At 34.6% G+C, this 61401-nt stretch overlaps 10 protein-coding genes and 1 long non-coding RNA gene across 11 annotated transcripts; 7 read left to right on the top strand and 4 right to left on the bottom strand.

Moving 5' to 3' along the window:
- Positions 1-2455: 2455 nt before the first annotated feature.
- Positions 2456-6282, bottom strand: LOC105958609 (oligoribonuclease). Its single transcript, XM_012982609.2, has 8 exons — positions 5917-6282; positions 5710-5784; positions 5123-5199; positions 4871-4952; positions 4647-4702; positions 3857-3943; positions 3509-3599; positions 2456-2784 (listed from the first exon to the last, which is right to left on the bottom strand). Exons 1-8 carry the CDS (start codon positions 5966-5968, stop codon positions 2663-2665), a joined length of 642 nt encoding a protein of 213 aa, XP_012838063.2. The 5' UTR covers positions 5969-6282; the 3' UTR covers positions 2456-2662.
- A 2739-nt stretch (positions 6283-9021) lies between these two features.
- On the bottom strand, positions 9022-17537 carry LOC105958618 (auxilin-related protein 2). Its single transcript, XM_012982617.2, has 8 exons — positions 16399-17537; positions 12211-13852; positions 11955-12099; positions 11764-11861; positions 11566-11631; positions 10671-10760; positions 10307-10483; positions 9022-9633 (listed from the first exon to the last, which is right to left on the bottom strand). The coding sequence occupies exons 1-8, from the start codon at positions 16980-16982 to the stop codon at positions 9595-9597; spliced, it is 2841 nt and encodes a 946-aa protein (XP_012838071.2). The 5' UTR covers positions 16983-17537; the 3' UTR covers positions 9022-9594.
- Positions 17538-19394: 1857 nt separating this feature from the next.
- LOC105958616 (uncharacterized protein At4g08330, chloroplastic) lies at positions 19395-21880 on the top strand. The gene is made up of 2 exons (XM_012982615.2): positions 19395-19590; positions 20206-21880. Exons 1-2 carry the CDS (start codon positions 19562-19564, stop codon positions 20546-20548), a joined length of 372 nt encoding a protein of 123 aa, XP_012838069.2. The 5' UTR covers positions 19395-19561; the 3' UTR covers positions 20549-21880.
- On the top strand, positions 20553-21880 carry LOC148764943 (RNI-like superfamily protein). The gene has a single exon (XM_088813282.1). It carries the CDS (start codon positions 20553-20555, stop codon positions 21711-21713), a length of 1161 nt encoding a protein of 386 aa, XP_088669408.1. The 3' UTR covers positions 21714-21880.
- Positions 21881-21976: 96 nt separating this feature from the next.
- Positions 21977-25233, bottom strand: PEX13 (peroxin 13). Its single transcript, XM_012982616.2, has 5 exons — positions 25033-25233; positions 24259-24501; positions 22802-23163; positions 22504-22596; positions 21977-22429 (listed from the first exon to the last, which is right to left on the bottom strand). The coding sequence occupies exons 1-5, from the start codon at positions 25055-25057 to the stop codon at positions 22214-22216; spliced, it is 939 nt and encodes a 312-aa protein (XP_012838070.2). The 5' UTR covers positions 25058-25233; the 3' UTR covers positions 21977-22213.
- Positions 25234-30062: 4829 nt separating this feature from the next.
- Positions 30063-31007, top strand: LOC148764942 (uncharacterized). The gene is made up of 2 exons (XM_088814529.1): positions 30063-30141; positions 30679-31007. Exons 1-2 carry the CDS (start codon positions 30063-30065, stop codon positions 31005-31007), a joined length of 408 nt encoding a protein of 135 aa, XP_088670655.1.
- A 1437-nt stretch (positions 31008-32444) lies between these two features.
- Positions 32445-37439, top strand: LOC105958615 (histone H2A deubiquitinase (DUF3755)). Its single transcript, XM_012982614.2, has 7 exons — positions 32445-32918; positions 33397-33496; positions 34286-34351; positions 34896-35010; positions 35994-36076; positions 36469-36530; positions 37100-37439. The coding sequence occupies exons 1-7, from the start codon at positions 32692-32694 to the stop codon at positions 37200-37202; spliced, it is 756 nt and encodes a 251-aa protein (XP_012838068.2). The 5' UTR covers positions 32445-32691; the 3' UTR covers positions 37203-37439.
- Positions 37440-38356: 917 nt separating this feature from the next.
- Positions 38357-46227, top strand: UBP5 (ubiquitin-specific protease 5). Its single transcript, XM_012982613.2, has 13 exons — positions 38357-38832; positions 40260-40511; positions 41337-41481; positions 41581-41640; positions 41740-41835; positions 42420-42800; positions 43161-43301; positions 43389-43559; positions 44240-44497; positions 44592-44740; positions 44840-45340; positions 45444-45717; positions 45796-46227. The coding sequence occupies exons 1-13, from the start codon at positions 38714-38716 to the stop codon at positions 45976-45978; spliced, it is 2730 nt and encodes a 909-aa protein (XP_012838067.2). The 5' UTR covers positions 38357-38713; the 3' UTR covers positions 45979-46227.
- Positions 46228-46899: 672 nt separating this feature from the next.
- Positions 46900-47826, top strand: LOC105958597 (cytochrome b561 and DOMON domain-containing protein At3g07570). Its single transcript, XM_012982596.2, has 2 exons — positions 46900-47123; positions 47299-47826. Exons 1-2 carry the CDS (start codon positions 46932-46934, stop codon positions 47824-47826), a joined length of 720 nt encoding a protein of 239 aa, XP_012838050.2. The 5' UTR covers positions 46900-46931.
- A 3503-nt stretch (positions 47827-51329) lies between these two features.
- On the bottom strand, positions 51330-52516 carry LOC148764941 (uncharacterized). Its single transcript, XR_016029829.1, has 2 exons — positions 52413-52516; positions 51330-51589 (listed from the first exon to the last, which is right to left on the bottom strand). It is a non-coding gene; the product is annotated as an uncharacterized LOC148764941 (long non-coding RNA).
- A 3372-nt stretch (positions 52517-55888) lies between these two features.
- Positions 55889-60684, top strand: LOC105954470 (cytochrome b561 and DOMON domain-containing protein At3g07570). Its single transcript, XM_012978140.2, has 4 exons — positions 55889-56185; positions 56319-56730; positions 59274-59566; positions 60267-60684. Exons 1-4 carry the CDS (start codon positions 55994-55996, stop codon positions 60495-60497), a joined length of 1128 nt encoding a protein of 375 aa, XP_012833594.2. The 5' UTR covers positions 55889-55993; the 3' UTR covers positions 60498-60684.
- The last annotated feature ends 717 nt before the right edge of the window (positions 60685-61401 follow it).

Below are 61401 nucleotides of genomic sequence, written 5' to 3'. Positions count from 1 at the left end.
ATTTATACACTAGTTTAAGTTTCTTTATTTTATTATTTTTTTTTTAGTATTTTGGGGAATTGAAGTTATTTATTACTCCATTTGTGGGGATTTAATTTGTTGAAGTGCAATTAAAATAACACCTAATTAGCTTTAAATTGCTCATGATTTCAAAATGTTGTAACAAATTATATCACATCTCAAATGGGAATAAACTGGGCGGGTCGATCAAATTTGTTTGAATATTTATCAGGTTTTTAAAGTTGTGTTTGAGTTTGAATTTGAATTTGATAAGCATATTGTACTTTAACTACATCGAACACAAATCGAGTTGTTGTGGACTTATTTTTATTTTTATTTTTACATAGTTTATCATTTTCTTCTAATCGAACTTGAGTTTGAGCCAAGTATATAAGCGTTTACAGAACACAAATACGAGTTGAAATTTGGTTCGGAGTGTTAACAAACTGAGTTTTTAATAATCGTTCGAAATTCAGTAGTTTAATTCGTTTTTTCAACCGTAGTCTCAACTATCAATCCGTCCAATAATAATAATAATAATAATAATAATTAGTATTATTGTAATATAATAACATCATTTATCTTTGTTGAAACTTGAAATCTTAGCTCTTTTGATTCTATGCATGTTATAAAGTTCACTATGCATGTTTTGTCAATTAGCAATACTAAATCTACACAAATATTAAAATAATAAAAAATTAAGGGAATTGCTTTTTGCGGTTTGAAAATTGCTATTTGCGGTTTTTGACAAAACCCCCGAAAAAAACATTTTATTTCACTAAAACCCCAAAACTTTCCAAAAAAATCCAAAAACCCCCCCAAAACGCCTAAAAGCCCAACTTGGGCGCCCATTAATGCAGTGCACGCCCAAGTTGGGCGTGCAAGCTGCATTTGGGCGCCCGAGTTGGGCGTCCAGTGCAAAATTTCTTTTTTTTTTTTTTTTTTTTTTTTTTTTTAAATTGTCGAACGCCCAAGATGGGCGCCCAAGGCGTGTACGAACGCCCAGAACGGGCGTTCGTACACGCCTTGGGCGCCTATCTTGGGCGTTCGACCATTTTTTTGCGAAAAAAAAAGCCCTACAAATCGATTTGTAGGGCTTTTTAACATGAAATTGGTTCCGTAATCGACCTACCCAATGCATATTACACATAAAAGAGTCGAAATTACGTCAAAAAATCGAAGCCCAACCCTTCTTCAAGCTTGATTTCGAATTTTCGAATTTTTTGTTCTTTTTTTTTTTGCTATTTGCAGTTTTGGGGGGTTTTTTGATATTTTTAAAAATTTTGGGGGTTTTTGTTAGAAACCGCGAATAGCAATTTTGTGACCGCAAATAGCATTTTCTAAAATTAATTATTGGAAGGAGTTGAAAAATATTTAATATTAAATTACCATGTTGAGCCCTAAATATTAAATCAGACCAAACAAAACCTAAAAGTAGGGAGTATTATTATTATTATTATTATTATTATTATATGATGACGCGGTTTGAACACGAAAATGGACCACGCTGTTGTAATTGACGCATGCCCCGCTGTTTATGCTAACTAATCTCTCATTAAATTAATATTACCGTTTAATTCAAATTGACTTCACTTCTTTTAAGATAAATATCTGGACAAATCTGCACTGTCAATTTTGTCATTAATTTGGCCCCAACCACTCAATTTTGAAATTTTTTTTTTTCCCCATTTTTTTGTTATATATAACGCATGTCACTATTTTTAATTAAATAATAATCGATGAATTGATTCGTTAAACTTGATCCATGCAAAAAAATTCTTCTCCAGGAGCAACGACTCCAATGTGTTTAGTCTTTGGCATTATTAGTAGTCACTCTCTCCGTTTCAAATTAACTTGTTTTGACGAATTTTTCATTTTTCAAATTATATATTATTTTAAAATTTCAATGATGCATTAATTATTATTTTCTTATTTTTTGCCCTAATTACTATTCATTAATTGAAACAACATAATTAATAGAAACAACATTAATAACATGAATATTTAGTCATTCTATATATTTTTACGTTTATTAGTTTTCATTAAGGGAGGAAGTACAATATAGTATAATATTCATTAAGGTAAATTTAATACGACCACGTCTACTTATGAAAAAAACTCTTATTATTTAGAAATTATATTAAGCGTCCTACAATTTATAAATTTCTCACATATACCCTCCAAAAAGGGTGTTAATATTAAAAAAAAATGTACAATTCTAATTATAACAATAATTTCTTAATTTCCCTTTTATCCAAATTTACCCAACCGACGCCCATCTCCGACAGCACACACCCCCACAACAAATGTTTTATTGAAAATAAAAATATAAATTCACTATCAAAATCAATTATCACAAGTTAGACAAGTGGAATTCAATTACAATATGCTTGCCCAAATCCAGACTAAGTCACACCATTCACCTTGTCCTGAAATTTGTCTTCTCTATCTAATATTCAGCAATAAGAATATACTAAAAAGAAAATTAAAAAAAATCGGTGCACGCATGGTCGTCATTTCTTGGTTTTGTAGATGCTAGACCCGGTTGAATACATCGAGTAATCTTAAACTGTTGATCTACACATAATATAACACACACCCATGTGTATGTGTGCTTAGCGGGTGGTTCTTTATATAGATCTACAATTCTTTAATCGAAGTATCATTTCTTAGACTTGAAGGATTTAAAAATGTGGTCTCTGTAGTATTTAAGTTCGGCTATACTTTCATGGATGTCGTCGACTGCTCTGTGTTTGTTTCCCTTCCGAGGAGCCCTTCTGTTATCTACCAAAATACAATTATGCATTTATATATATATTTTAAATATATATTAATCCAAAGGTAACATAAAATACTCATCAGCATCCAAAATTATATAAAATGCAGCCTCTATTATTAAAAGCAAAATAAACAACTCTTCAACACAAAACCATGTTTTATATATCAAAGCAAGGAGCATGTTGGTCAATTAATGTGAGTGAGCTAGCTAATATAGGACCTAGGGGTGGGAATCGGACAAACCGGATCGTTACTGGAACTTTCGAAAATTTCCAAATTTTTTTCTCATAAGTGAAAACTAATTCGAATTCCGTTCCAGAAAAAAATCGGAAAAATTGAATTTAGGAATGAAAAGACTTGGTCCAAAATCGGAAATTTTCGTATCCGAATTGGTGGAATTCGAAATTTCCAAATTCTTAGTCACCTATAACATAAAAGATATAATAATGTCGATATTATAAGTGTAAATTTCGGAATGTAATCGGATATTTTTTGGAAATAAAATCGGATAAAACATCTTAATCTAATACATATTCCAATTCCGTTGAAAAAAAAAATCGGAAATGGGAACTTTCAGAATTCGAAATGAAAAATCGGAATCCGGAAACTCCGTTACTATTTCCACCCTTAATAGTTTCTCGAAAATTTGTTTTTTTTTTCTCTCTTTTCTTCTATTATATATATAGGGAGTTGTTTTTTGCTTGCATGAACAAAAGAGGAGCAAATTTACCTCTTGGATACCACCGAATACATAAGGCCTTTAGACTGCTTACATCGACAATTTCGTGTGAGAAAAGAGCAGCCAAATCTGGCATGTATTTCTGCCATGAAAAAAGTCCAGTAACAACATGTTAGAATAGAAGCATTCTACGAGAACTCAGTCGTTTTCGATCCTCTGTAATCTTTATTTAATTCCTAGTTTGGTCATTCAAATGCATTCACTGTTTCTTCTCGTCAAATAAAATAGCCAGGTTGATATAAATTCAAATGTGCCCCAGTGTCCAAGCTTTACGGTAATGTGAATACGTATGCTGAAAGAATTCGTAAACCTTCACACGTTATTTGAAGCTTTTCTTACCCTCAAGAATATAAGATCTGTGTAGATCGAATTCCCAGCTATAAGAGGTGTGTATGTGCCCACATTTTTCTTCACAAATTCAACAACCTACATAAAATTCGGAGGATAAAACATAGAAATACGTTTAATAAAGCATTAATGCATATTCGAAGTTTGTTTTCAACAAAAGATTTAGGGTAACTTACGGCCAGCCCCACAAGGCAGGGTCAAATTACAAAAAATGAGTACAAACTAGAGAAGATTCTGCTGAATTTGACACGATAAGGGTGGACGTGTAAGAAGATTCATAGTTGAGGGTGGTTGTAATAACCCAAACATTATGGGTTTTTTCGTAATTTGACCTTACCTCAGGGATGGCCGTAATTTACCCAAAGATTTGACTAATCAATCTCAGAACACTTGATAATGGTTCCTCGTATATGAATTATCTAAAAGACTAAAACCTACATAAAAAAAACAAAGTAAACAAACACTAGATGGACGAACAACTCTATGAGATGGTTAGAAATGTTTTTTCGCCTACGAGGCACGAAAATGCTTCTTGGATTTTGTGTTTGTAGCAAGTAAAGAATTTGGGAGCTTGTTACAGTTCTAAAGTTTCGCCACATGATTTTTTCTTCAAACGATGATTGATGCTTAAATCCTTTTAGGACTCACATTATCCAATGCCCAAAAAAAAAAAAATTGTCGAGAAACAAAATGAGGGTACTCGTTCTTTTAAAGTAACCTAAACAAGCACAGTTTTTTTTCTCAATGCCATAGCTATAAAGTAACAAGGAAAAACCGTTACCTTATTTTCAGCTTCTTGTTCACTTGTCGTGCTTTGAAGAACCTTCTCTGTCAGACCTAAATACAAGTAGAATTTTGTCACTGGCAGGAACAGAAGTAAATTCAATAAAAATTACTTTCTGTCGTTAAATATTAGAGGCAGGGGCAAAACATTTGGTCAATCCTCGTTTCTGTAAAAAAACGTGGCAATTTTTATTTTCCGTTAAATATCGAAAAGCTACATACCGCTAGCTGCATGATGTTCTTGACACCATTCTCCCATTTTATCGAGGCACTCCTTTGTTTGATGGACAACCAAATGAGGACCCTAAAGAAAAGAATTATGACATTTAAACAAGAGAGTGAAAGAATGATATATCACAAAAGAAATCGGGATATTTTGCAATACAATTTCGAAATACCAACAATGAAAATCGAGAAAGATCAGCTGCAAATGCTATTGCATGAGAATTTCAAGAGAAAAAGAAAGGACCTTACATCAATAGATTTGGTCAACTTTCCGTCCGTAATCACACAAGCAATCTCCAAAATTCTATCAACTTCAACATTTAGACCTACATACCCATAAAATAATATTCATAGTTATAATAAATAAACCGACTTATCAAATAGGATAGATACCACGAATCCAACGTCGGATTATAACGATACAGCATATTTTAAATTGGGAAAGCCACCAAGAAAATAAAATGCAATCCATCACTAATACTTAATAATATAACTTGCAGAAAAATATTGCAACATTCAACAAAAATCTTCTATTCTTTATTTTACAAGGAACACGAGGAAAACGAATTTATAAACCCTAGCACCAAGTTTCATGACATTGTACCAGAAAGTGACATTGTAAACCCTAGTTCAATTTATCAATTTTCGAATTCCCAATTCGAAACACTAGAAGAAGAATGCCGTGCATGAAGAAAAAAAAAATCCGATTCTTTCACATAAAAAACCGAGTTTTATATATTCACTGCGACCGACAAACTACGTTAAGAAAACAATTACAGGTTACAAATCCACATAACATGGGGAACAACAATACAAGTTCAAAGCTCGAATCAAACCGGTCATTTCGAGGTCAATCCACACGAGTGGCATCTTGTATTTTGCTTCAATCGGTTCCGAAGTTTGTTCATCAGCTGCAAATGTTATTCAATACATAAAGAAGAAATCAAATGCTAAAAAGTTCACAATCGTAAAGCAGTATACTTGAGTTCTTGATAAATTTTAATTCAACCCTTTCTCACTCTACTAAGAATTCATGACCTTACCATTTTCAACGTCCAGTTCGAGCAATGAAAAGGCATTTGAGAGATGATCCATTTCTGCTTAATTCTTCAGAAAAAATCAAGAAAGAAATCCCGCCGCCGGCGATGATATAACAAATGGGTTCTTCGTTTTGGCAAATCAACAAACAGTTGGTGCGCAGTTCTGTACTGGGCAAAACATTCAAAGCCTAAACTACCAGTACTCTTTTACTCTCTCGCCGCTAAAATTTAATCACACTACAAGGACGAGGGTCTTCTTGTACATAACTCTGCACTCAAACTTTGATACTGAAACCATTGTTAATTGATTATATATGCGTGGGACTAACTTGCAATTGCATCAATTCATATACTATTTTAGTTTTATTTGTGGCTATACACGTATTAAGATTTAAGATGGGTAAATAGCACTTACACCCATGTTGTTTGGGTTTTATACATATAACCTCTTGTACTTTCAATATATATGACGCTTTGTAGTTTGAAAGCATGTTAGTTAATCTCGTGATATATCGTGATACGGTATGGTTCCTGATCCGGATTAATTTGGGTCTAGAGGAAAGGCCCAAGCCTAATTAAATGAAATCTAGATGATCAGGATCGACTTAGGCTCAGAGGGAGGGCCCAAGTCAAGTTGAAGGAAGCCCAATAGCGCAAAACCATAATAGACCGCAAAGGGTAATTAATGAAGTATAAAACCTACGAGATATACTGACGAGGTAATTCCACGTCTGACGAAGTAAGCGTTACGTCGGCATCTCGAAAGTCGTGCAGGGCACAATTCTGGGAAGTAAATGATGGGTGGCAGGCTTGAACTGACTGAGGAACAGGAAAAATGACCAATAAGAATTCGCCACATGGCAGAATAGACAGGATGACGGCTTTTGTACCTAGGAAATGTAAACGAGCCCAAAAGGGCCCATGTTGTAGTAGTATATATACTAGTTCATGTGTAGAGAAAATGGACTGGTTTTTGAGAAGGAATTCAATAAACTGGACCCTCCATATACATTATCTTACGCACATTATTTAATAGTCTTTCTTACTCACATTATTTAGTTGTCTTTCAAACATACAAGGTATGAATATTCAAACCTATGACAAGATCTAATAATCTATCGAATAAAACAAAAAGGGAAAACCTATATTATTGCATGTGGCTAATTTAAGCTCATCAGTTCCAATCAAAACGATACATATCGAGTTATGTATCGCCTATTGATAAATACCGTTAAATATCGCGAGATATCGTATCTTATCACTGTATCACGATACGATACGATACGATATTTACGATATTATTCGACAATTAAAAAAAATGAAAAAAAAAACGAAGAAAAAAAAAGAAGAAATGCAGTCAATTGCTCTGAAGAACGGTTTATAACAAATTTCTTCAATATTCCAACACTAATTCACACTTTTCTCTTCAATTTCTTCACCAATCCTCGCAATATTACAACTCTAATTTAATTTCTATAGATTCTTGCGACTCAAGACCAATTCGAGGCGTTTTTTTACTGAATTTTGCGACTGATGATGATGAATGCAATCGTTTAAAATTGGTAGCTGAGGACGATTAAAGTGACATATATCTTCAAAATATGAGATATCGAATATTTTAGAAATTAGGTATTCAGATTTTAACCTAGGGACAATTTGGCTAAGCTTATTTTAAACAGTTGATAAGCTCTTACATCTGTTAAGTTGTTTTAAGAGCTGATAAGTTGTTACGTCTTACTTTTAAAATTATTTTTTTCAAGTGTTTGGATAGTGATCTTACAAGCTATTTTACTCATTATAAGATCTTAAATAAATAGGGAGGGTAAAGGTACTTAAAAAAAATCTTATTTGCTCTCCAGGAGCCTATAATATTTTGATTTTTTAAGATCGTTTAAAAAAAATTACTTAACACACTGGCATAGCTCTTAAACATCTTATAACCTCGTTTTAACATCTTATAAGCCTAGCCAAACACCCTCTTAGATGATGTTATTTGATGAACATATATGATTTTTGTCATATTTTATAATATGATGTTGAAACTTGAATTTATACCTATTTTGAAAAAAAGTAGTTATATTAAATTTTACATATTTATAATATTTTTATAATGTAGATATATATTTTTTACTATTTTAATAGTTGGTTAAATATCTTACGATAACGATACGATACGAGATGTGGAGCAAAACGATACGAGATATTTTTATGATCCATTAACCATAGTTTGAAATTGAAAGTAAATGGAGTTACGTGCTTATATTAAAATACAAGGGATTTATGCACACAAAGCTTAAACCAAAGGGAATTAAGTGATAATTATCCTATTAAGAAACTCAAAAAATAATAAATATCATAGATTACGGTAAAACAGTATAATAACTACTAAAATAGTCTTTTCATTAATTATTTTACTAACTAATTAAGAGTGATAAGACCTGAAAAAAAAAAGTAATTAAGAGTAATAAGGGGTAAAATTGGAAAAAAAATGCAACTTATGTTCTCTTGAAATTCTTAAGTGATAAATAATTTGGAACAAAAAAATTCTTCAAATAGACAAATAATATGGGACATATGGAGTAGTAATTAGTATCTCTCTAAAAAAAATAGTAATAATAATGAAATAATTCAGATTGATTAACCGAAAATACATATATTAATGAATTAGATTTTATTTGATTTTTAGACATTACTTGAAGCAAGTCGTGCAAAGATTGATTTGAATTTATACTAAGGTATTTGGGGTACATTTATTTTTGGTAAAAAAAAGTTACGGTTCTTGAGATGCTACACCGGATCATATGCAACAGGAGATTTTTAACCATTAATGTAGTTAAATAACCACTCTCTAAGTACGCATACACATGAGTTTGTGTGATTATGTGCAGATCAGCCGTTAATAATCACCATGTATATTTCACCGGGTATACCACAAATTACTCAACGCGGACATTTCTTTTCTAAATGCATTTGAACCAATTTTAGTCCTTTCTAAAGAGAAAAAACTAGCTTTAATATTTCTACTAGGCGGGCAGTCGCTTTCTATTCCCACCATTACCTCAACGGAAACAAATAGAAATTACAAAAATGAAACAGAAAGGAAGCACGTCGAGAATAACACTTATATATAGAAACATAGATAGTATACATCCGAATTCGAATCGAACAAAGAGATATAGATGTATATATATGTGCTTTCAAATAAATCTCAACTCACCTCTATTAATACAAGTTTCCATATGTGTGGACTCACATAATCAAATGAACAGAGAACCGAACCCCAAAAAACAAAAAATATAATACGAAGAAGACAACACAACAAGGAAATCACCTCATTTGGGTCACATATCAAGGGAGATTAAACTGTTATACAGCAGCACAATATATATATTAAAACAATGCTATTCTATACCAAGCAATCAATCATATAATTATTGCTCCAACCTTGTATCTGTGGCGTCGACATCAATATACATTTGGGCGCGACGAACATGTACAAAAACCATTCAACCATCTCCTTTTCACAATCGGCACTTTGCAACTCGTAAAAAGATAAAATATATGCACCAAAAGCATTTGTGCCTCCATGCACGTATTTCTTGTGAGACCAATCAAGAGTATTAAGCTGATCGAGTGGTGTAGTTCAAAGGTCACAGATATATAAAGAATTTGTGCCAGCGTTTAGAAGAGCTCCTCGGAGTTAAATTTATTCCACGCTTCCTATTAGAAATATCAGGCTTACAATTAACGGAGCTCCCTTGCGTACAGAGGAAAACAATTTAATTCTGAAAATTATATCTACAACAATAGGATCATATGCTTATTTCATTCAAGGATAACAATATTCTAACATAAATGAAAACCCACATTTTTGTCATCGTGTTTCGTGCTCAAGACTAAACCGAAAGGGCAAATATGCATTTTGAATGATAAAACAAAATATTTTGAAAGGGATGTTATAAATTTCGTTTCAGTTTTAAATATGCCGTTTCGTCTTCGAGTGTGAATTTGACCATTTCGGGTCTGAATTTGGAAAACTCAAATCACGGAAATTTGTATTTTTCTTGAATTAGCTTTCCAATCCACAACTTGAATCACCATTATTCGATGTCGAATGAGAAAGATATGCATGAATCAATGAGCACTACTCACAATTTTGATGTTTTAAGTTGTCTAAAATTCAAAGTATAACTCATTCATGCATAACTTTGTCACCCGACATCCAATCTAGCTGATTCAAGTTGGGTTAGAAAGAAATCTCAAAGGACTAAGGTTTTCGTGTTTTGAATTTTGCCAAAATCAGACTATAAAAGGTTCAAATCAAGTTCGAAGTCAACATGGTATTAGTCAAATTTGAAACGACTGTTTAATATTTCAGTACTTCAAAGTATACCTTAAGCAGGTCAAAAACCTTTTCAGCAATGTACTTCTGTTGGAGAGTGGCACCCTTTTGCTGAACCTTGTCAGGATGAATGCAAAGAGTAGCTTTTCTGTAAACTTTTTTGACAGAGGCACCGGTGATTAAATCCGTCAAAGAAACAGGCGTCCACCCACATTCAGGCCAAAGAACCTGTCGATAGAAGACCAGTTGGCATCTTTACAACAAACATAAACATAGAAAGCATAATGCAGTTTCTAAGACATAAAAACTGATGTTGAAAATGATCGAAACACACAATAGAGTGCCAAAGTTTTGAAGATGTTCCCCTATCTAAAATTTTACAGTTCATATGTAAGACAGGAAATATAAAACGCACATATTGCATAGTTGACAGCAGAGCACGCAGATTTCCTTCTTTGCCAGCAGCCCACCGCTTGATTTCAAAATCTAATGTCTCGCCAATCCTCTGAAACCAGACAAGATCAAGTTTAGACAGATGAAAATACCATTGGACTCAAACTAGCTGAAACTTCTAAAGCTCTTAAACAGAGTTTATAGACCATTATTCCAAGTAAAGAATCAAACATCAACTTTTAAGATTGTGAGTGACAATTTATGAATTTCAACGGTACAATAAAATCAATGGTTCAGAAAAAAACAACTATCAAACTCGAATACCCAAGTCCATGCGAATATTCAAACAAGCTTTCCTGCCAAATGAATGACATCAGTGGTTGGCATATACTTTTCATTTGATTTTAGTCATCAGACTGCCAAAAGAGCCTCAACTTTAATTGGCAATGCCATAAATTGTGTTATAAACAAACTAGGAGCTTAAGGGATTTTATAAAAGAAATATTAACTGTTTTTTATGAATTGAATGATTCACTAAAGATATAAATAAATGCCAAAAGGTATTCACTTATTGAAGATAGAAATATTAATTTAAATGCTAAAACATCTACTCCCCATGCATCTGTACAGCTAAAATGCAATTTAGAAAACAAAATTGATGACAATGAAAGACTAATTGTTGTATACTACAAACATATTCAGCATCTAGAGAAGAAAACCCCATGCAACAGCATGTCTCTTAACCACTGTGACATGTGAAAGTGGCACATGTTTTCTTGATGGTCGAATTCAGAAACTAAGCAAAAGGTTGTCAATTAGGCCACAAGCATCCCTTTGGATGCAGTATAAGTAACCAAGAAATGATATCACTAGACAAAGTCGTCGCAAAAGTATATATTTCTTATAAAGGAACTCACATTTCTTTCTTCTTGATCCCTCTGAGCTTGCAGGTCGCGCTGATTCTTTTCAGCTAATGCTTTGGCCTGAGATAATAAGACCAACACTTAATACTGAAACAAATACAACATATAGAAGAAGAAAGATCATGCTATCAATATCATAAACAGTAAAGAAACTCAATAAACTATTGTTTGAAAAAGGATGGAAACACATACCGCCCGTTCTTGAGTGCGTTGTTGGCGGTCCAGCCTGGCTCTTCTTCTTTCATCGGTTTCCCCTTCAATCTCCTGGAATTCTACAGCTGATGGAGCCCCTTCAGAGCAAGATAATTTCAAGAGCAGAACAGTCAGCAGTAGACAGATGCAAAATAACATTTCGATGTTAAATGATAGAAAAGGCGATATACCTCCAAAAATAGAAGATAGATCATCTACAAAATTTGGAGTGGGAGAAGCTTTCTTTATGTTAGATGAGGCTCCACTAGATGTTGGTGGCCTCTTTGTAGCTTCAGATGCACCCTTGTTCTGGAATTGTTGATCGGAGAAAGGATCCTAAAATAGAAACCGAATAACAGAACAAAGTATTAAAGTGAATGAAAAATCCCGTGAATAGAATTGAACTCATGGTATATGTATCTCCTTTTTCCATTGCTATGTACTCACAGTTGTGCTTGTACGTGGTCTTGGTACAGTACTTTCTCGGCCCATGTTGAAAAATGATTCCAGATCATTATCGTTCTTTTGCTGATTCATTTTTGCATTTGCCGCCCTTTCTCGAGCTTCTGCGGCAGCTCTCTCCCTTGCTTCAGCTGCAGCCCTTTCAACAGCAGCTCGTTCAGCTCGACGCCTTGCTTCTGCTTCAGCCCTTGCCACAGCAGCTTTTTCCCGGAGTTCTTTCTCCCTTGCTTCAGCAGCAGTCCTTTCCCTAGCCTCTGCGGCAGCCTTCTCTGCTCTCTCTTTAGCATCTGCAGCAGCCCTTTCACGGGCTTCAGCTTGTGCTCTCTGAACAGCTGCTCTTTCGGCCCGTTCTCGAGCTTCAGTGTTTGCCTTCTCAACAGCAGCCCTTTCAGCTTTTAAGCGAGCCTCGTTGGCTGCTCTATCACGGGCCTCAGCTGCTGCTCTTTCACGGGCTTCCCTTGTAGCCCTTTCTACAGCCTGTCTACCCTTGTCCCTTTCGATCTCCCTTAATCTTTCCCTCTCAAGTCTCCTCTGCTCTTTTTCTTCCTCTTCCTTCTGTTTCCTTTCACGTTCTAATCTATCCTGGGTTTCCCTTAATTCTTTCTCCTGCTCGTATTGTTCATCTTTTTCCAGTGGACCAGATTCCTTGACTCTATCTCCCTTGGCATTTTCTCTTTCGCGTACTTCCTTCGCGTGTCTGAATTTAGCCTCAGCTTTATCCATAGCATCCTTCATAGCAGCAGCAGATGCAGCAGCTGCAGAGAAAACATTGGTATCTATACCAGAATGAACATTGCCACTTTCATCAAAAGTGTTTGTTGACCTACCACTGGCAAAATCCTCAAGCTCATCAATTTGTGAAGCTGGAGGGCCCTTAGCTGCAGGGCTGGATGGCTTAGGACTTTGATGATGTTGACTATAATGTGTAGGCGAAGAAAATTCATCACCCTTCTTTCTTGAATTTGAAGAAAAGGAACCTATTCCCGACTTTGAAGCTTTACGAGGTACGGGCGGGGGAGGTCGTGATGGAGGTGGAGCAGTTGAAGGTTGAGTGAAAAGAGGAATCTCTGATACAGTGAGCCATACTTCATCAGATTGATGTACCCATCCTTCTGATGTTTGAGACATGTCTACATGCATGTCTGCGTCATAGTACTGAGGAGAAGCAGTAGTTTGACTAAAAGATTTCTGATGACCCGTTGAGACATTGGGCACATCAAATAACGGACGTTCCTGAAAATTGTCTACAGGAACTTTCTTCACTGTATTGCTCTCTGAATATCTTAAAGAAGTGTTCCCCAAAGGTTCTCTGGTAGTAGCAGATTGAGGCATTGCTGATCTAGAAGGACTCCCATCTTTCCCTCTATTATCCCTCCCAGGGGAAAATGAATGCGAAGAATTTCCGACACTATTGACGGGATATAAGTCATCAAATGCTTCACCACTACCAGATGAAACTTCAGCCCGCACAGTCCTAGGTTTACTAATCTTATCAATCTTTTCCAGAGGATCTGTGGAGACCCTGGATGATGAGCGCGGGTTTGAATTCAGAACTACAAAAGGATCGTCGAGGCCTTGCTTTGACCCAGCAGTTGGTACAGATCCCCACCTTGACTCTTGTATGGGCCTGTGCCAACAAGGGAAACAATGATACTTATTAATGTAACTCCAGTTTCAAATAGATTCAAACAAACAAATATTTTTGAATTGTAAGCCTTCAGTCACAGGGTCCACAGAAAACAAAAAAATCGCCAATATTTTCCAAGTTTAAAATAGCGTAGCAGATTGTTAATTTGATTTATCAATTATAATCGGAGAGCAAATTATCTACAGCCAAACAACTATCGAATGGTCGAAGCAGGGGGTCCTCTGGTTTGGACTATGAGACTCGTTCATATCTGATAAAAGATCTAATATTCTTTAAACTTTGCTACTAACAATTATTCAAGCTTTCATCTATTAACCAGTAATTATATCTGAAATCTCAGTTCCATATAATAAATAGGAGTGGCACCTCTTCGCTTCTTGTAGTTGGAGGCCCTGGGTTCAATCTCAGTTGTGTGCGTGCTTGTGTTGTAAGGCCATTAAATAAGGCCATATAAATATATATATATATATATATATATATATAGGAGTTCCCTCTGTTCGATTATCATTTGATCTCGCGGTTTTCAAGCTCTCCCTTAAAACTAATTTATTGATTATAAAAGCCTTCCTTTGTAATAGTAAACTACTGGAACCTAGAAATACTCAGCTATGCCTAACACATGAGTGTTCTCTTTCAGGAATGGAACACCGCCATAGCAAAATTTTACCTTGAATGTGTCGCCTTTTGTTTTATTTACTACTTACAACGACCTCTAATTGCGTAAACCTCTCATCACCAAGGCACCAACTCAATTCCCATTTATATGCCATCTATTTATTAACCTATTAAAGCCACCACATCCATATTAACCTGCTCTAATTAAATCCCGAAAGTTCAACAATTAAGATAGTACCTCGAACTCAGACAGTTGATTAGTGATAGTTTCGTTAAATCAAGGAATGGTGAGTAGTATGATAAACAAAATTTGTGAGTTTCTAATCGGCAGTGCCAAAGCAAGTTAAAGGGATAACTTTCACATATATATAAACAGTTTGATATAAAAAAAAAATAATAAAAAAAAAATCCCAGGCAGACAGCCCTTATAGCAGCTAAGAAAGTTTCCTTGGATGCTTAAGACTACCTTCCATCCCAGAGTAATACTTAAGTTCTATGATAGTGCAGAATTTTTCCAAACAAGGAAAGCTGTAGCCAACGAAGATAAACAGATAAACTTTGTCTTTGTTCAGTTTTCCCTTTGTAACGTGTGAGCATCATCCATCTTAACCTCTAAAGATTGTGAAAGCAAACTAGATATAAGTGCACAACTAGTATAAAATGAAAATGTTTTCCCTGTTATTTCTAAATTCTCTTAACAGGCATCAGATATTAACCACATTCACATGTTTCTATTAAAATGTATCAGAACTCTTCCGTCCCATTCCATACTATCCCGGTATGATTGAGAAACATGTAAATGATATCTAATTAAAACTAATTAAATTTTTCCAATCAATTTTTGTGGTTACTACAACATGTATTTCAAAACTTGGTAAGTATTTGAGTTTGCAAGAGTCAACAAAATTTATGATATCATATACAAAATTAAGGCCAAAGTTTTCTAAGATTAAAAGGTAATCATTTAAGAAGGTGGGTAGACAAAACACAAAAGAGATGGAAAATATTTTGCTTATGGTAGCTCTGATATAGGCCATATTTGCTCTCAAACAACAATTCTATAATTATGTTATCTGCATTATACCAGCCACTGCGACCTGTCAAATACTGTATCACATATTCTCTTTACCGAATTCACCAGCATGGGGACTAAAAAACTTTGGCCTATTAAATATGCATTGACCTATACTGATTTTACCAAAATTGTGCTTGTATAAATGCTTGGAGTCTAACTAATGGCTGGTTACCATTTTAACAACATACTGTTCTAGAATTTTGCTGCCATTTTTTTTATGGATTTCAAGTATTAAGTGGATGGATCTTGATCAGAAAATCAAAACTTCAAGAAAATAGATAATAGAAGATTATGTTACGCATCAACTCTCCATGAAATAATAAAATTGGAAAGTAGCACGAAAAGAACTATTTAAAATTCTTAACCCCATAATCTTTCTCCGTTAAGAAGCAAAAACTGTCATATGTGGTAATCTTTGGACTACCGTATCAAAGCATTTAACTGGATAAGAACGAAGCATCTGAAATCCTATTACGAACATCAAGCAGTGTCAATCCGCACACCGAATCTCCAAGCCATCAATCAAAGATTCAAAACATAAAACGCTAAAAATTCTCAACTATAATTTTCATCGCTATAAAATATCAACAACTGAGCCTAGCATAACAATGGATAAAACTTAAAAAGGCACCACTAGTTTTACATTCCGGCAGATACTAGATTTCCCTACCTAATATACAGCGCCCCTACAATGCAATTATTATCAGAATCAATCCATATAATTGGAATCAACAACTTCCCAAGCAAGCACAAACTACAAAAGCAAGTATAAGGATGAAACAGCAAGAGAAAACTAGTCAATCCAAATATTCAGTACAAATAAAGAAATAAATACCTGTTGCTAGTAGCAGAATTGACACTCCCAAACCCAGCTAACAAATCATCAAACCCCTTCGTACTCGAGCTGCTTTTAGCACTATGATTCGAGCTGTTCTCCCCTGCCTTATCATTCATCCTCAAATTCCCCAAAAAGTCATCAACATCACTGCTCCGATTCTTAGTTCTACCAATCTGCGGTGACGAAATCGAAGCAAACACATCATTATCGAACCGGACAGTCGAGGCAGGGGATTTGTTCTTCACCCCGGGTAACCCACCAAATATATCCTCATCGTCGTACAAAGGCTTATCGTACACGGGCAACGGAGACGAACTGTTATTCCCGCTACTACTGCTCTTCGTTTCAATGGTGGACGAGTTCTTGAAAATAGAATCGTAGTCGAAATCGCTCGCCGGCGAGTGTTTGACATTGCCACCGGAGTTTGAGCTCGGCGCGTACTTGGTCTGACCGCCGAAGACGTCGCTGAACAACGGATCGTCCATGGATCGACGATCCGCCGCCGGGCCGGACCTCATCGGGTTGGATTTTCCGCGGGTCCCGAGCCCGATGTCTCGGCCTAGCATATCCAGATCGTCCATCGGGGAAAATCAATCGAACGGTTCGAATTTTGCAGCGGCGGATCTAATCGGGAAATTGCACCGGCGAGTAGGTGTAACTGGCCGGATCGGGAAATTGAACGGAATCGGAGGTGCAAAAAGGGTCAAACCAGATACCTGCTGATAGGATCTGATTATTCGAACCTATACGTACAGAAATCGGTGTATGTATGTATGTGTGTATGTATAGGTGAAATGTGCAAGCAAATAGTGTTGGTTACATGGAAAAATTTAGAAAGAGATGAAACCAAATTTTGATTAGGGTTTCTAATTCGGATTTGCTCTATCTGAAAGATGGAATGTGTCTGTACCCCTGTTCTTCGTTGCCCTGTACTTTTTCTCCATTGCCATTTTTTTTTTTCTTTTTTTTTCTTCGGGTTGATTGGCCTATTGCTTATTTGTTTCGTTTTATTGCAAAAATAGGTTTCATTTTTTCGAAAATTAGGATTCTTTCCACAATACTTTATACATGTTTATGTACTAGTACATAGTACATACTTCTATATTTCGTGTCGAGTGAAATAAAATTTATATTTCGAGATAAAATGTTTTTGAATTGATGTAACACAGTCATGGTTCATCGAAAACGTGCGATGCATTGTTGCGGAATTTGTCGTTTCAGTTCTATTGCAATATCGTGGCTTTATCGCGTCTGTAACGAACAAATTTTAATTGAAATGTCAAAAAAAATTGAATTTATTTTTAATATGTTTTTATATCAACATTACATTACAATAATATGCAAAATGTTATTACAATTTCAAAAATAAAATATTACAACGATGGGAGTGCATAATGTCTTGTTTTTTTTTTCTCTCTATACTGATAACTGAATGCTATTATTGAAGCCAAAGATGAGAGTGCATGCTATTATTGAAGACAAATAAGGGAAACCTCCGTTATAACTTTTTTCACCACGCACTATTATAGCTTGAATTTACCTTTTAGATATTAAAATTTAAAACAACAACATTTTTCAAAGTGTTCATTTCATCACGACGTCGTCTTTTCTAATTCCATTCATCATCGAACCTCAACCGGTCTTTTTTAAGACTTTTTGTCTTCCATTCCGACCGTTCCATCTTGTTTCCGACTGCGACATGATTGTTATGTGGTTTCGTCTCGCCTATCCCCACCGTTTTACAGCCATTTTTTTTCTCACTATGTTGTACCTCTTACAGGACATTCAAACCATTACTTTGAAAGGATGTTAGAATTAATATTTTCTACTAGTAAATATGGAAAATGTAAGAGTGAATTTTTAAAAATCGTTCTTTCAATTTAGATATTTTTTAATATTTTCAAACATCTTTTTAAACTGTGTTTAAATGGCACGGTACATTTATTTTAACAAAATAATAATTAAAATAAAAAAAAATCGCAACGAAGAAAAAAAATGTCAAAAAGCATAGATTTTTTTTACAACATTCGGTTTTCTTTCCCAAAATTTTATTTATTATTTTATTTTATAATAATCATTATTTGCTATACTTCAAATTTACAAAAATAAATGAAAATTGCATTTTAATTATTTTTTATATATTTTCAATAAAGTTTTCAGTAATTCAATAATTACATAACCAAATAGATTTGGTAAATGGTATGAAACTTTGACGTACCTAAATTTCGATAATTTCAATACAATTCTATACGAATTTACTAATAAACATCCAATTACCCCAATTAAAAAAGTGGAAAGCACGAATCGAGTCAACCAACATCATAACATTTTCTTTATTAATCAATAAACAATACGTGTGTTAGAAGAAATATAGTTTGATCATTTCAACAAAAAAAAGAGCAAATTTTGTTATTTTTAATATAGGGTAAATTACGGTCACCACCCTCAGGTATAGTCAAATTACGAAAATTATGAGTCATTACAACCACCCCCAATTATGAGTCTTCTTACACGTCCACCCTTATGGTTTTGTCAAATTCAACATAATCTTCTAGATTCAGTGGAATGTTCTCTAGTTCGTACTCGTTTTGTGCAAAAATATGCACCACAATCTGATATTTACAAACCCATAGACACATCGTACGATCATCTTGCTTCAAAGTATGGAGTTCAGATAGGGTAAAATAGGTACAAACTGGAGAATATTCCACATAACGTAGAAGATTCCACTAAATTTGACACCGCTAGGGTGGACGTGTAAGACGATTCATAGTTGAAGGGTAATTGTAATTACCCAAACATGAGGGGGTTTTCCGTAATTTGACCTTACCTCAGGGGGGTCACTGTAATTTACCCTATATATATATTTTTTTTTTCTCCCATATCTTTTTGACTCTTTCAACAATACCCCCAAAAGAAGCCAAAGGCCAAAATAGCGACTTTAGAAAATCCCAAAAACAAAAACATAAAAGCGTTAGAAAGAAAAAGAAAGCGTCAAGATCACTTTTTTCCCCTTTTCAACTACTGCAGAGTGCGGAATTCAACTACTGCTCGTCGTCTTTTTAATATGTTCATACAATTAATTGGTTAAGAAAAAACTTCAGCACATTATTCTTCAATGGGATCGCACGAAACTTACATTTGATCCTCTGATTAAGCAATGTCCCAACCTGCCGATGTATCCTACAGGTTAAATTTATATTCTTGTAATTGCAATTCTTTTAAATTAATTTGTATGGTTATTTTGATTCAGTTATTGATTCTTTAAACCTTTTTCCGTTGATGGGAATTTAGGGTTTTGCGACGTTCAATTTTGTGTTTTATGCTGTGAAATCATCTGTAGTGGCTCAATTCATGTGGGTTTTGACTTTTGATTCATGGGTTGTGAGTATAACTGTAGAATTGCTTTAATTTAATTTAATTTAATTTTTTTTTTGTTTAATGTATCTGTGCTTCTGATATAAGTAACGTTGAAATTTGATTTTAGTATAATTTAAGATAATGAGGCTGTGTTCGAATTTTTTTTCGTTTGATCGATCGGTTGACTTTTAGACGAAAGTTTCTTCTTTGATTGTGTTATTATACTGCTTATGTATTTTCTTTTTTGAGGCACCGATTGCGGTACTTGTTTTCGCTTTATTTTCTCGTATCGACAGACCCTTATGATAAATCTATTCGATCAAAAGTACAAGATTTTCTCGTATGTCCCTGTGTCGTTCCTCTCTCTTAAAAATTGAATTACCTTTCCGTTTCTTTCTTATTGCATCTTATTATTGTAGCGTTTTTGCTTGCCGATCTTTGCAGCTGTGGTTCGTGCGGATACGCTCTAAATTTGACGTCTTCGAATCGTGCAACTTCAAGCATCCGATCCAAGTACGGCAAATCCATCAACAAGGGCTCTATCTCTTTTCTCTCTATCGACCCGAGCCGATTCACTCAAGTTGACGAAGTCAACTGCCTCCCTATAACTTGGGGTCGATATCGTTCGAAATCCAAACTCCTCTGCCGCAGCTGTGGTGTTCTCATTGGTTACGGTTATGGAGACTCGACCGCTCTCTGTGGTCTCGAATCGCCAACCTCATCCGCCTCATCTTACAAGAAAATCATCGTGAAAATTCGAGCTCTCCAACCTTCCGGAAGCATCTAACATAATGGATGACCCACCTACGTCTATACTCCAACTTCCAGATGATTGCTTACACATAATTTTTCAAAGGCTCGACTCTAGTTCAGACCGTGGCTCGTTCGGATTGGCTTGCCATCGGTGGCTTCGTATTCAAAACTTGAGCCGTAGATCATTACAGTTCCAATGCCCGTCCGCTCAACTGAGCCCTGCCTCACTATCTCAGCCTTCAATGGACATCGATTCATTCCATCTGCACAGATTGCTCAACCGTTTTTCACAGCTGCAGTCATTGTCTCTAGCTGGATGCACCGAGCTTTTAGATTCCGGTTTATCCGCACTGCTCGACAATGGATCGAAGCTGCGAATCTTGCATCTGGATTGTTGTTATGGTATTACTGATCACGGGCTTTCTTTCGTTGCTAGTGGTTGTCCTTATCTGGCCATAATTAGTCTCTACCGATGTAATATTACCGATGTCGGGTTAGAAACCTTATCTAAGTCTTGCCTAGCCCTAAAAGATGTTAATCTCTCGCATTGCTCGCTTATATCCGATCATGGTGTGGGGGCTATTTCCAAAAACTGTCGTCAGCTTCGAGCAGTCGACATATCTCACTGCAGAAGTGTAAATGGCACTGGCTTTAAAGGGTGTTCGCAGACACTATCGTATCTAGAAGCCGCTTCTTGTGATTTCGAGCCAGAAGGAATGATGGCCATTTTTAGTGGAGGTGGACTCGAGTACTTGAACATCTCTAGCATTAATTGGTGGATCAACGGACACGGTTTGTCATTAATTAGTGCTCGATTTATTTCGAAACTGAGAGTACTCAATTTTCGGCTGTACAGAACTATTGGCGATGATGCGATTCTGACGATTTCGAATGGGTGCCCTTTGCTGCAAGAATGGAGCTTAGCTTTGTGCCATGGGATCGGTATTGCAGGGTGGGAGTCGATCGGTTCGAACTGTTTTAACTTGGAAAGACTTAATGTGAACGGGTGCAGGTATCTCTGTGATGAGGGCTTGCGCGCTTTCAGAGACGGCTGCAAACGGCTCAGGTATCTGTATTTGGGTCGGTGTAGACGAATAAGCTCGACGGCTATCGAGATGTTTAAATGTTTGAGGAGTGATGTCGAAATCGGAGACGAAGAAGCGATGTGTATTGCACCTGATTGGGCCTTCCGGTTATAGCAGGTAGGGAATAAACTTTAGTTGAAGTAAATGTTAACTATTGAGTGTCAATTTATTTTAGTGACTGTAACTATATAAAAGATGTATATTTATGATTATAAATTATGTGAAACAGTATATTTCTGTACTCCATAGAATAAAGAACATATAATATGACCAAATTCACAATATATATATATATATATATATATATATATATATATATATATATATATATATATATATATATATATAAACTGACAGAAAACTAATAGAGGACAGTGTTTTCCACACAAAAACCATTTTTTTTACTTCTTAGGATATATTTATTCTCCTTCTTTATTACAAGCAACTTCCATTACAAGAATACGACGATTCTGTTTCGGGTGAGATTTGGAATCAAGGAAAGTAGTAGCAGCAGCATCCTCTTTCTTCTGTACTTGCACCTTTCAATTAAAAGATACGTCGGCCAATTCATTTCTCATCATCTACACTAAAGAGACACGTACAATCAGATCGATTTACTGTCCATCACCCCATACACCATCCCACGCACCGCCGCTCGGAGCAGCAGTCTTTGGTCCCTCCATGTAGTTGTGATTTCCAGGGTGGTTGTGAGGTCCAGGTGGACCTTCCATGCCGGGAGGATGAACTTTCTTGTGCTTCGATCTGACTCCTAATATTCTAAGAACAAATCTGGCAAGCTCTCCATATAGCATCCCAGATCTATCAAATAGCTGCAAAAATGAAATAGACCAGATCAATTTTTCTTTCTGGATAATGTTTGCACACGAGGAAAAAAAAAAGGTACCTGAAGAAGGGCAGACATAAACATATGGAATGCCTGTGTATTCTGGTCGATCAAGATTGCAACCCGGCCAAAAAATGTCACTACACCCTGCATCTGCAATTATCAAATAAAAATAAATAAGATTAAGTGATGTTTGTAGAGGCAACTAAATGTTGTAGGGGTTAATTTTGTTTGCCACATGCAGATGGGATTGAATTCGTATACCGAATTAGCTCTATCTACTGCTATTGACAATGCATAGACATAAAGAATAGTTACAAACTGTCCAAACGGGGAAAGAAAAAGTCTTTTGACTTACCACTCGCATTAACGAAATCCAAAAATTAGGTGGAGAAGGAGGAGCTCCGTAGGGATTGTTTGGGTCTTGATCACCCATGGGTCCCCCCATGCCCATTCCATAGCCTCCCATGGGGCCTCCAAGACCTCCTCCAAGACCACCACCATACATTCCACCACCAACACCATACATGCCTCCTCCTGCTCCTCCATAAAGTCCACTGTAACCTCCTCTATACATGCTGTTTCCATACATCCCACCTCCATATGACCCTCCTAACCCCCCACCTAACCCCCCTCCTAACCCCCCTCCTAATCCCCCATATGATGAACCATACATCCCACTTCCATATCCAGAATTGTAATTTACACCCGAACCATAACCTGAATAAGAAACAAACCAAGGGCAGAATTTACATTAGATTCTGAAAGATTCAGATGCATACATATATAGAAATATAGAATTATAGATAGATTTGAATATCACACCAATATGACTCTTTCTGTTCTCGCGCTTACATCTTGCAAAGAATTGTGACTCATCACTTATCTTCTAGTTTAAACATGAAGTCCATCTTAATATTAAAATGTTGAAGATTTTATGAAAATATCAAGGCTTAGACTAGAAAACTGTACTCACTCCAAGAGAGACAAATTATTAGCAGAATATGCAAGTGTCAAACTACTTGCACTTATTAACATCTTAGAGGATAGGCTTTAATGGCATGACTGTCATTATCGATATCGTGGCAAAGCATTATCTATAATGCTTTATCTCATACTCACATGTTTTCCGAAGCAGGCAAGTACTAAAAATAATCGAACACCTACACTAAATCCATCAGAAACTTCACCACATTATAAAAGCAGATAAAACCACACGAACACTAATGTCAAGGAAGCAAGCAATTTAAGTTACAACATCAGTATTTCCTAGTCCATTTAAAAGAAGGTATAGAACCAACTTCAAGGCAGGCCAATCTGAAACTGCATCAAAGCAATTTGTTCAGCGTATTTAATCAAAATGGATACTTACTCGGTTCATGAGTGCAATTTCAGATTACGCAATTGGCATTCTTTCATTTGATTGCTGTCCCAATATAAAATTTTAAACGCTAATGCCAAGGAGGCCATCTTAAGACTCATACAGGACCAATCAACGAAGAAATTTCTTATGCATATTTCAACAATGTGTTTTATGGCATAGTCATGATTGCAGTTTCAGATCATACAAGCCCATGTTTTCATTTATTAGCGTGCCAATATCAAATTGCAAACGCCAATAGTCATAGAAAACCGCAACAAAGCATGCAGTAACCACCATCCAGTTTCATCCAACTGAAGCATGTGACACATGGGACAATATGGAGACAAAACATATTCAATGCGAGGCCGGTCTAATCTCAAGCCAGTGAAACAAAACATGCACTCATTTCAGAAAAAAAAAGAAAAAAAAGAAAAAGTAGTCGTCTTTGATACCTCCTCCATAAGTGCTGCCATACGCCTGCTGCTGTTCCCAGGGCCGAGCAGGGACTGGCCTCCCAAGAGTGTTTGTATTAACAGTTGTACTCCTATTAGCAGTCGAAACAACTTCACCGGGTTGAGCAGTTCCAGAAGCTTCGACTACAGCACTTGTGTTACCAGCAGAGGAGGGCTTAAATGGTCCAGGCCCAGAAGAAGATCCAGCTCTCTCCCACGGTTTTGGCGGTGGGCCACCACCACCTACAAATAAATTAATAAGAAGAATAATTAAATCTTCTAATAATGGTGTATACTTTACTGTTCAAAAACCCCTTTCGTAGACTCGTTGGTCATATGATAAATACATTTATTGGCCAAGCGGCAAAAAATTTCATTGCCTGATATTGATAGATTCTTCTATGATCATATTAGAACCAAAAATTAAATCGAATCACAATCGGTGAACGAAAGCAGATGGCTTGTATAAGATTAAAAGCGCATTCTTGAATTTCGTAAATAAATAATTGAACTAAATCATTTAAGGAGCTCCGCAATCGGTAATAAAGCATGAACAAAATCCTGATTAATACAAGGAGGAGCCCTAATCTTCAAACGGACGATTGAAGAACAATATTAATATGTAAACCAACAAATTCGCTAAATCACAGAATCAAAACATAAAACACAGCACACAGAAAACTACGAATTAAACACCAAAAAAATTCAAAAAAAATCCAAAGAGATTGCAATTTTAATTGATCCAAATTTGATTGAAATAACGGCGGCAAATACCTGATGCTTGGGCGTTGTTCTCCATAGACTATAATCGGATTCTCGAACAGAGAAAGCTAACGAGAGAGAGAGAGAGGAGGTTGGGGAAAATCCGTATTGATTGATCAGAAAAAAAGTGTGTTTATCTGGTTTTTTTTTTTTTTTTTTTTTTTTTTTGCGAACCCCAAGAAATTTCTGAGCAAAATTGACGAATTTACCCCCCAATTGTTTCTTCCACGAGTTTAATAATAAGTAAAGACGCGGTGGCGGAGTGATGGGTGGGAGTGTGGGACCTAGTTGACTCGGCTGCCGCAGCCTAATTTAACACTTTTGACTTTGAGTCAACAAGGGCAGTTAAGGAAATCCCATTACAACAATATTTTTCGGGGGAAATTTGACAAAACTCCCTCACTACACAAATATCATTATAATAAGCCCAATTTTGTTTTACATTTTTAAGATAAATCCAAACTAATTTTTATTAATTAAAAACACTTAATTATCACTATTATACTCCTACTTAAAAAATAATGTATATTTAATTTTGATATTAAAGATATATAATATATTTTCCATTAAAGAATCCTAATAATTAGGAAGTCAGTTAGTTGAATTAATGACCGTATTATCTCTTTCCTATTCCTTAACCTCCCCTCTCTCTCTATTTATCTCTTTCCTATTCATTAACCCTCTCTCTCTCTCTCCGTGTTGAGTTTTGTAGAAAATAGAGCAAATACAATATATATATATATATATATATATATATATATATATATATATATATATATATATATATATATGTATATTATACTTACAAGTGTACTCATAACCAATAGGGTTTCTAAAAAATAAGTTTCTTACAACAATTGGGGTTTGGATATATTTGCAGTCACAGTGGGAGGAAGAAGATGATGTTTTTTTCAAATAGTGGTTTACGTTTCAAATAACGAGAAGAAGTGATTACACGGACTATGCTCTAGGGGTTCATTGGAGAGTAGATAGTGTTCTTTATAGTGGTTTATAGCTTCTTTTTCGCAGAATTTATGATGTTTTCTTGTTATAATTCATAGTGATTTTCGATGTTTATACATTTGTGTATATAAAGTGGTTTTCATGTTTATATAGTTGTTTTATACATAGTGGTTTTCATGTTTATATAGTTGTATATACGAAGTGGTTTTCATAATGTCAGGCTTTGTCTTTGATAAATTTATAGTCGTTTTTCAACAATTTACATAGTTGTATATGCAGAGTGGTTTTAATCTTTACATAGTTGTATACACAGAGTGGTTTTCATCTTTACATAGTTGTATACACATAGTGGTTTTCATGTTTATATAGTTGTATACACAGAGTGGTTTTCATGTTTATATATATGTATGTACATAGTGGTTTTCATGTTTATATAGCTATTTATACAGAGTGGTTTTCATGTTTATACAGTTATTTATACAAAGTGGTTTTCATGTTTACATAATTGTTTGTACACATGTTTCTACACCATAATTTTAGAAACACAAAATTCACAAAATTAAAAGAACAGTAGTTATGGTGTCAATTAATATTGAGATAAATTTATTAAAATTGTATATGCAATAAACTATATAATTAATATATTAATATAGATAAAATTACAGTACCCATACCCAAATCTTCCTTCTTCAATCCAATTGTTGAAAAGGGCAGGCAACAATATATTCAAATCATCGGCCAAATTACTTGGTCACAAAATGTTCAGAGAAATGTACGATTGACTTGTGTGTATACACTTCTTTATACACCATGTTTCTTCCCGATCTCCTTTGTTTGAATGGATTTGGTGTAGACGGTGGGTATACGAGATTTTTCGGATTTGGGAGCGTGATTTTAGGGCAGAAATTTATGCAGGAGATATCGGTGCAGATTAGGGAGATTTGGGATCGTGATTTGGAATTAATTTATCGTATTTTTTATTTTAATAATTATACTAATTAGTGGGGGCATATATGGTTTTTCAGGCTTATTAGATTTATCTCAAATATCATTTATAAATAAAGGATTTATCAAGAATTAAAATCCTAACGAAGGGTGTTTGGCGTATAGCCCCTTAATAATTTCATATTTAAACTATTTATTTTACCTTGAATACTTCTAAATTATGTAAAATGGGCTATATGGGCGAGTTAGTTGAGGGCCCGATGAGCCGACCTTTGACGGGCCGTGCTTGGATATATCAAGCCTATTGATCAACTCAACAATCACATAAAAAATACCGATGAATTGTCTTGTTTGGAATTGTAGAGGGTTGGGGGGTCTCATACAGTTCGGAGTCTTAGCGACTTAATTCGAGTAAACAATTCCCGTCTCATTTTTCTATCAGAGACCAAATTATCTGCTAGAAAATTTGAATGTATAAAGAGGCAATTGGGTCTTCAAGGTGTAGTAGTTGAAGCGCGAGTTTTTTCAGGAGGGCTTGGTCTTCTTTGGTCCTCAGACACCAGTGTGATTCTTCAAAGTTTTTCTATGAATCATATTGATGCACACATTTATGATGATGAGACGAATGATGTATGGAGATTTACGGGTTTCTATGGGCACCCGGAGGAAAACAAGAAGTATTTGTCGTGGCTTTTACTAAGAAAACTAGCAGGTTTATCGTCTAAACCGCGGGTTTGTGCGGGAGATTTCAATGCCATTCTTAATAGTTCCAAAAAAAATGGAGGTCGAAGGACCCCGTTCAACGATATGTATGAGTTTCGATCATGTTTGGATGATGCTCGGTTAACAGATTTGGGTTTTATGGGTTTTCCATTCACTTGGACGAATAACATGACACATCCAGACACAATAAGGGAGCGGATTGATCGAGCATGCGCAAACGAGGAATGGAAGAATAAGTTCCCAGGATTTCGTGTGACACATCTAGAGGCTCTCTACTCTGATCATCTCCCTATACGAATAGATCTTAAGAAAACCAGTAGAGAGAACAATAGTCGGAGGCGACGGGGTTTTAAATTTGAAGCCATGTGGCCGAAAACATCTGATTGTGCCAAAGTTATTGAAGATCACTGGATGACGAATGCATTAACCGTCGATCAGGAAAGTCAATGGAGAAATCTTAAGCAATGTAAGTGGGGGTTGATAAACTGGAGTAAACATTGTTTTGGCAGTGTTACTAATCGGATCAAAAAATTAAAAGCGGAAATCTTGAGACTCCAAAAGAATACTCGTACGAATGAGATTAGCCAACAAATAAAAGAGTTTACGATAGAATTAGATGATTTGGTTGATAAAGAGGAAATGATGTGGCGGCAGCGAGCCAAGGCCCATTGGATGAGGGAAGGAGATAAAAACACGAAATTTTTCTACGCAAAGGCATCCTTGCGCAAGAAGACAAACACTATCTTGGGCCTTCGGAACATGATGGGGGAGTGGTGCGAAGACGAAATGGATACGGAGAGAATTGTGGCTGAGTACTTTAGAGATATATTTACGTCCAAAAATCCGACGGATGAAGAATTGGACGAAGTTCTGGACGCTATAGAGCCGAGAATAAGCCAGCACATGAATGAAGAATTATCCCGAGATTTCACAGATTCGGAGGTGAAAGAAGCACTAGACGCTATGCAACCGCTTAAGTCTCCTGGCCCAGATGGTTTTCCAGTGATATTCTTCCAACGTTTTTGGAATATTGTAGGGCGCGATGTTACTCGTTGGATATTCCCTCGCTCGTGTAATTTCACTCATATTGTATTGATCCCTAAATGTGCGAACGCGGATAATATAACCCAATTCCGTCCAATCAGTCTCAACAACGTAATTTACAAGATAACTTCAAAAGCTATAACAAACCGACTGAAGCCATATATGAATATGATTATTTCGGAATCTCAGTCTACTTTCGTCCCATCAAGACTTATCTCTGACAATATTCTTGTAGCTTATGAAGTTATGCACTATATAAAACGAAGTTCGACAGACCATATGGCAATTAAGTTAGATATGAGCAAGGCCTACGACCGTATCGAATGGATTTTTCTCCAAAAGATTATGCTGAAATTAGGCTTCGGAACAAAATTCGTAAGTCTGATTATGAAATGCGTGTCTTCAGTTAATTATTCGTTTATCTTAAATGGAAAGGTATTTGGTTCTCTCACCCCGGAGCGTGGAATTAGATAAGGGGATCCAATGTCTCCGTACTTATTTTTGTTCTGTGCCGAGGCACTAAGTGCGCTGTTTCGAAGAGAGGAAAGAAAGTGCAATATTAAAGGTCTTGCAGTATGTAGAGGTGCCCCGAAAGTTTCTCATTTACTGTTTGCGGATGATACGATGATCTTTTGCAAAGCAAATGAGTTGTCGGCTCAATGGATTCGTAATATCCTACAAGTGTACAAACATGCGTCGGGGCAGGAGGTTAATTTTGCAAAATCAAGTGTTGTGTTCAGCAAAAACACCAGTGTTTCTACAATTGAGAGAATTAGAGAGTTTTTACCAATGAGAGTCGTTGACAAGCATGAGAAATACCTTGGCTTACCATCTATCGTGGGCAAGTCGAAACGAGAGATATTTGCTAACATCCGCGATAAGGTGTGTTCTCGTTTGCAAGGATGGAAAGAAAAATGGTTGTTTAAAGGGGGAAAAGAGATTCTTATCAAAGCGGTGGTCCAAGCCATTCCAACTTATGCGATGAGTTGTTTCAAACTACCGGATTTTTGCATAAAGGAGCTCGAACAATATATGGCAAAATTTTGGTGGGATAATTCTTATGGTAAAGGGATCCACTGGACGAGTTGGCGAGACCTGTGTAGGGGCAAGCATAGTGGTGGTCTTGGCTTTAGAGAATTGGAAGCATTTAACAAAGCACTACTAGCAAAACAAGTTTGGAGGTTAATGAAAAATCACGAAAGCCTGTTAGGAAAATTGTTAAAAGCTAGATATTATCCTAACTCAGACGTTTTTGGAGCCACGTTGGGTACCAGCCCCTCATACACGTGGAGAAGCTTGTGGAGTTCGATTGATCTGGTCAAGACAGGGATGCAGTAGAGAATTGGAAATGGTCGGTCAGTGAGTATATGGAGAGACAAATGGTTACCGAGGGAGAGTACTTTTCAAGTTTTCACACCAACGAGAGATCGAACACCAAATGCGGAGGTGAGTGAATTAATTGACGAAAATACAAGCCTTTGGAAAACCGATTTAATTCGAGAGGAGTTTTTTGAAGAAGACAATAAGGCTATTCTATCAATCCCGTTAGGTAGTTTGTTGCAAGAGGACCAACATATATGGCATTACACTCGTAACGGTCTCTTTTCCGTCCGTAGTGCTTACCACCTGGCGACCAATATTGAGAGAGAGAGGGGGATGGTCAGACAAGTTATAGCTCGAATGTACCTAATAACGGAGTCTGGAGATGGTTATGGGAATTAAACGTACCGAGTGAGATTAAAATATTTCTCTGGCGAGCATGTAAAAATTTGCTACCCACATGCACAAATTTATTGAAACGGAATGTGTTGGTGGAAGATAGGTGCATTTTTTGTGATGAATCGGGGGAAGACATCATGCATAGTTTGGTTTTTTGTTCACTGGCACGCCAAGTTTGGGCATTAAGTGATATCCCTCAGTCAGTATATCTAACGACGGAAACTGATGTAGGCAAATGATTATCGGCAATGAAAAAAAATTCAGATGCTGGTGTTTTTGAACTATGTATACTTTTATGTTGGTCGATTTGGCATGCTCGTAACAAGCGTGTGTTCAAAGGAGTTTTACCCGCAACCATGGAGATCGTTGATTTTTCTAAGAAATATTGGAATCAGATTCACGCAGTCACAACGGAGGTGTTGCAACAGCGATTAAAACGGGAACGGAATGCGGTGAAGTGGTCGGCTCCTGATGAAAATATGGTTAAGATAAATTTTGACGCGACAATCAATAGTGTGGACATAATATGTGGACTTGGAGCTATAGATAGATCGAGTTCGGGCGCTTGTATTGGGTGGAAACCCGGTGCCTAAAACAACCATTAAACCCCACATCGGCGGAGGCAAAAACAACTCTTTTGGCCATGGAAATGGCACGTGAAAATAATTGGCAGCGAGTTATCCTTGAAGGCGATTCATTGGTGGTCACTACAGTTATTCAGTGCAACTCGGGGTCACGAGCAGATTATGGTCATATTATTGATGATATTCAGCAATTGGGAAAGACTTGTGTCGAGTTTAAAGCTCAACATATTTGTAGGGAAGGGAATCGAGTGGTACATGAAATAGCAACGTTGTCAAAATATGAATCGCATAGTTGGGCTGAGTTACCTGCTAAGATCCAGTCATATGTATCTTCTAAGATGTTTTAATGAAATCTAATGCGTTTTTTTGTTCTCGAAAAAAAAAACAATCACATAAAAAATCAATTTTAGGGTTCGTTTGGTACCTATATCTGATTAGATTGGATTAACTTCCTACTGATTAATTAATTATCTAGTTAGTAGTATGTTCGATTTCTTAGATTATATCTTAGTATTAAATTTGTTAAATTCAGTTATTATATATGAAGTGTTTTTAAAACGACTTGGCTTACAATAAATAGTAAGATATGATTTTAGGGATAAATTATCTTTTTCGTTTTTAGTCACCCCTATTAAATTAATCACAGGTGAGTGGGTACTACTACTTTAATTAAATAGTAGAATTTAATAACGGATTTTGATTTTTGTAGCGGGTTTGAAAAAATGTGAATCTTGACAACCGTACGTGTTATTAGTCCCTACTATTTAGTCGGTAGAACCTTATAGCGATAACCGAACGAGCGCTTAATATTTCAAGTTACTGCATGGGACTGGAGATTAAGCCAATGCACATACATGATTAGCTACAAGTCCCTTAGTTATCATATTAAAATAATCAATTTGGAAAATATTTCGACTTTGGAATAATATTTTTTTCATTTGAAATCACGAAAGCTCCAATTTCTCGATTTTTTGTAGTTTTTTTTTTTGAACTAGATCAAAATGCAAATTACATTTCGAATTCTCATCCGATTTCGAATTTTGAAAATTCTGATTTTTCTCCCAAAAGTTACGCCGTAAATATTAACATTATTATGTGTTTATATTATAGGTTATTAATCAAATGGAAATTCCAAAGTCCGCCGATTACAATCCAAAAAAAAATCGATCTTTGAACAAATTTTTTCATTGCAAATTCCGAAATTTTGATATACTACTTTGATGTTTTATTTTTTTGTGGAATAAAAATTAATTTTTTACTTCCAATTTAGTTTTTCAAATGTGCTAATTCCAATACGATCCCATTTTCATTTTAGTGGTACAACACAAATCTGAATTGGACGTGAAATATTCAAAATAAAGATTCAGTGGGCAAAATGCCTAAATTGTACTTACGGGGGGCGAAAATGTGCAAATATGACGAAGTTAGAGGGGTGAATTGCTATTTATCCTATAGAATACAGAAAAAGGAAAAGCATAACCGCCGCCGATCTGAACATATTATTCTCTCTTCTTCCGTGCTTATCAGATTGCCAATTTTCGTTAATTAATTGTTTTTGTCACGATTTTTGAAACGCAATCGAATTGAATTCGAAATTCAGCTCATAATTAATTTTTGAAACGCAATCGAATTGAATTCGAAATTCAGTTCAGAAGTAAATTTTTAGGTTTTTAGATTTCGGTGGTGGGCGTTGATGGCGGCAAGTGCCAACCCTTCATCTGGCGGCCATAGCAACACCAGCAACGGCAAAAATAATAGCAGTAACGGCGGCGGGCAGGAGAATGGAAATGGTGCCGGCGGCCTGTCGGCGACGGAGAATTCCACGGTGGGGGAGACCCAGCCGGGTCTCCGCCACAACCCGGGTCTGTCACTTGATTGGACTCCCGAGGAACAGTCCACGCTCGAAGATTTGTTGGCAAAGTCAGCTAGTGATTCTTTCTCTCTCTCTCTCTCTCTCTCTCTCTCTCTCTCTACATTTATATTTTGTTTTAGTTTCTTAATTGTTCGCATTTCTGGAATGGTTGTCGTATAGCTGAATTGATGGAATGTATTATGTGTTTGTTTTGGTTATTGGCGATTCTTTCGGTTCTTGCTTAGTTTTCGATTTCTTTTAAGAGAATCAATTATCATTCATTAAACCGAATTTGAAACTCTAATGTCTAAGAATAATAGTTATAGAACTCCTAAGTAGACCTTAAACATGCATTAACTGGACTTGGTTCCAATACCTCCTAGCTTCGAGTTTGAACCTCAAGCTTTGAGTTATAACATTATTTGTTTTTCTAGTGTTTTCTCATATTTACAAATTGCAACATATTTACTGTGAATCTTCTTGGAGTTCCGACCATATGTTGTTTGCACGTATTATTTAGATAATGATGAGTTTGACCATTCACAGATTTGCGTCAGAAAACCCCCTTGTTCGTTATGCTCAAATTGCTCAAGAATTAAGAGATAAGACAGTTCGGGATGTTGCATTACGTTGCAGATGGATGAGTGTAAGCTCTTTTTTCTCATCATTCTTTTCTTTTCGTATTTGTGTTTTGGGTGTTTTACTCTTATATTTTCTAGATAAAGTTTATTGACATATGGTGTACCCATCATGTAGGATCGTAATCAATCTTCCAATTTTGAGTTAAGAATATCAGTAACTGTTTTATTAGTTATAGTTATGGATATAAAGATTAGAACTCTACACTTGGAGATCAGTTTTGTTGGTAGACTAAATATTTCTACTTCAGAAAGAGTGTCATATGATCTTTGTATGGAAGAAGTTCAGTCTCTCCATACTGTGACATTTCTCCTTTTCAATTCCCTGCCCGGTTGAATGTTTTGTCAATTCAAGGATCATTAGCAGAGGAAAAGATTGTTCCAAAAGAATATTATTATACATGCTGTATAAAAATTGGCTTGAGTTTCCTGTAATACTGTTCATGAAAAACTTGTCATTGTTTTGTCATTTCAAAACGTTCTTGGCATGCAGCTGTTATATAGTGTATGTTGTCTTCTTTTGAAGGTTCCAGTATATAGTTTGTAGAGTAGAGTTGAATAATGGATTCTCATAATGGATTTTAATCTATTTTGCACTTACATATGTGGGTAAATTATCTTTCAAAAGATTGTCAGTGGTTCATGAGATTCATTGGGAAAAGGAAATAAGGTAATATGGGTTAAAAAACTCCATTATTCACTTTCATCGTATATCTTGTGGTAGATACAAAAACCAGAATGGGACTAATAGGGAGCAGCCATGACAATTCTGATTTGAACGGTCTACTGTTTTGCAGAAAAAGGAGACTGGCAAGAGAAGGAAAGATGATAATATTTCATCAAGGAAAAATAAAGACAAAAAGGTAATGAATTACTTCTTGTCATAATCTTCCACTATTTTCGAGTTCATTACTTTAGAAATGAGGCTTCCTTTAATTTATATCATTCACCCACCTTGTCTTGCAACATTAGATTTATGGGCTATGTTTGAAGATTTAGAAAGTTCTTTTCTTTTTCTACAAAATCAGTCAGAGACTTAATATCCTTATTTACAGAGTCTTATTTACACGAAACTCTCGTCAGTCAATGCATGATGCCTTTGCTACAAATTAAAAGAGATTTGAATTTGAGCTACTGATAAACATGCTATAAAAGTTGTTATCTACAAATTCCAAACTAGGCCATTGATCTTTGTAGTTGTTTAGCTGGAAACTTCTGACTTGTTGCCAACTTGTAATGCTTATAATGGTTCTATGGCTATGATTTTGTAACTGTTTTGGAGCTAAGTTATGTATCATGTATGTGTGTATTATTCTATTATTATTATTTTATTTTATTTTGGGCTTCAGTTGAACTCATTCCAGTTAATACTCTGACTAAGTTTCTGTTTTTCCTTGGGATTTTCAGGAAAAGGTTACAGATTCATTGCCAAAATCTTCTCAAGCTGCAAATCGCACCAATGGTCCCGCCTATGTTCAGCCAATGCTTTCAGCGGAAAGTGATGATGGAATCTCATTCAAAGGTCAGTTAACGCTCTTAACTTTCACTCACTGTTCCTGAAAGAAATGAAAGTTACTAGTAGGGAGTCACATGGAAAGCGTATACAGATGATTTAATCAGGACTGTGGTTCATAGTATAAACAATGAAATACATTCAGGAAAAGTAGCTTGCAATTGCATTTTTTCGTCTTTTTGCATATATACACAAGCTGGAATGTTGTAACACCAAGCATGATGGTGTAAATGGATAGTGGGTGTAGTATTCATTACCAGATGGGAAGGATTTTACCTTTTGAGGCCTCTAATCTTAATCAGAATGTTTGTAAATTTCTATCATTTTTGATTTTTTTTCCTCTCAAGTAATTTTTAAAACTTTGTATTGTACGTGTGGAAAGCCAGTTCAATATTTTCTAAAGTCAAATCTTACTAGACATTGCGGGCTAGAAATTTATGCATCAGGGAGTATTAGAACTGGGGTAGCTTCAAAGATCTATGCAATTTTATATATAAATCTGAGATCTGTCACCCTCACGAGTAGTAGCATGTTTCAGTCAGATGTAGATCATGCCATTCTAAGATTAAAGTTCGCTGTGCAGCTAATTAATTGCTTTTTCTTTTTTAACTTATGAAAAATGGTCTTTATATTTAATTTGCAACTTATTTAATTTAATTGTAAATTACTAATTCTGTTTATTTTTGTTAGCCAAGAATATCATACAGCTATGGCTTGCTTTCAGTGAAAAGGATATGTTTTACAAAAAAATAAATTAAGATAAATATATCATAGTGCTAATTTTAGGGCAAACTGTCGCTCGTTATCATAATTCTATATCAAACTTTAATGTTGTACAGGAGATATAAGTTTCAAGGTAAGAGGGTTATGAACTCTACCCTACATCTGGAGATTATATTTGATAGCCATTGATTCTTGTGGTCCTTGTTCTGTTATATTATTGGATACTTCTTTGTTTATGTTTTGAGCCCTTTAAAAAACGTGAATTGCAGCAATTGGTGGAGCTGCTGGCCAGCTTCTTGAGCAAAATGCTCAGGCCTTGGATCAAATTTCAGCCAACTTTTCTGCTTGCAAGGTATTAGCAGCTTCGTTAAATTCATGTTTCCAAATTTACGTGGATAGCTCTACTGTAAGCTAATGAATGATATTGCTAAGCATTTTCTTGTTTCATCAGTTGTTGGTATATGCTATTTGAACAACTACAAAAAACTAGTTTAATGGTAGGTAAAATCGTTATGGGCTTATGAACTCTGATTTGAAATAGTTAATAGTATCTTTCAATATGTGAAAGTATTCTAGTTTACTGTATATGGGCTTATAAACTCTGATTTGAATGCTGTTTCATTATACGCCTCACCTACCTGCTTTTTTTTAGTTCGATTTAGTGGATCAACTTTGTTGACAACATTGCTTCTTTTGTAGTAATGATTTTATTGACATTATTAATTTTGCTTATTTCACATTCAGCTCCACGATAACATCAATCTCTTTTGTCAAGCTCGAAGCAACATCCTTTCAATCTTAAACGAGTACGTGCTCTATCCTTAATGCTCTTTTAACATTCGTCTTGCAACCCGTTGAAGCAATGTGGAACCCTTTGCACAGAATTGCTGCATATATGGAGTTCCTTGCTTGTTTACTAATGCTGCATCTGATAAAGGCTTTACCGTTTTCATTTGTTCTTTCAGTAGTTTTTTAGTTATTTCTGAAGTGTGAATGTTTACCTGCTAGTGTATATATAATCATCTCAATAAATGCTTGTGACTATAAGAAAATAAAATAAAAATTACAATGAATTTGAAATTTTAGCTTTGAATAAAACGTGCCTCGCTTATTGTGGTTTTAGCTATACGGATCGTCACTTTCAGATCTTAATATCTTATATAATACGATTTTTGGTGAAACCTCGTTCTGTAGATATACGATAAGTAGTCTTAGGGTCGGATATACAGGTGAACTATTCAGACTCTCTCATCTTTATCAAATCTTAAAAAATTAAATGAGGGTAATTAATTGTACTTGTAATTGTGAATTTCCGATTACGGTATGTGTCTCGAATAATTACGACATCCTAATAATCTGAAGTGTGTATTTACAGCTCGAATGACATGCCGGAATTAATGAAGCAGATGCCACCTCTTCCTGTGAAGCTGAACGAAGATCTTGCGAGCACCATTCTTCCTCGAGCGAAGAAATCTTGAAGATCCGAGTTTACCATGACGGAATAAATTAGTATAAGCTTGTTTTTCTTCTTTCTTGATTGATGTTTTTGTTTTTGTTTCGTTTTTAATTTCTGTTGCATGATTCGTCTTAGGAGAAAATCCGTGTAGCTTATGAACGCGATCAGTGGTATTATAGAACTCAGTCCTGTACATAACTTAGAAGGAAAAAAAGTCGTGCTATTTAATTAACTAGTATTTAATGAGTATATAAAGGTTTATATATTGATTATTATTGATAGAAAGTTAAGGTTTATAATATGGTTATTAATTTGGTTAACTAGTATTTTTATAATTTTATGATTTATGACTATCAATTAGTTTATAATGTTTGCTCAAATAAATACACAAAATGCGTTTGTATTGTAATGAATGAACTATCTGTTAATAAATTTATGCTAAAATAATCATAGTAATAAGTATAATAATGATAATAAAAACAACGAGTTTATATTACTTCGTTGTGTAATGTTGTTTAATTATTAAATGATTTATGAACATATTTTTCGTTATTAGTATTGTTATCATTAAGTGTACTACATTTTGAGTTAATTATGTTTCATTATTTCAATAATTTTTCATATTTTTAATTTATTTATTTTCTTTATATGAACTTCAATTATACTCATTCAAATCGAGTCGAAAACCAAAAGTATCTGAGTTGAGTTAAAAATAGAAAGATAGAAGGACGATCTTGCGTTTGAGATATGTTACATCAAAAAAAAAAAAAAAGGCGGGATCTTGTTAACATGAAGTACTATTTAGTAGAGGATAATAGCAGTAACCGAACCAGCCCTAACCCTGACTATGTAAGTTATTGAAGGTTTTATTTATTTTAATTTTCACCTTTTCTTTAACAATATTAGCCCTAATGGAGTTCTAGCTACAATAAAATCTCTTTAAATTAACAAAGTCGGTACTAACAAAATTCTATTAAATTATCAAAATATAAATTTTATCGAACTGATGATTTAATACGTTTTCATCGAGTCGGGATCGAAAGAAATTATTATTTAAGTGAAATTATTAATTTGTCAAGTACTAATTTATCGAGGCTACCCATTAAAAAAAAATATTATTTTAATTAATGAAATATTTAGAAAATTTCATCTAACCTCTCTTCCTCCCATTTTCCCTTTTCCAAATTTTATCTTATTTGTCAACATTTCAAATGGAATTAAGAAAAAAAAAACCCTGAAAATTTAGAAAAAAAATCGCCTTAAAAAAGTCTTGTGTCTGTGCAGTGAGGTAGCAGTACTATTTTATCTCTCACTGTACAAATCCAAAACCCTCACTCCTCTGTACCAAACTTGCGGTTAACTCTCTGTTATTATGACGCCCTAAAGGGAAGAATCACTGCTAGAAGAAAGATATCTATCTATTTTCCTCACCGAATTCTCTGTACGAATTCATTCGAGTTCTCCGCCCTAAAAAAATTCGTGTTTTTGGGCATTTTTTTTTCCCTATTGTTTTAAGCCGGTGGGAGAAAAAAAATGGCGGAGGCGGCACGGCAGCTGACGCCGGAGCAGGAGAAGCAAGCCATTAGAGAAATTGCTGTAGCCGCCGAAGCCCATACCACAGTCGGCGATACTTTCTATTTAATCACACAGAGGTAATTTTTTTATTTTTTTGGGCGGCGGGTTATCTTAATTACAGCAGATCTATTTTGAAAACTGACGCTATGTGTTTGTTTATTTGGGGGTTGTTTTTGCTTTTAATTGGGTGGTTTTGGTTGAGTGCATGTGAAAGTTTTTGACCATGGTGAGCGCTGGATTATAGAGGGTTAGGGTTTAAGGGAGGAAAGCTCTCAGGATGCTTGGGAAAGATAACCCTTTAGAAAAAAAAAAAATTTATTGGCTTTTTTTGTTATGTTACATTCAAGGAGAAATGTGGTTGATTATGGGGGAGCTGAATGCTGAGTGATATACTCTTGTCTGCTGAATTTTTCCTTTGCTCTCTAGCTAAAAGCCAGAGTTTAGTTCAATGAGGTCCCTGGTATATTGTGAAATATATGTATTATATATGTACATTGTTTTCTGTAGTGTGAAAGTGGTTACAAAAGAATGCATCTAGAACTCCGAATCCATGTGCAAATACATATTCCAAAAACGAGAATCAGAGGAAGTGTCTTCTCTTAAATTCTTATACATTTCAAAGTGTAGAACAAATATCTTGGTGTTTAGTTTATCACACATAGGCATGGGACTTTTGCAATAGATGTCCCATTAGTTTATGAGTGCAACCCTACTTGTTATAGAGTCAATATCCATTGTCAGTTAATATGTTCTCATCGTCAAGGGCTAATCTTTTGATGGTTCGACCCGATACTATAATTCTCCAGTTGACCAGTGAAGCCAATATGTTTGCATGATTGTTTTTGAGTAATAATAAGTGACCATGACACAAAAAAGAAGAGGATCGTATTGCTAATATTAACAGAGTCTAAATCACAATCACTATCTGGAAGACATGCATTAATTTGATCACAATAGTTTGATATGACCTAAACAAATGAAAGTTGTCTGCAAATTTTGCCTTCTCAGTGTTAGCAAGAAACATCAATATGACACGCAAGTTCAAACAGAAGCAAAAATGATTTTTTTTCCCTTTTTATGTATTATTAGTGGCGTCGTTAAAATTAAATATCTTCAGCAAATTATATGATAGAATGGGCTCAATGGATCTTTGGTATCCTACTGCATTTTAGGGGTTGCTAAAAGGATGAACAACACTATATACATTATCATAATCCATGGTGAGCGCCTGAGAGGGATATCAAGATGCCCTCTTTGCTCGAGCTAGTTTTGATCCGATGTCAAAATTTCAAGGGAGGAAAAACCAAAAACTAGGACTGTTTCGCTTCCTTAATGCTTGAATGTTTCTCTTTTGTCTTTATCGCGAATCTGCAACATCCTTACAATCAAATTGCAAATATTTGTGTCAGTATTTCTTCTTTTATTAGATCCACCGATTTTTGCATTTTGTCTTGTACTGTAACTAAGTTTCTTTTCCTATGCTTTTCCTCATGGTCACTGGCAGATGGTGGCAAGATTGGCTTGAGTATGTCAATCAAAATCAAACCGGTAATGTGAATGATGGATCGTCTTCTGAGCATCATACTTCAGTCAGCTCGACTGCATTGAAGAGGCCGTCCTGCATTGACAATTCTGACTTAATAGATGAAGCGGTACCTGAGGATTCTGCTACGGGTATTGAACTTCTTGATACTTTAGTTGAAGGCACTGATTATATATTGCTTCCAGAAGAAGTCTGGAATCAATTATATTCATGGTGAGTGAGAAGCAGTTTTTCTTTAGTCACACCGTGTTATTTTATTTTCGACGCACGATACATTTTCTGATGATTTTGCTAAATAGTATAAAAACTAATTTTCAAGATTTAAGAATCAAAATAGATGTATTTAGATTTAAAAAAAAATGTTTATCTAGGACAAAACCAGATTGCTAATCTGTTATCGTAAATTTAGTCAGGTAGAAGAGTGCAATCACAAAAGTTGATACAGGCTGATTATATAAGCCTACGATCATCAGTCTTGGACCCTGAAGTGTAGTGTCTTTATATTTCATGCTTATTTTGTATTGATTAGACATGCTCATATAGTTATTCATTCCGAAATCAAACTTTTTTTTTGGTATACAAAGAAGCCTAAGTAAAACACCGAATCACTGATTATGTTGGAAATTTGTATTTTCTGACGTAAGCTTGGATCATGCCAGCAATCTCAAATTGTGCATTCTAAAAGTGTTGTTGAAGATGTATATGCTTTCAATGGTTTTGCCTGTTTAGTTTATTCTTTTGACTGGATAGTTCTAATCCACCAATTTTTCTGCTGAATCTAAAAATAGAGCAGTTACAACTGTGATTAAATCATAATGCTCTCGAGAAATAAATTACCATATTGTTCAGCTAGAAGAGGAAATAACTATGTTCTCTGGCATATGGATGGATATGGACCAGTATAATCTGCTGCATTTGTTTAACATAAGAATATAAATTAAACATTATCTAGATGAACAGTATGTTCTCCTGACAAAGGCAGCCAAGACTATCATCAAATGAATTAAAAGAAGTATTAATATCAGTTGCTCAATTTAGGTATGGAGGTGGTCCTCTGTTGGCTCGAAAAGTAATCAACACAGGCCTTTCACAAACAGAATTGTCTGTAGAAGTTTATCCTTTACAGCTTCAGTTGCATTTGATGCCCAAAGGTGACCGTTCAGCCATAAGAATAAGCAAAAAGGTGTCATATTTGTTTTCATTCTACTTCAATGGAAAGGAACATTGTTTTCGCCCTTACACATCTAGTTATGATATCTAATAAATTGAATTCATCTGTCAGGAGACAATTGGCGAACTTCACCGAAGAGCTTGTGAAATTTTTGATCTTACACCGAAGCAAGTAAATGGTTCTCCTTGGACAAAATTACATTGCATGTATGTTCTAGTTAATCTGCATTTGTTACTTTGACGTATATAATTAAGCTGTGTATTCTCGCAGGTATCCATATGGGATTACTTCAGTCATCAAAAGCATGCATTGATGAGTGACATGGAAAAGACGCTTGATGATGCAAACATTCAAATGGATCAGGATGTGGGTGACATTACATTTTGCCACTTTAAAATCTTTAATAAGAATCATATCTTTTCATATAATGAGGTTTACTTTGACGTGCTTTTTGATAAGTATAATCAGTTTTTGACTTAAATGCTTGTGATGAATCCATCTGGTTTTGAAACTGTCCCTGTCCCATGTAGCGCCTGTTATCAGATTGACCTTGGCTATGTGAATTTAGTTTTATTAGTTGATTGTATACCTTCTGCCAACTTTTGTTTGTGGTAACATTTTAGTTGTGCACCTCAATTTGTAATCTGCAGTCACTCTTTTAAGTAGTTTTTACCGCATGGGTAATTCCCTAATCTTTACCTTTCCTTATTTCTCGATATTCACTCCTTCCTTTTTAAATCTACTTCCATTGTCTTATCTGTTGCGTGGTTTGACAGATTCTTTTTCTCTTAGGTTTCTTTGCTTGAATATCATTATGCATTTTAATATATCACACTTGCCCATTATTGGCTATTCGCTGATTGGTAATTTTGTCAAGATATTTATATACATGACATGATTCCGGACGTATGTTCTGATTTTCCAAATTTCATTTGCCATGTCTGACACAGATCTTAGTAGAGGTTATTAGCAATAAAGGTGAAGGTGGTCGTTCCAATCTGGAGAATGGATCTCTGCATAATGGAAGTCTATCTGTTGCACCTTCACAGTCTGGTTTCCCAACTTCTGGAGGTTTATCTGCAAGCAAGTATTCGTCAAGAAATGGGAATTTGGAATCCCAGCTTCAGAACCTAAATACAGAGAGAGCATATGGATCTAGTGGTGTCAGTACAAGGGGATCTTCTTGTGGTCTCATTGGACTACTAAATCTTGGAAACACTTGTTTTATGAACAGCGCAATACAATGCCTAGTTCATACACCAGAGTTTGCTCGGTATTTTCGTGAAGATTACCATCAAGAAATAAACCGACAGAATCCGCTAGGCATGGTTGTAAGTTCCAAACACTGATGATGTTCTCGCAAGCTAAATCTTTTTCTCATTTTTTCCTATGTAAAAAGTCCCAGGAGAAATCTTTGGGTTTGTATGAGTAGATTTACAAATATACAGATGGTTTCTTCTCACTTTAGTCCCGTTTGCATTCCCTGAAATTACACCTGGCTCATCTATAAAAGATCTTTCTCAGATTAGAGACTTGATTTCAAGGCATGGGTATTGAACTTGGATAACTATATTTGCATTGTGCACCTCCTAATGCTTGTATATGGATAGATTTATATTGCCAGCATTTGAGCTGTAATATGATTGATTAGTGAGGTAGTCATTTCTCTGAAGTTTATATATGTAATGCAGGGTGAGCTTGCTTTAGCATTTGGTGATTTACTTAGAAAATTGTGGGCACCCGGGAGAGCGCCAGTTGCCCCCAGGCCCTTTAAGGCAAAGCTTGCTCGCTTTGCGCCACAGTTTAGTGGATGCAGTCAACATGACTCACAGGTATGTCGCTTCACCTAAAGCTTTCACGAATTCATGTTTAATATTAGTTGAAGAAAATCAACAAGCATATTATATCTTTCTGTATAGGAACTCCTTGCATTTCTGTTAGATGGACTGCATGAAGATTTGAATCGTGTCAAACACAAGCCATACATAAAATCCAAAGATGCAGATGGTCGACCTGATGAAGAAGTTGCGGATGAGTATTGGGCGAATCATATTGCTCGTAATGATTCAATAATTGTGGATGTATGCCAAGTAAGTATACCAACCGTGATTTATTTGAATCAGTTGCTGTATTGTTTTGCTTAGTTTGTCAATTAATCCGTAGTGTATATTGTTGCATTGCTCAAGGAGTGGGGACTCACTTGAATAAATTGGGATCAATTGAAACCACTTGATTTGACAATATTATTACAGATCAAAAGAGATTGAAATGATAGTTCATACTCACATTAGTAGCTAAAAAAGCGAAACAAATTTAATTTCACCCGAACTTTTTTATGAATTTCTGTGTCTTTCAAAGTTCAGTTCAGATTTAGGACCTGCCGATGGATTTTAATCTTTTTTCTGTATGAAGTAATCTTTTTCAGGATTGGCTCCTCAAGTGTGCATCCTGTAATTTTTTTTTGTAAAATCAGGTCATAAACAACACAATGTAAAACTACGGTAGCAAAATGTTATTCCCCTTTTTTGCTTTGGTACTTGAATTTGTTAACTATTTCACATTCCGAAGTCCTTGAGATTCAACGATTTTAATCTTAAAATAAAAATATTTTTATCTAAAATTGGCACTCGTCGAACAAGCTGCTCTTTTGACTTGTAATAGTTTGATCAAGTATTCTATTGGTTTGCTTCCAGTCTTGTCATCCTACAACATTTTGCTGAAATCTAAATGTCATTGCGCTAAAATTCTGGTTACTCTTGTCTTTTTGCAGGGTCAATACAAGTCAACTCTTGTCTGTCCAGCATGTGATAAAGTTTCAGTAACATTTGATCCGTTCATGTACTTGTCCTTGCCGCTTCAGCCTGCTACCACTCGCAATATGACTGTAACTGTTTTTACTTGCGATGGAAGCGCTCTGCCAGCACCCCACACAGTAACTGTGCCAAAGCAGGGTCGTTGCAGGGATCTGATCCAAGCAGTCAGTAATGCTTGTTCTTTGCAACTCAATGAGAAGCTTCTTCTTGCAGAGGTTGGCTGATTTTTTTTGTTTTTTTTCCTTTTTTTATTTGTGTTCTCATAAAACTTTGTTTATAACTTAGTATTTATTTCTGCGCTGTTTATAGATAAGAGGCCACTTGATTTACCGGTTCTTGGAGGATCCGTTGGTCTCACTATCTTCCATAAAAGACGACGATCACCTCACTGCCTACAAAATCCCAAAAGTTCTCAAAAACACAAAGTTCCTTCAGTTGATTCACCGACGTGAAGAACAGTATGTCTAATTTAGTATATTATTTAACTCAATATGTATTTACTTTTTTTATTTCATTGTTGATGTATATCATGCTCCTCTCTTTCTGTAAACTCTTAGGGGCACTGGAAATGCTCAGAGCACTCTCGGGTGGAAGCCTTACGGAACACCTCTTGTTTCGCCTATCTCATGTGACGACACTATTACCAGAAGTGATATACAGGGGATAGTTCATAAGATGCTCTCACCTATGTTAAGAACAAAAAACTCGGCCTCTATGACACCTGGTAATGCGTCATTGGGTGCATCATCGGATCAGTCTAAACCGGTTTCCTTGCCCAAACTTCCGTTACAGTTGGTAGATGAAAATAACGCCTGCATTGATTTAACCGTTGGTGATGATAAGGTGGTTAAATTGTCCTCTTCGTCTATGTCGATTCTTGTATTTGTTGACTGGTCTCAAAAGCTTCTGTCGAGTTACGATACCAGCCACATAGAAAACCTACCGGAAGTTTGTAAATATGGGCATGTGAGCAAGAAAGCTCGTAACGAACCTCTCTCATTGTACACTTGCTTGGAAGGTTTTCTCCGTGAAGAGCCCTTAGTCCCCGAGGACATGTGGTAAGCTCCTTTTTTTTTTTTTTTTTTTTTTTTTTTTTTTTCTTCTTTTTCTTTTTCCACAAAATTTACAGTAATTAATTTTGTTTACATGTTGGTAACAAAGGTACTGTCCACAATGCGAGGAGAGGCGGCAGGCGAGCAAGAAGCTCGATCTTTGGAGGCTTCCGGAAGTTCTTGTTATTCACTTGAAGAGATTCTCTTACAGTAGGTCGATGAAGCATAAACTAGACACGTATGTGAATTTTCCCCTCCACGATTTCGATCTGACAAATTATGTGGCTAACAAGAACAACACTTGTCGCCAAATCTACGAACTCTATGCCTTGACAAATCACTACGGTGGCATGGGAAGTGGCCATTATACAGCGCATATTAAGGTTCGTAATTACCCGCCAAATAATAATAATTAATATTTTTAATTGTTTTTGTTTGTAATGTGAATGTTTGGAATGCAGCTTACGGACGAGAACAGGTGGTATAACTTTGACGATAGCCACATAACAGCGATCAACGAAGAAGAAGTGAAATCGGCAGCTGCTTACGTACTGTTCTATAAAAGGGTGAGCAGTGATAGATCTTCAGCAAGTAATGGAGTGTACTGTACTAATGTTAGCAGCAGCAGCAGCCAAAAACTTTGACCTCAAATATAATAATAGCTCTCTACCAAGTTTAGTATTATGTAAAGTTAATTTATTACCTTGATTACTAATTACTTCTGTTCTAGATATATATATATATTTAGACAACTTTCACAGGAAAAATTAACAAGCTTACAGTTATTAGCAGAGGTTAAGAATTGCTTCTGAAAAATGAAGTATTGTTGTTGAAATAGAAACCTGAGTTCACCTTTTGGTCTGGATAAATTATAAATTGCTATTTACTATTTATGTGGACTGTTCATACTTTGTTCAAATGCTCAACCGAAAAAAAAAGGTAAAAATGGTTATTTTTAATAGGTTTTTTCTCATTTTATTTATGTATTCTAGTGAATTTACTCCCCCTAAAAAATAAAATATTCGAAGTTTAAGTGATTCCAAATAAGATAATATGACCATATTATATTTTGATTTATGATAGTTTAACTAGAAAACTAATATTTTTTCGCACTAAAAATTCCGGGGCGTTGCCCTCGAAACCCCTGTACATGTAAAATTAATTATTTCCATGAAAAGTTCCTAGGTAAAGTTAATTATTTCCATTAAAGTTCCTGGATTTATCTTCCCTGGACATTACTTTAACGAACAAGATGCTCTTGATCGCCTCTTTTTTTATAGTACTAGTTGATTTTTATTCCATGAAGATTCTTCAGAAGTTCAAATTTCTTTGGGTGTGTGGGTGCTTGTGTTGTGAAGTCCCATTATGAGTTCAATACTAGTTAAAAAAGTCTCGAAAAATAAAATAAACAAAATTTATGAATAAGTTGCCAACTTGCCATGAACGATCCAACATATATAATCAAGAAAAAGCCAAAATGAACTCATTCAATCTACTTTCGTCTGCACGAATAAATATATATACACATACATACATACAGAGAGAGATATATAAAAAAAAGGAGAGAGAAGTTTCAGAAAGAGAGAGAGAGAGTGAGATGATGATGAAGAAGAAGCCATTGTTCCTTGCTCTGATGATCAGTTTCTTCATCATCTCAAATGTCGATTCACAATCACCAGCATCAGATACATGCAGCTCCGGTCCTCTCACACTCCAAAGCCCCCTCCCCTTCAACACATCTTCTCTCCATTGTGTCTCTATCTGGGATTCTCAAAGCTTCATCCTCAGGGTAATTCTCTCTCTCTCTCTCTCTCTCTCTCTCTCTCTCTCTCTCTCTCTCTCTCTCTCTCTCTCTCTCTCTCTCTCTCTCTCTCTCTCTCTCTCTCTCTCTCTCTCTCTCTCTCTCTCTCTCTCTCTCTCTCTCTAACAATTTAATTAATAACTGTTTCTCCCTTTGCATGCAGTACGGGCAAGGTGAGCCGAACGTGTGGAATTTCGTGCTCTCGGCACCGAACACAAATGGTTACATCGCAATAGGGTTTTCGCCGGATGGGAACATGTTCCGATCCAGAGCCGTAGTTGGATGGGTGGCCGACGACGGAACAACATACATGAGAAAGTACTATTTACGAGGGCAATCGCCGAACCAAGTCGTAATCGAATCAATTTATGATCTAGGTTTACGGCTTGGGAATTTGTCGTCGATGGTTATCCAATCGAATCGAATCTACATGGCTTTTCAGGTGATCACCGATACTACTCCCACCCCGCACCTGCTTTACGCCGTCGGACCGGCGGGGCGGCTGCCGTCCGGCCCTAATCTCCAACTCTCCAAGCACGAAGACAAGGTCTCGACGACCATCAATTACGCAACAGGTCAGTGCGAAAACGCCTTTTTGTTTTGTTTATCCGTGCGGTTGAAATTTTCATTTTCTATGATTCTTTTAGTAAGTTTAGGCATTGCCTTAGATTATCGAAGTAGAAGCTCTTAAAAATATTTTATAAGATGTTTAAAAGCTTATAAGCTGTTTAAAAGATAAGATAAGACAAAATAAATCATGATAAAATGTAATATAAACAATCATCCATAGCAAAATAGAAGAAATCTTTGGTTGATTCTTATGTTGTTATTTAGCCTCAATATCCCTTTCCCAAAAAAAAAAAAAAAACGACTAGACAAGTTATTGAAGATACTAAATATCATGACAAATTTTCCTAACCAAACGAGGCCTTAGTATAATAATCCCAATTAAATCATAAAAATAAAAACTCCGAATAGATAAAAAAACTGCGTGTGATATTAATATTAGCAAAAATATATTTATAACGTATTATTTAGTACACTATCACCTAAATGGTTTGTTTTTATTTTTTAAGAATTGTATTTATTTTTTAATATCTTATAAAGGGATACATTTGATTTGAACAAACAGAGGTATTTTTTTTTTCTTTTGGTAATGCAGGAACCCGCAGCCAACCATATAGGTGCACTGGGTAAACCTACACTCTCGTATAATAGCTTGCAAACCATACGAGAGATGTAAACCACACTAGGCTAACCATGTGTGACAATAATGAAGGAACCCGCAACCAACCATATAGGTGCACTGGGTAAACCTACACTCTCGTATAATAGCTTGCAAACCATACGAGAGATGTAAACCACACTAGGCTAACCATGTGTGACAAGCTCGACCTAGCGACCGTTGACAAGGGAATTCGAACTTGGGTCAATTGACCCAAGCTCCCTTGCTCCAACCGCTAGGCCACCCTTGCGGGTAACAGAGGTATTTTTGTTAATATAGACATACATGCACGAGGTTTATTTGTAAATTTTATTTCCACTTTTTTCTATTCTTTTTTATTTAGGGGCAATTTAAACATTTTGCTAGATTTTTGAGGGGAATAATTAATTTTGCAAAAAGAAAAGAAAGGTACTATGCACAAACCTTAAAGTACATATGAGGCAACACATTTGACTTCAAATACAAGTTTCAATAATTATTTAGAATAATAGTGTTATAATATTTGCTAGTTGCTTTATAGATTATAAATTATAAGCTTTTCCACCTTAATATTATATGTAGATTAAATTTATTTTTGCTAATAACAAATTTTGTTAATAAATTTGTATGAAATATCAAAATTATATTTGCTAATCAAGGTTTGATTATTTTTTTGGTTCGTGATGTCCACATTTTCATCTTATTAAAACTTGTCATCACGGTTTAAATTATTTTTAGGACTATTCAATATTTTACAAACGTAGAAAAAGTCAAGGAATATGTGTGCTGCGGCAATTGCCTCCTACGATACAATGGCTAACAATTCCTAAAAGATGGCACAACAATTTAAGAGTACCACAAATGAAAAGATGCTTTAGACTTTTTGGCACAAAGGAGAGTTATGCAGAGATATGCTATGAATGCTTTAAACGAATAGAGTAATTTGTTGGAAAAGCATGGCTCTGTTTATAGTTTTCAGAAGTTGTAATTCAAAAGTCACAACTCTTGGAAAAAGAAGGGGCCGCGCGAACGTACTACACCTTTTCGTGGGGGTTAAACACAATTTATGTTTAAACTGCCACCATGATCATTTATATATATTCAGATCTTGCCGGATTAGTTAGATATATTAACCATGATCAATTAAATAGTTGAACCTTATTGGAAGTTTGGTTAATCCAACAACATTTCAGGCCGACCTGCAATTGTGGAAAAAATGGTCATAATCTTGGTTAATTCGGTTTCATAAGATTATTTAATAATATTTTTTTGGGTAAATTACACACACATCTCTGAGGTGTGTTTAAATAACTTTAAGGTCCCTGTGGTATCGATAATTACATTCAGCCCTGAAACGTAGTTAAAAAACTCTAATGAGATTATGCATTGGATACGTTATTCTGATAGAATTCTGACGAACTAGTGGTTTCAGGAAGTGGTGGAGACAACAAAGAGCTATGGGTGATTCAAAAAATGTTGGAGGAGCCATGTCACCACATAACTGTCTCCACCACTAACTAAAATTAATAGTCCGTTAGAGACCTATTGGAATAACGTATCCAATGTATTATCACATTAGAGTTTCTAACTACGTTTCATGGGGTGAATGTAATTATCGATACCATATGGACCTTAAAGTTATTTAAATATACCTTTAGGGATGTGGGTGTAATTTACCCTACTTTTTTTTTATGGTCAAGTTGAGTTTTTATAAGATTAATTAATCTTATTTTCACAAGGTATATTTTTAAGAAAAAAAGAAACGTAGTTACTCATATCTTTATTGTTGTACATAACAGGTTTATTTCAAATTAATAAGCATAAGCTCGGGACGAGTTTTGATAGGAGCCACGGACTTTTGAACATGCTGGGTTGGGCCATTTTATTGCCGATCGGGGCAATGGTGTTCGAAATGGTGTGCTGATTTGGATATACGACACATCTAAAAAATTCGTTTAGCCCTGAAAAATGAAGTATTGTTGTTGAAATAGAAACCTGAGTTAGCTCTTCACCTTTTGGTCTGGATAAATCATAAATTGCTATTTACTATTTATGTGGACTATTCATACTTTGTTCAAATGATCAACAAAAAGAAGATGGGTAATTTTTAATAGGTTTTTTCATTTTATTTAGGGCAAATTACTGCCAGGTCTGAGTTATATATGATCAAATTACGAAAACCCTCGTCCCGTTTGGGTAATTACGTACAACCAACCCCCTCAATTATGTATTATCTTACGAAAATACCCTTCTAGAGGTAAATTAGGGATGTTGAATCGGTAAAATCGAACCGAATTTTTGGTAAGCAAACATTACATACCGTTTACCGAACTGAATATACGATTTGGTTAGGTAAATAACCGAATTACATAAATTTTATGTAAAAATATTTAAAAGGAGGGGTGGCTGTAATTACAAACAAGCAGGGTTTTTTCGTAATTTAGCCATACCTCAGGGGGTTGGCCGTAATTTGCCCTTTTATTTATGTATTTTGCTGAATTTGCTCCCGCTAAAAAATAAAATATTCCCATGAAATATAATTTCTAAGTTTAAGTGATTCCAAATAAGATAATATGACCATATTATATTTGATTCATGGTAGTTTAACTAGAAAACTAATATATTTTTCCAAACTAACCCTAAAAAATTTCGGGGCGTTGCCCACGAAACCCCTGTACACGTAAAGTTAATTATTTCCATGAAAAGTTTCTGGGTTCTTCCTTGGGCGTTATCTTAACGAACAAGATGCTCTTGATCGCCTTTCTTCTTTTTTTTTTTTTTTTTTTTTTTTTCAGTACTAGATGATTTTATTTCATAGAGATTCTCCGGAAGTTCAAATTTCTTTCGGTGTGTGGGTGCAAGGTGCTTGTGTTGTAAAGTCCCGTTATGAGTTCAATACTATTTCTTAAAAGTTACGAGAGCGAGACTTTTGCATAAATAAATTGGAAAAAAAAAAAAAAGTCGCGCTTCATCATACGTCACAATCCCAATAATGCAAATTCAAAACAATTATTTATTTCATTACCCTCAACAATAAAACGAAATCAAGACACAATTTTTCGGGAATGTTTTCCAAAGCACGAGTCGATACAGTGTGGCAATAAATAATCACAGTAGTCATCAAATACACAACAATAACAATAAGTATTAGTTCCTCCACATTTTTCTTCAGACTCAGATAAGTAACAACCATAGTGTGTTTCTTTTCCATCAGCACCTTTTGCCAACATTTCTCTGCTATTATAAACACCTGAATCCAAATCCAAAAAGAAAAAGAAAACCAAAAAAAAAACAAAAACAAAAATAGGTCGATCAATCACGCGTGTGCTACACATAATGAAATATATCGAAATAGATTTATATATACCGTACATTTTACATATAGTTATGGACAAATAGCGACGACTCATTGACTTGAGTGTGTGCAAAACGGATAATTATCGATACACGTGTAAGATAGGATCTTTGCCTGAATCATCAAATAAACCATGTTCAACTAATTATATATTTTACTGTCTTTCTTAGGGAATATACGACAAATACCGAATTCTCGTTGCGTTTTGGTTTTTTTTTAGTACTGCAATGTTTTAAAAATGAGAAAATTTTCTACTTTTCGCCCCTCACGTTTATCTTCATTTCGCATTTGGTCCTTCATATTTACAAAAAACAGATTTAGTTCCTCATGTTTCAATAATTTAACACTTTTGGTCATTTTCATTTTTTTTGTTAGTACAATTGGAATCAAGCATGTGTCCATCACTCTTTTAATTGACGGAAATGACAAAAAATGCCAAATTGATGAAACAAGAGGGACCAAATGTATTTTTGTAAATATGTGAGACCAAATGTAAAATCAGGATAAACCTGAGGGACAACAACTGTAATTTCCCCTTTTAAGAATTGCAAAATTGATAGCTAGAGTTGATTATAATTCATGAGTAAAAGAGGACTTAATATTTATAGATCTGAATCCACATTATTATCCCTACTATCAGTTCAAAATATGTAAACTAAATAGATTTTAAATAAAAATAATATGTAAATAGGAAAAAAATATTCAAACTGGAACTTACATTCATGAGGAACGAAGAGGGCAACAAGGGTTACAACGAAGAAAATAAAACGAACAATATTATAAGAAGCCATTGAAATGTTTGCTCGATAACTGCAGTGAATTTCAATTTCGAGTTTTCATCCTAATTTATAGCTATCAAACAAACAAATCGTGTTTACTTAATTTTGCTTTTAAAATCCATTGCTAAAATTTCATTTTGGATGGCTTTAGCTCACTTTAATCGGATTGAGTATTAGAAGTCAATATAATGATTGTATTCGAGTCGAAAAATTCTCTTCGAATACGTAATAGTTTTCTTTTTATGTATGGTAAACTTTTAATACTTGTTACTATTTTCAATGATAAACAAAATTTGCTTCTTTATACTTTCCTTCTATATAATCCATGGCTAAAATTTGATTATGATTATTTTCTAGAGATAATCTTATCTGATATATAAAAGGATGGTAAATGGGAAATAGACACAAGAGAAGGGTACTTAATTAAAAGTGGGACATCCAACTTTTTTGTCTTTTAAATAAATCCAACTTATTCAAACTTATTTGCAAATAAGGAAAATCATTGTATATATACCAAAATTACCCTCAATTCATTGAAATCCAATTCAACTCCAATTTCATGATTTACACCAAATTTAGCCCAATTTCACTAATTAACCAATTTTAACCCTAATTTCAATTTTGACCCGCCACCACCGGAGACCGCCGGTCTCCGGCGTTGACTTTTTATTATTATTATTTTCTTTTTATAATTTTGTTTTTTCTTAAAAAAATATTTTAATTAATATTATTGTCTTGGATGCTAAATTACTGTCTCCAGCAGTTATTTAACTGTTGGAGACAAATAATTTAACTGTTAATTGACTTTTTTTTTTCCTTAAACTTTTTTTGATTAATATTATTGTCTTGGCTTCTAAATTACTGTCTCCACAGTTATTTAACTGTTAATTGACTTTTTTTCTTTAAAAATATATTTTAATTAATATTACTGTCTTGACTGCTAAATTACTGTCTCTATCAATTATTTAATTGTTAGAGAAAGTAATCTAACTGTTAATTGACTTTTTTTTTTTTTTTTAATTTTTTTTTCTTAAAAAAATCATTTTAATTAAAATTAATGTCTTGACTGCTACATTACTGTCTCCAACAGTAATTTAACTGTGTGAGACAGTAATATTACTGTATTAATTAGTTTTATCGTTTTAGCCGGCATTTTTACTGTCTTCGACTGTAACATTACTGTCTCCGACCGTAATATTACTGTCTTATGTAATAATATTACTGTTTGGACAGTAATATTAGTATTCGGAAAAATAATATTCATAATATTAATTTCCCAGATAGTAATATTACTGTATGAGACAGTAATATTAATTAAAATAATTTTTTCTAAGAAATTTCAAGATTTCTGAAGAAAAAATCGAAAAAAAATCAACGCCGGAGACCGGCAGTCAATGGTGGTTGATCAGCCGGAAAAAAATTTCAGAAAAAAAATGTTTTCAAAAAAAGAAAAAAAGTCAACTGGCCGAAAAAAAAATTCAGATAAAAAATTATTTTCTGAAAAAAAAAATATTTTTTCAAAAAATTATTAAAATGGAGATTAATGTGATATATTTGTTTAAATCCGGGGTCAATGTATAATATTAAGGAAATTAGAGCATAATGGATGGAATTGACAAAAGTTATATTATGGAAGATATTTTTGACTAAAACCATATGGATGAGTTTATTTGAAAGACTGTTATTTTGCCATTCGCCCATAAAAGAATTGTTTTTCCCTACTCCTAAGAGCACTATAACAAATATTATGTATGTTCAAAAACTTGAGAATTGTCTTATCTTTGCAAAGAACACTTAAATTAACCATACAATATTTTATTAATTAAGTTTTAGAGGCACAGTTCCATTTGGATATGAAAAGTACGGAATAAGATTTTGTTAATTAATTTTGACTTTGTGAGACATGAGCATTATTAACTGTGTATATATGAGATGCTATCTATACTTAATGAAATATATACATATGTTTTTCACCATAAATTTATATAAATAACTACTCACTAACTAGATAAATATGTGTGTAGTATTATGTGTAAATCAGTAGTTCAAATCAGTCAATATATATCACTGGGTGTAACATCTATAAAATCCAATATTAACAATGATTTAATTAGCATTGTTAATTATTAATGAGATGTAATATTAAATATGCGAACAAAATGAAATCAATTAAATATTAAAATATCATAAAAGATTCATGTAAAGATAGTATTCGTGTAAAATATATTAATAATATTTTTTCAATAAAATTTGATTAATCTATGTGTCAAATGTCGTGTGAATATTTTTAACACATTTATTTTCATTTTATATCAATAACATTTTAAAAAAAAGAAATAAGAAATCTCAATTTGTATAGATGATTGAATAAACGACATTCTCTGAGACAACTGTTTCTCTCTTACAAATCATAATCACAAGTTCTTGAAGTATCCTCCTTCCACAAACGATCCATTTCCACAACCACGACAAACACCTTGTGCTGATAACGTGTTGTATGATGGTTTATTAACTTCTATTGGCTCTTTGTTAATTATTGTGGAACAAAACAATATACAATTATATATATAGGTGAAATGAAGAATGCAAAATAAAAGACACAAATATTGATGCACAACATAGGTTAAAAAAGAAATAACCATAAAGTATTTATACCAATCATAATTTATATTGACAACTAAAGTAGTTCATGTATATATAGTTAATTTTGTCAAACACATATTATATGAAGACCATAATGACACTAGTTGTCAGCAATGATACATCAATTGAACATGTCATTGTTTATTCCCACCTTCCATGTTATTAGTCATTCACAATGCCCGCATGCGTGTAGCTCAACTGGTTCTGGAGGTGGTAAGTTGGAGCAGGGAGCAAGTCATTCACAATAACATAAGGGTAATTTACCAAAACACCCGGAAGTAATATCTAATTACGAAAATATGCTCATTGTTTGTGTAATTACAAAAAGATCCCCTTTGACTTGAGCTTGAAATAAAAATATACTTTTAATGTTACAATATATGTTTAATTATTTATCATATAATGTTTAATTTTAATAAATTATAAAAATTATAAAATGACTAATACATAATATTTATAAAATAAAAACCACTATATTATTAAATTTCGTAATTTTTTATTTTCTGGTGTTTTTAAATATATTACAATTTACAATTTTCTCCTGTTTACAATGATCTCTGAGGGTAATATTAGTATTAGAGGAATATTTCACAACTCAAAAAAGATTCCGTCAAGATTAATGCATGCAAGACGCCAACATACCTCATAAAATTTCTTGTAATTACACAAACATAAGGGAATTTTCGTAATTAAATTTTACCACAGGGGTTTTATTGTAATTTTACCGTCACATAATAATCAAAGAAAAGCCAAAAGGAGCTCGTTCAACTTGCTTTCCTTTAAGTAATAATAAAGCTAATGATGTCTGCACATCCATCAATAGAGATTTAAAACAAAAAAAACAGGAGAGAGAAATTCTAGAGTGAGAGAGAGAGAGATGATAATGAAGAAGCCATTGTTTCTTGCTCTGATAATAAGTTTCTTCTTCTTCATCTCAAATGTCGATTCACAATCACCAGCATCAGATTCATGCAGCTCCGATCCTCTCACACTCCAAACCCCCCTCCCCTTCAACACATCTGCTCTCCACTGTGTCTCGGTTTGGGCTCCTCAAGGCTTCATCCTCAGAGTAACTTTCTCTCTCTTCCCCATTTTCCCCCTTTCTCTCTCACACACACACACTTAAACACACACAAATACACACACACACACTGACAATTTTTAATTACTAATTAATTTTGATTCTCCTTGCACGCGCGCAGTACGCGCAAGCTGAGTCGAATCTGTGGAATTTCGTGCTCTCGGCGCCGAACACGAACGCGTACGTGGCGATAGGGTTTTCGCCGGACGGGAACATGGTCGGATCCAGAGCCGTGGTCGGATGGGTGGCCGGCGACGGAACATCAAACATAAAAAAGTACCATTTAGGAGGGCAATCGCCGAACCAAGTCGTAATCGAACCGTCTGAAAAAGTAGAATTGCGGCTTGGGAATTTGTCGTCGGTGGTTACCCAATCGAATCGAATCTACATGGCTTTTCAGGTGATCAGCGATACTACTCCGACACCGCGCCTGCTTTACGCCGTCGGACCGGCGGGGCGGCTGCCGTCCGGCACCAACCTTCAACTCTCCGAGCACGATAACAGGATCTCGACGACCATCAATTACGCCACAGGTCAGTGCCAAAACGCCTTTTTATTTTTTTTATTTTTTTTTATTCGAGTGATTGAAATTTGCATTTTCAACGATTTTTTACCAAGTTTAGTTTAGTATTCTTTTCTCGGAGGCAAAGTACGTCTGGTGAATTCAAATTACAAAAAAACCCCTCATGTTTGAATAATTACAATCACATCCTCAATTATGTATCGTCTTACACGATCATCCTTACGGTCTCAAATTTACCTACTGAACGAAGCTTTTTTCGTAAACAATATATTGTTGTGGGGTGGTTGTAATTATTCAAACAAGAAAGGATTTTTCGTAATTTGAGCTTCCCTAAAAAAATTGACCGTAATTTGCCCTAAAAAACGACTCCGATATTTGAAAAGGAAAGCATTTGTTACTTCGATAGCTAAAAAATCCGTATGTTATTAATATTAGAAAAAATATATTTTTAATGTATTGTTTACTAAACTGTCACTTAAATGGTTTGTTTTTAGTTTTTTATGAATAGTTTGTTAAAATAATTGCATTATAAAGGTTTTTTGTTAATAAATGTAATACATAAATTTCTATTTTTTTACAATTAGAATAAACGTAGGAGGCGTGTCGAACACAAGATTTATTTATTTATTATGTGAAAATATTTTATGAAGGGGTACATACACGTAATTTTGCAAACATTGCAAACAAGAGGGGAATTTTGTTAATATATACATACAAGAGGGCTTTTTGTAAATTCTATCTTAAAATTGTTTTTGTTCATTTTTTATGTCCATTTAATTTAGACACGGTCTAGCATATCTTCGCACGACTGTCGTAATAATTTTATAGATGCTATATCCGGTGAAATACTCTAGTTGATTCTGTATGTGTGCTTAGTGAGTAATTATTTGTATAAATCGACTGTGCAGAATCACCAATCTTTTCACTAGGTGTAGCATTTCATAGACGATGCGGTAATAGTAATTTTTTTTTTATCAATTTGTGGTAATGGACTAATGCTGTGTGTTATTTATTATTCAAAGTTTATTTTAGATATTAAAAAATGTAATAAATAACTAATTAAAAAAATTAAATATATTCTTAGAAAGAGTATACATACTCTAGAATATGTATTTCCCAAGAATGGGTGCAATGCACCAAGTCCACTATAGCTTTTTTGTCAAAGCCGGCTAACAAATATTTTAGTATGAAGCAACAAATTTGACTTCGAAGACAAGTTTCAATAATTAATTAGAATATTAGTGTTATAATATGTACTAGTTGCTTTATAATAGATTTTATCTTTATTCAAAAATTAATATTATTATATGTAGATTAAATATATTTTTTGCTAGTTACAAGTCTTTTTTTAATATGTATGAATTTGAAATATCAATATTCATGAGCTGTGGCTAGTTGGGTGGGACTAGTCAATTAAGGTGTGATTATTTATTTAGTTCGTGGCATTTTTATTATTTTTAACTTTTTATTAGGAATATTCAGTATTTTTTAAAATATATATAAACATTTCAATAATCATCAAAGTAATGTAATACAAATAATATTTAATTACTAAATTATTATTACCAGGCTGTTCGGGTAATGAGTCACATGGTATAATCATATAAAATAGCACGTGGCCAACTATATTTATTTGTATAGTCAACTAATAGTAACTAGTCAACGATTTCAAGTTGGGGAAGACCATTTCCCTACCAACCAATTCAAATTAGATAAACTTACAAATATTCCCCTAAAATTGTTTGCTGCTATTTTGTTATTACCAACCATGACAATGATTTATTTGTTACTTTTCTCTTCGATTCAATATTTTGCTTTTGTTATGCTAATAATATTAGCATGTCACTTTAATTTTGATTTTGTTTCCAAATGAAAATTGATCATTGAATTTAGTAATTTACTCATTGCATCATTTTTTTTGGTTCAAGTTCGTCATCTTTGATCCATAAAAATGATTCATACGAAGTTAATTCGAAATACTTCCATATATAGCCGTGCATTTATTTTAATCACATGCATTCAAGGGTAATTCCTAATTAGATGTTACACTTAGTTATTTACGTTGGGTGAGTGAATTTCAACTGTAGATCTAAAAATAATCACACACACCCATGCGTATGTGTGTTTAGTAGGTGGTTATTAATCAGACATACGGTTGAAATTCACCAGTTGTAAATAATCAGGTGTATCATCTAACTCCCTCCTATTCAAGCGCTTCCAGACTTTCACATGTTCAATACGGAGGTTTGAAGTTATGCCACTAGATCACATATATAGTAACTTATGTTGATCACTTGTTTGGTTAGTAAGATTAACTATGATTAATTAAATAGTTGAACTTTACCGGATGTTTGATTAATCTAATTATAACACGTCAATCTGGCCCACAATTGTAGAAAAAATAACACTAATCTTGGCTAAGAGATTATTTATCGGACCTCCCATCGTCCAACAATACAATTGCGTTCTCATAAGATTATATATTGCAATGTATAATGTTAAGAAGAAAAGAAACGTAGTAACTAATATATTTTTATTGTTGTACGTAAACAGGTGTATTTGAAAATAATAAGCATAAGCCCGTGACAAGTCTTCGGAAGGCCCACGGAATTTTGAACATGTTTGGCTGGGCCATCTTATTGTCAATCGGGGCAATGGTGGCCCGATACATGAGGAAGTGGGACCCACTTTGGTTCTATTGTCATGCATCGATTCAAACTCTAGGGTTCCTTTTGGGTCTCATTGGTATTATTTGCGGTTTGGTCCTCGAAAAGCGGCTCACAGGGGCCTCCGTGGGCAAGCACAAAGGCCTCGGTATCACCGTTCTCGTACTCGGCTGTCTCCAGGTTAGTTTTATTTATTAATTATAATTAATGTGTTTTTTTGGGACTATACTTGAGCATATGATTTAGTTCGTGAGATAGGATTAACATCGTTTAGTTTATGAGATTGGATTAAACAGGATAAGATTATACAGTATCACATTATTTTAACAGAAATGTAACCTCAAATTATAAGTCAAGTTAAAAATTTAGTCCTTTTAACTTGTTTTATTTCAATAAACATGTAATTTAGCATTTATAGTCCTATTTTACTAGATTAATTTTTTTAGCATTACTGATATGACGAATAAACTACTTATAGAAGACACTTCAAATTCGTATTCTAACTCGACTTTGATAAACTTTTAATTTTTAGGGCAAATTACTGCCAGCCACCCTTAGGATAAGTTCAAATTACGAAAAAAAAAAATCCGTTATATTTGGATAATTACAACCACCTCCCTCAACTATGTATTGTCTTACGAAAAAACCTCATTCAGTAGGTAAATTTGACACCGTAAAAGTAGTCGTGTGAGACAATATATAGTTTAGAGTGGTGGCTGTAATTACCCAAACATGATGGATTTTTTTCGTAATTTGAGCTTACCTCGGGGGTGGCCGGTCGTAATTTGTGAGAGTGTATAAGAAGTAAAAAGTTGGGAAATTTTGTTTGGCATATGAATAGTGGAGTACAAAAATTGCAAAAATAACCTTGAATTTACAGGTAATGGCAGTATTGGCTCGACCAGACAAAGAAGCTAAATTAAGAAAATATTGGAATTGGTACCATTTTGGAGTGGGAAGGCTATTGATATTTTTGGCTGCGATAAATGTGTTTTATGGGATCCATTTAGGGAAAGCCGGGTCGGGTTGGAATGCGGGTTTTGCTGTTTTCCTTATCATTGTCTTCATCCTTACAGTTATTTTTGAACTTAGGATCTGCTTCAAAAAATAAATTTCTATTCTTTTTCTTTTTCTTCAGTGTTTTTTTGGGATTTTTGTTCTCTTTGCAATCTTCCTTTTTTTCTTTGTGTTTGCCATTTTTTTGTTGGGTTTTTTCTACACGTGTATACATTGATTTGATAGTGTACAACATTATTTAATTTGATACGATCACAGAATATATTTTATTTTCTTGTTTATTTTATTTTACTTTTTTTTTTTTTTTTTTTTTGTAAAAGATGAGCAATTAGAGATGGAACTATTCGATGATATCATGATTTTCGAAAAAATCTTTCACTAATGTTTGGAAAACTCTGAAATTCACGGTGTTGAGGATTATTCAAATAGCATAAGCACTCGAAGAGACTTCATTTGTTTTAAAATAAGTGTGGTTTATTGTTTATATACATATATATTTAAAAAATAATAGTAAAATTATATAACTGGAATCTTAGAAAAAAAACATATAACAAAAACTGCAATGTGTGCAGTTAAATGAGGTGATAAGACTGCAAACATATATTTATACATTTTATTTTGTGTTAAAAGTAGAGAAAAAAATTTGCAATCATAATGCGATCAAAGAAGCCATTCGTTTTTACTTCTTTATTCTGAGGAACATTCCTCATGGGGGTTTTGTAATTAGACATTATTTGAGGGGGTTTCTCATAATTATCACTTATTATTTTTCAAATAAAAGAAGGGTCAAACGGACAAAATATATTTTTGTAAATTTAAACGGTCAGTCGAGGGGTATTTTTAACTACACAAACATAGGAGGATTTTTATAATCAAGTCTTATTGTAGAGTTATTTTTTCGTAATTTGACATTAAATTAATTTTTGAATGTGGTTTGTGATTGAGTGAGTGTGTCGGGTCTTTTCATGGTTACTGAAGCAGGTTAAAGTAGGGGATGC

This window comes from Erythranthe guttata, chromosome 14 (assembly GCF_056151865.1).
Source record: "Erythranthe guttata isolate IM_541 chromosome 14, IM_541, whole genome shotgun sequence".
NCBI lineage: Eukaryota > Viridiplantae > Streptophyta > Magnoliopsida > Lamiales > Phrymaceae > Erythranthe > Erythranthe guttata.
The sequence above is the reverse complement of the archived record's forward strand: the minus strand, read 5'-3'. Positions and strand labels throughout refer to the sequence as shown.

Excerpts from the sequence above, each read along its gene's own strand:
- LOC148764942 (XM_088814529.1), top strand. The coding sequence starts at position 30,063 with ATGGAGAGACAAATGGTTACCGAGGGAGAGTACTTTTCAAGTTTTCAC. Across the intron at positions 30,142-30,678 it reads ATCGAACACCAAATGCGGAG|ATGCTGGTGTTTTTGAACTA; the intron begins GTGAGTGAATTA and ends AAAAAAATTCAG.
- LOC105958615 (XM_012982614.2), top strand. The coding sequence starts at position 32,692 with ATGGCGGCAAGTGCCAACCCTTCATCTGGCGGCCATAGCAACACCAGC. Across the intron at positions 32,919-33,396 it reads CTCGAAGATTTGTTGGCAAA|ATTTGCGTCAGAAAACCCCC; the intron begins GTCAGCTAGTGA and ends GACCATTCACAG. Across the intron at positions 35,011-35,993 it reads TGATGGAATCTCATTCAAAG|CAATTGGTGGAGCTGCTGGC; the intron begins GTCAGTTAACGC and ends CGTGAATTGCAG.
- LOC105958616 (XM_012982615.2), top strand. The coding sequence starts at position 19,562 with ATGTCCCAACCTGCCGATGTATCCTACAG. Across the intron at positions 19,591-20,205 it reads CCTGCCGATGTATCCTACAG|CTGTGGTTCGTGCGGATACG; the intron begins GTTAAATTTATA and ends CGATCTTTGCAG.
- LOC148764943 (XM_088813282.1), top strand. The coding sequence starts at position 20,553 with ATGGATGACCCACCTACGTCTATACTCCAACTTCCAGATGATTGCTTA.
- LOC105958618 (XM_012982617.2), bottom strand. The coding sequence starts at position 16,982 with ATGGACGATCTGGATATGCTAGGCCGAGACATCGGGCTCGGGACCCGC. Across the intron at positions 10,761-11,565 it reads GGGATCAAGAAGAAAGAAAT|AGGATTGGCGAGACATTAGA; the intron begins GTGAGTTCCTTT and ends GTCTGGTTTCAG. Across the intron at positions 9,634-10,306 it reads AGGTTTTTGACCTGCTTAAG|GAAGCGTGGAATAAATTTAA; the intron begins GTATACTTTGAA and ends TATTTCTAATAG.
- LOC105954470 (XM_012978140.2), top strand. The coding sequence starts at position 55,994 with ATGATAATGAAGAAGCCATTGTTTCTTGCTCTGATAATAAGTTTCTTC. Across the intron at positions 56,731-59,273 it reads GACCATCAATTACGCCACAG|GTGTATTTGAAAATAATAAG; the intron begins GTCAGTGCCAAA and ends GTACGTAAACAG. Across the intron at positions 59,567-60,266 it reads TCGTACTCGGCTGTCTCCAG|GTAATGGCAGTATTGGCTCG; the intron begins GTTAGTTTTATT and ends TTGAATTTACAG.
- UBP5 (XM_012982613.2), top strand. The coding sequence starts at position 38,714 with ATGGCGGAGGCGGCACGGCAGCTGACGCCGGAGCAGGAGAAGCAAGCC. Across the intron at positions 45,341-45,443 it reads TTAGTCCCCGAGGACATGTG|GTACTGTCCACAATGCGAGG; the intron begins GTAAGCTCCTTT and ends TTGGTAACAAAG. Across the intron at positions 45,718-45,795 it reads ATTATACAGCGCATATTAAG|CTTACGGACGAGAACAGGTG; the intron begins GTTCGTAATTAC and ends TTTGGAATGCAG.
- LOC105958609 (XM_012982609.2), bottom strand. The coding sequence starts at position 5,968 with ATGGATCATCTCTCAAATGCCTTTTCATTGCTCGAACTGGACGTTGAA. Across the intron at positions 5,785-5,916 it reads CGAACTGGACGTTGAAAATG|CTGATGAACAAACTTCGGAA; the intron begins GTAAGGTCATGA and ends TAACATTTGCAG. Across the intron at positions 5,200-5,709 it reads GATTGACCTCGAAATGACCG|GTCTAAATGTTGAAGTTGAT; the intron begins GTTTGATTCGAG and ends ATGGGTATGTAG.
- PEX13 (XM_012982616.2), bottom strand. The coding sequence starts at position 25,057 with ATGGAGAACAACGCCCAAGCATCAG. Across the intron at positions 24,502-25,032 it reads GAACAACGCCCAAGCATCAG|GTGGTGGTGGCCCACCGCCA; the intron begins GTATTTGCCGCC and ends ATTTATTTGTAG. Across the intron at positions 23,164-24,258 it reads TGGCAGCACTTATGGAGGAG|GTTATGGTTCGGGTGTAAAT; the intron begins GTATCAAAGACG and ends TTTCTTATTCAG.
- LOC105958597 (XM_012982596.2), top strand. The coding sequence starts at position 46,932 with ATGATGATGAAGAAGAAGCCATTGTTCCTTGCTCTGATGATCAGTTTC. Across the intron at positions 47,124-47,298 it reads CTCAAAGCTTCATCCTCAGG|TACGGGCAAGGTGAGCCGAA; the intron begins GTAATTCTCTCT and ends CTTTGCATGCAG.